At 40.5% G+C, this 72,089-nt stretch overlaps 1 protein-coding gene across 1 annotated transcript; it reads right to left on the bottom strand.

Moving 5' to 3' along the window:
• Positions 1-22,531: 22,531 nt before the first annotated feature.
• On the bottom strand, positions 22,532-54,869 carry LOC124591572 (SET and MYND domain-containing protein 4-like). Its single transcript, XM_047131743.1, has 5 exons — positions 54,116-54,869; positions 53,775-54,036; positions 34,153-34,274; positions 33,329-34,066; positions 22,532-23,032 (listed from the first exon to the last, which is right to left on the bottom strand). The coding sequence occupies exons 1-5, from the start codon at positions 54,632-54,634 to the stop codon at positions 22,562-22,564; spliced, it is 2,112 nt and encodes a 703-aa protein (XP_046987699.1). The 5' UTR covers positions 54,635-54,869; the 3' UTR covers positions 22,532-22,561.
• Positions 54,870-72,089: the final 17,220 nt, after the last annotated feature.

Genomic DNA, 72,089 nt, shown 5'->3' on the forward strand with positions numbered 1-72,089 from the left:
GCCTCTGTGCGCGCTCTAATCTCTCTAATTTTACATTCGTGATCTCCTCAGGAGGTATAAGTAGGGGGAAGCAATATATTCGATACCTCATCCAGAAACGCACCCTCTCGAAACCTGGCGAGCAAGCTACACCGCGATGCAGAGCGCCTCTCTTGCAGAGTCTGCCACTTGAGTTTATTAAACATCTCCGTAACGCTATCACGGTTACCAAATAACCCTGTGACGAAACGCACCACTCTTCTTTGGAGCTTCTCTATCTCCTCCGTCAAACCGATCTGGTACGGATCCCACACTGATGAGCAATACTCAAGTATAGGTCGAACGAGTGTTTTGTAAGCCACCTCCTTTGTTGATGGACTACATTTTCTAAGCACTCTCCCAATGAATCTCAACCTGGTACCTACCTCACCAACAATTAATTTTATATGATCATTCCACTTCAAATCGTTCCGCACACATACTCCCAGATATTTTACAGAAGTAACTGCTACCAGTGTTTGTTCCGCTATCATATAATCATACAGTAAAGGATCCTTCTTTCTATGTATTCGCAATACATTACATTTGTCTATGTTAAGGGACAGTTGCCACTCCCTGCACCAAGTGCCTATCCGCTGCAGATCTTCCTGCATTTCGCTACAATTTTCTAATGCTGCAACTTCTCTGTATACTACAGCATAAACCGCGAAAAGCCGCATGGAACTTCCAACACAATAAATGATGATATGTGTGGTGTCACCGCCAGACACCACACTTGCTAGGTGGTAGCTTAAATCGGCCGCGGTCCATTTAGTACACGTCGGACCCGCGTGTCGCCACTGTGTGATCGCAGACCGAGCGCCACCACAAGGCAGGTCTCGAGATACGGAAGAGCACTTGCCCCAATTGTACGACGACTTTGCTAGCGACTACACTGACGAAGCCTTTCTCTCATTTGCCGAGAGACAGTTAGAATAGCCTTCAGCTAAGTCCATGGCTACGACCTAGCAAGGCGCCATTAGCCTTACATAGTTTGATAGTTATCGTATGAAATGTCTCATCAAGAATGCTGTATTCACATGGAATAAAGTTAAGTATTCGAGGAGCTGCATACTTTTCTTATTAGCATTCACTACTTATACTGTTCCAGAATTCACGCCTGTCTGCGTTAGATAGCGTGCATTTCGACCTCCTCTATCTACAAGGTGTTGGCACATTTGCCAACACATCATTGGCGACGAGGCAACGGAAAGGGTCTTGTTCTTTCTAATTGCTTACATTTACTTGTGTCATGGCTTCGCCAGATGTACTGTCCGAATTTTATCGCTTGCAGGTTCAGCAGACGCAGGCATTATTGGATGCCCTTGGACAGCTCGTCCAGGGTCAACGTGCCATTCTAACCGATGCAGCTGCCGCCGCTTCACCGCTACCGCAGCCACAACATGCAGTTGCACCGTCGTTTCGCAATTCTGATGCACAGCAAGAGACCTGGACGGAATGGTCACGCCAGTTTGGATTTCATCTCGCCGCCTACAGAATTCAAGGTAACGAGCGGCAGCCTCACTTATTGTCTTGTGTCGGCGTGCAAACGTACCGTGTGATAGTGAAATTGTTTCCCCGACGCGATGTAGCAACTCTGTCCTATGAAGAAATTTTGTCGGCATTGGACGCCTATTTCAAGGAAACAGTTAATGTAGTTGCAAAAAGGTATACTTTCTTTCATACAAAACGTACAGCCGGTCAAACTAATCGGGAGTGGGTTGCAACTTTGCAAGGCCTTACTAGGGATTGTGCGTTTGAATGTGACTGTGGCCTTCCTTATTCAGATACTATGGTGCGTGATGCAATAGCACAGAACGTTTCTGATGTTCGTATACGGGAGCAAATTTTGAAACTCGTCAATCCCTCCCTTCAACACGTGATAGACATATTGGATAGACAAGACACGCTTGACTTTGCTCAGGAATCATTTGCGACTTCGCCGGCCGTGTGTAACATTAACCGGCCCACCGGGCGCGCTGCGCGGCCCGGTAAACTGCCCTCGCGCACGTCTACGCAGCTGCCGCCACGCTGTACACCAGGTGTGCCGCGCCAGCATACAAATGCAGTGAAATCATGCCCGCGGTGTGCTACTAGACATTTGCGTGAAAATTGCCCATCACGCCAAGCAATTTGCTTTTTCTGTAATAAGAAAGGACATGTTCAAAGTGTTTGCCAGAAAAAGCTCAGATCAGACACTCTTAATCATTCCAGGCCCTTTGCTTCGCGCCGGAATCGAACCAAGAATACTCAGGCTCGTGAACCTTCGCCCATGGACATTCATGTAGTTAATTCCACTTCGTCCAGTGCCACTTTCTCTAACAGTGACTGTGTTCGTCCCACAAATACTGTGCGTCGACGTCGCCGGAAATCACGTCGATTAGCAAGTGATTCTGTACCAGTGTCTCTTCAAATTGCACAAAACAGTCGCTCTTGTCGTCAGCAGGACAATAAACTTTTAGTAGATTTGGACTTTAATGGCAAAGTGATCCCATTCCAGCTCGATACCGGAGCTGCAGTTTCATTGCTCAATCACGACACGTACAAACAACTGGGCAAACCTCCGTTGCGTGCCGCAAATGTTCAGTTAAAAAGTTATTCAGGACAGCAGATCCCTGTGTTAGGACAGTGCAGCCTTCTTGCAACATACAAGGGACAAACAAAACTTGTGTCATTTTACGTTCTTCATTCTTCTACTGCAGTGAACTTGTTTGGTTTAGATTTATTTCAATTGTTTAACATGTCTATAGTAAATCAGGTTCTATCAGTGAATCAGACTGTGCCTTCCGACAGTGTTTCTCAGCTATGTGAAGAATTTGCAGACATTTTTGCACCGGGCCTTGGTTGCGCTAAGAATTATGAAGCACATATGGAACTGAAAGTAAACGCGCAACCGAAATTTTTCCGAGCGCGCAATGTTCCCCACGCATTGCATGATGAGGTCGCACGAACATTAAACGATTTAGAATCACAAGGTGTCATTGAACGTGTGCAAGCTTCTCTCTGGGCCTCACCCTTAGTAATTTTGCCAAAACCTTCCGGAAAACTGAGACTTTGTGTGGACTTCAAGGCAACTGTGAATCCACAACTCGTGATTGCAACTTTTCCCTTACCCCGCCCGGAAGATCTTTTTGATAAACTGTGCCCGGGTAAATAGTTTTCGAAGTTGGACCTAGCAGATGCGTACTTGCAAATCCCAGTGGACACCGAATCCCAGCGCGTCTTGGTGGTTAACACGCATCTTGGTTTGTACCGATTCAAAAGACTGCCATTCGGGTGTGCATCCGCCCCTGCATTGTTTCAGCAATATTTACAAACTGTTTGTGCGTCGGTCCCTACTGCTGCGAACTATCTGGACGATATTGTGACCTCCGGAAAGACAGCCGACGAGCATTTAGCACACCTACGAACATTATTTCAGGTATTGCGACAAAATGGTCTTCGCTTGCGGAAGGACAAATGTGTGTTTTTTTGCTCGGGACTTGCCGTATTTGGGACATGTCATCAATGCCCAAGGCATACATCCGAGTCCAGAGCACCTCCGTGCCATACAAGATTTGCCTTCACCACGGAATATGAAACAGTTACAGAGTGTGTTGGGTAAAATTAACTATTATCATCGGTTTCTGCGCAATGCCTCTTCCATTTCAGCTCCGCTTCACAGCTTACGCCGTAAGGGTGTTCCGTTCGTCTGGACGACGGAATGCGAACGCGCCTTTCGCCAGTTGAAATCGGCGTTGCTTTCTAATACTTGCCTTACGCCATTCGATCCCCAGAGACCCCTTTTGTTGATGGTAGATGCATCGGATTTCGGGATCAGTGCTGTGCTTGCGCACAAAGTTGGCTCGCATGATCGCCCTATTGCCTTTGCGTCCAAATTGCTCTCATCTGCGCAAAGAAATTATTCACAGATAGAGAAAGAAGCTTTGGCTCTCGTGCTTGGTGTTACTAAGTTCCATGATTTCTTGTATGGTCGTCACTTTACCATCATCACAGACCACAAACCTTTGACGTCGCTTTTTCATCCGAACAAGCCTGTACCTCCGCGTACAGCGCAGAAATTCATTCGCTGGTCTATTTTCCTCTCGCAGTACCGCTACGATATCTTGTATCGGTCCACTGCTAAGCACGGAAACGCCGATGCGTTGTCCCGTTTGCCTGTTGCTGAGGATAGAGCGTTCGATTCTTCCAAACTTGCTTGCATGTTCATTGATTCGGAAACCGATGATGTGGTCGAATCGTTTCCGATTGATTTTCGTCGTGTAGCTACAGCCACAGCTGCTGACCCTGTCCTTGCTACCGTTTTGCATTTTGTTGCTACGCAATGGCCTTTGTCAAAGTCTCGGATCGAGGGTCCGTTGGTTCGCCGAGTTTTTGCTCACAAGGAGAGACTTTTTGTTCGACGAGGTGTTTTGTTGTTGCGTTCTGATAATGATCAGTCCAGAGTCGTGGTCCCACGTTCGTTACAGTCCTCTGTTTTACAGCTTCTTCACCGAGGACATTGGGGTATAGTGCGAACGAAACAACGTGCTCGTCAGCACTGTACTTGGTTCGGAATCGATGCTGCTATTACGAATATGTGTTCTTCTTGCATGGCGTGTGCCGAACAACAATCCGCACTGCCGCGGAAAGTCTTTGCATGGCCAAAAGCCACTTCCCCTTGGCAACGCTTGCACATCGATTTTGCTGGTCCACTCTGGAATGCTCGATGGTTGGTTCTGGTAGATGCCTTCAGTAATTTTCCTTTTGTTGTCCGGATGTCTTCCACGACGTCCTCTGCCACCATCCAAGCGTTGTCTGCTATCTTTTGCATTGAAGGTCTTCCGCAGACTATTGTTTCCGACAATGGCCCACAATTCATGTCGGCAGAATTTCAGTCATTCTGCCAGGCCAATGGTATTCAACATCTGACATCCGCGCCGTTTTCGCCTCAGTCCAACGGTGCCGCTGAACGATTGGTCTTGACTTTCAAGTCACAGATGTTGCAGTTGAAAGAGTCGCATTCTCGGGAGGACGCGTTGTTGCTCTTTTTGTCTTCGTATCACTCTCAGCCCCGAGATGGTCGCTCGCCGGCTGAGTTGCTCCACGGTCGTCCTCATCGAAACTTGATGTCTTTGCTGCACCCGCCGCATCAGGTTCCTGTGCAGCGGCAGACTTCTGCTTTTGCTCCAGGCGACGTTGTATTTTATCGCAACTATCGAGGTTCACGGCGTTGGCTCGCAGGGCGCATTCTTTGCTGCCTCGGCCGCGCGATGTATTTGGTTTTGGGGGCCTCTGGTGAGGTGCGTCAGCATCTCAATCAGCTGCGCCTCTGTCGTCGCACGGGTTCTGCCACTCCCCGTCTGCTTTCAGCGACGGTGCCGTCCGGTCAGCGCCCTGGGGACCCATCTACTGGCTCGCCTCATCCCCAGGTGTTGCCGACGATGCCTTCCATTTTGCCCCATGGCGATGCGCCGCTGCAGCCGCCGCCGCCACCGCCTGTTCTCCCGCCGGCGCCGCCCGCATTCGACGCTTCGCTGCAGCCGCCAAGCGCCTCCCTGGGTCACGCGCCACCGATCGCTTCCCGTGACCAGCTGTCCTCCGCCATGGAACTCTTGCCCGCTCCGGACCACATGACGTCATCGCGCTTCGGGTACCCCGACGCAATGGAGGTCGACCCTTTGGCCCCTCCTGTCTCTTTACGGGCGCATACACCGCATGTTGACGTGCACCCTGGACTAGGTTTTCAGGCGTTTCCTAGCTCCCCTCGAACCGAATGGCCGGGTGCGGGTGGCACAGCCTCGCCTGTTGTTAGGCTCCCCACCTCATCGCATACATCAACATGGGGTCCTCCACACGGCGGGCGGAAGCCTTATAACACGACCGTTCACCGATTTGCGGGGCAGGAATGTGGTGTCACCGCCAGACACCACACTTGCTAGGTGGTAGCTTAAATCGGCCGCGGTCCATTTAGTACATGTAGGACCCGCGTGTCGCCACTGTGTGATCGCAGACCGAGCGCCACCACAAGGCAGGTCTCGAGATACGGAAGAGCACTTGCCCCAATTGTACGACGACTTTGCTAGCGACTACACTGACGAAGCCTTTCTCTCATTTGCCGAGAGACAGTTAGAATAGCCTTCAGCTAAGTCCATGGCTACGACCTAGCAAGGCGCCATTAGCCTTACATAGTTTGATAGTTATCGTATGAAATGTCTCATCAAGAATGCTGTATTCACATGGAATAAAGTTAAGTATTCGAGGAGCTGCATACTTTTCTTATTAGCATTCACTACTTATACTGTTCCAGAATTCACGCCCGTCTGCGTTAGATAGCGTGCATTTCGGCCTCCTCTATCTACAAGGTGTTGGCACATTTGCCAACACATCAATATGATTATGTAGGATCTAAGTGCATCCATAGTTCTATTCATAGTAATAGAGAAAAATATGAAATATATATATGTAGCCTTTCTTAATTATTTTTATTCTAAACCAAGTTCAATAAATTGGCAAAATCAGGAAGTACATATTAATGAATAAAATAACAATCATGTATATACAGTAAAACCTAGCCTACTTTCATATATAATTTTCGTAATTTCAGGAGGAAATGTTGGTGATACATCCATATGACTGAATTTTGTGAGAATTATTTTTTCAATGTACTGCTGTGATTTTTCTCTTGAACTATCTATCCCTGTCCTTTCTACAACATTTATGAGATGATTGTTAACTATATTTGCCACCTCACCTGTGGCTCATCATTTATAGCTCTTGCATTCAGTTCAACAGTGATGTTATCCAGTTCCACATGCAGAAGCGATAACACCTGCCAATATTTTTTCACAAATCAAAACATAAAATGGTGAACATGTTATGAACAAAATGAATGTTTTAAATGGTGTAGGTAGTTTGATGAAGACAGAACAAATGTTCAAGAGAAACAGAGGAGTGGAAGACCTTCCATTGTGACTAATGAGTTGATGTAAAAAATGGAGGAAATTGGTTGGGAAGACTGCCGATTGACTGGATGAAATTTCTGCAGTGTTTTCATAACTCTCCAGAACACTCTTATATGGGAAACTCACAGAAACAATGGGGTAAAGGAAACTGTGCACAATACGGTTCTCAAAACAGCTGACAGGGTACAAGAAAATCAGCTTCATAGTGCCTGCGTGTTTTGTGAGTGACTTGAATTGGAAGGTGAGATTTTCTGAGCTTTATTGTATTACACGTTTATTACCTTATGAATAAATAAATAAACTTTTTCCATTTTAAATTCAGTGCATTAGTATTTGTAAAATGATTCCTTCATATAGTGTTCATTAAAAAATGATGATCATTCCACTTGGGACCTGTGGAATGGTATGTTAGCTTATTTGTTTGAGTTGTAAATATTTGTCATGTATTGCTGTTTTTCTGGCATGTTCCACATCCTGGAGGACCTCCTCACTATGGATCAATTGGAATGAAAGTAAATCTAATCTGGAGATGATGTATGGGTGGGTCATTAAATGTCTGAGACAAAAAGACAGTTGTGAAAGTGGCATCACACCAATGCCCCATCTGCCAAAAAATTCAAAACCACAATTTCAGGCAAAATAATCATGACCTCAGTGTTTTGGGATCAAAAAAGCATCATTTTGGCCAACTGTCTGCCTCGGGGAACACCATCAATGGACAACGACATTGTGAGACCATAAAAAAAAAAAAATGTGGAGGGGGGAGTGCTGACAATAGGAGTGAGCTTGTTGCACGACAACACTCGTCCTCACACAGTCTTAGCCACCAAGATACTCTTGGATTCATTTCGTTGGGCTGTTTTGACCCCCCCACCCCCTCTCCTCCCCAATCTCCTTGACTTGGCGTCTGCAGATTATCATATTTTCACTTCCCTGAAGGTGCACACATAAATGGAATTAAATTTTAAACTGACGAGCAGGTGCAGACAGAGGTTCTGAAGTGGGAGAAGGAGGTGGTGGGAGTTTTCTTCGAGGAGGGCATAAAGAAGCTTGTGCCATGGCTCACCACTTGCACTAAATAGGATGGCAATTATGTGGAAATATAGTGAACAAGTGTATCAACAATACCCTGTAATTGATATCAAATGCATTTTTTATAAAAGAAATATAAAAATCTAGTACACTTACTTTCTGAACATGCCTTGCAATTAATCTAACGAATTTACTACATTAATATTTTTGTTTGATGGAAACTACAAACTGTCTGTCTGTTTTTACTTGTCACATACACATTGTTGAGACCTAGCAAGTGCTGAAGACTATCTCCATTTGGCACAGGTTTATAATACCAGCAGATATAATATCCAGCTGGTTGATGGTCATCCATCACAATAATAAGCCACACAATAACAATACCACGTCTCCGGCACATCTCTTCCTCTTACAATAAAATGCATAAATCAATATTCATTGTATGTACGCCTTTTAAAATGTATTCATCTCCTCTGGGCGACCCCTCAAATCAAGTTCATTTTATGATATCAATCAAGATTTGTTGTTATGTGGTGAATAAACCCAAAGTTTATGAAAAATAAGTAAGAAGATCATTTCAGTTGTGTCTGACACGAAATTTTTACCAACTGGATAAAACAAACAATGAACAGTCCATGTTGAAATATTAACAATATTATGAAAAGGATAGAATGCTAAGCATTGTAAAGGTGACACTTTGAGTTGCAGATAGGCATGATGAAATGACTGTTACATATAGGCTTTCAGCCAAAGCCTTCTTCAGAGAAAAATGGTGCACATATTCATACAAGCAAGAACACTTCACTCACATGACTGCTAACTCTGGCCGCTATGACCAGGGCTGGATTGTTACCCTGGAGACTACCTACTCAGAACTCTGCAGGTGCAAATGGGCATTACATGTCCTTGGTTCTTACCACCCACCTGGCCTTAATATTCATCAATTTCTTCAGTCTTAGCATTTCTTCTCAGTAACTATTCCTTTCTCCATTCTTCTTTAGTTTTCAATATCTTTTATTTTATTTTCTGACCTGTCTTTTCTTTCCTGTCCCCCCCTCCCATACAATACATTTAGCTTTCCACTCTCATTAACTCTTGCATGATGTTTTGTCAGTAAACTCTGTCTTCCTTATCACCCATCTTCCACTTATAAGCTTTAAGGTTTTCAAATCTTATCCAGTGCAGTCGCAAACAATCAGCCTTTCCTTCTCATCCCATCTAGTAAGTCTCCCCTGACCCGAGATTCTGACACTCTTCCTTCTCCTTCAATCTTTCTTGCAAAAGAAGGAGCAACTGGCTCCAAAAGCTTGCAAATTTTCTCAACCTTTACATGTGTGTTTCCTCCTGCCGCCACTTCTAGAGTACATTTCTTATCTATTCAGTTACATTATATTTTCAAAAATTGATTAGTTTTGTTGATGTAGACTATATTCATCATCATTTCATATCAAAAGGAACCTATTAAACCAGAACATGCATGTAAAGTAATTACATGGACTGAAATCAGTGTCACTATTGATTTACTAACAGTATATTTGAATTGTTTGCATTGTTATCTTTTGTGTCTTTGCATCTTAACTGGTTTCAGCCTCATCAAGCCATTCATTTCATTTCAGTGTATGTAATTAATTTCATACATGTATTTCTCTTGTGGTAAGGTAAAGCACTGTCCTCCACTGCCTCTACTCTCCAGAGGTGCTGTTACCAAATAGCCCATGGACAGACTCTGACAGTCATGTTTGGAAGTCATAGATGGAAACATCAGTGACTACAGAAGTTTGAGTTGAGGCCCAGAGATGCCCTCAGATAGCCTGATGTTTGAGGTGACTGCTCATGATAAACGGATCCGGGTTCAAGTTTCAGTCTAGAACAAACTGTCAATTGTCGTTGTAGTTTTATTATAAAGAAAAGAGTCCAAATGATGAAAAATAATAATTTTTACAAATTATAAGATCATAGATTGGAAGCAGTCTTGCAGAAAGGAAAACGTCATTTTCAAAACAAAGTGGATTGCTTTCTATAGTATCCTACAGGTATTAAATATGATAATCAAACCTGATACAATCAGCTGTTAGCTATAAGAGTCTCCTAATGGATGCTGAAATCAATCTCTTTATTCATCCGTTAACAATATACATTGTATGGATGTAGTCAATTACAATATAGTTTCTTATCTTTGATTTGTTTCAAAAACTTGGATAATAAATACAAATATTTTATATCAGTATATATAAATATTACTTTTCCATATTCAGATATCCTTCAATGCTATAAAAACTGTGTGTTAGTAGATCTACCTTGAATTTATGAAATTCTTTAATTTTCTTTATTGTAGAAGGCAATGCACTAAAAATTATTTTGGGCTGGTAGTTTATACTTTTTTGGTAGAGTGCTCCTTTGTTGGTGTCTCCGTGGAAATCATCCCTGTTCCTTGTTTCATGGTTATGAACCTGATTATTTCATGCTGAAAATTCCTGGTGAGTTTTCAGAAAGCATACACATTCACAGATGTATAAGGTAGGAAGAGTCATTATTTTAAATTCTTTAAATATTTCCCTGCATGGCACTCTGCAGCAAACCCCTTTCATTATTCTAATATCCCTTTTTTGAAGTTTCAAAGCTTGTTTTGCCATACCTGTATTTCTCCAGAAGATCACACCATATCTAAGCAAACTGTTCATGTAAGCATAATAGGCAAACAGCAATGATTCAGTATTGCAGCATTCCTGAAGCATTCTTAGCACCTAGCAGCATTTGCTTAATTTTTTACTCAAAACTTCTAGATGCTTTTCCCATCTCAAGTGCTCATCCACCCATATACCAAGGAATTTTGTGTATGGAGCTTGTGCAATAACATAGTTCCCTAACTCAGCTTTTACTCTTCTTCTAGCTTTACTTTTAATATAACTGAAATTCATCAATACTGTTTTTGTTGTGACTCGCTAATCTTTCAAAGTACCGCCGCGCAGTTACGCGCGTCCTCTACATGCAGCAGCAGCGCCACCTAAGCGGCCAGCCAGCCAGCGGACACTAAACTTGGACTCAGTTATGATTTGACTGTTAAAGTGTACACACATCTTACTCTGTTTACCTGATCTGTGACTTTCATGTATTGCGTCTTCCTTGAAATATATTTGTTCAACTTGATTTATTACAATTGACGACGAGGTAGTGATTTTTCTTTTCCATCGTTGACCCACATGTTTCCATGGCTACTTTAGAGCAACTATTGCAAGGTCTCATAGAACAGCAAACGCTTCTCACAAATGCAATTCGTGATTTCGTCGCAGTATCAAATGCGGGTCGTCTCTTGTAGTTGCCTCTGCCTAATTTTCCTCCTTACGACGAGATGGCAGAAGACTGGTCTGATTACGAAAAACGTCTTCAACAGCACTTCTTGGCATTTCATGTCACAGACGAACAAACATGTAAATCTCTGTTCCTTTCACGGATTTCACCTCAAATGTATCGGTTGTTGCCCCAATTGGCTCCTTTGAAAGATCCTGCGTCTTTGTCGTTTGCTGAAATGTGCTCACTTCTGTCCGTCTATTTTCAAAAGCAAACACATGTGGTAGCCTCTTGTGTTGCCTTTTATCATTGTCAAAAACAACCGAAGCAATCCTATCGCACTTGGGCTGCTGAACTTCACGGCCTCAGTAGAAAGTGTCAATTTGTTACTGAAGTTCACAAAGAATCCTACGCCGATTCCACAGTATGGGATGCTATTATCTGATCGGCGCCCGACAAAGAAGTTAGGCAACGTGCCTTTCAGTTGGCAAATCCGACTCTAGATGAAGTCTTATCCATCGCTCAGTCTTTTGAAATTTCTCGTGCCACTGGAGTGCAAATAGAGGCATGGGGCGACGTCGGGGAAATACAACCTCTGTGCGATGTTGATGAAGCGTGTGGCATGTCCCCGCCGGCTGATGTGGCTGCAGTACGGTCCCAACCGCAGCCTCAGCCTAATCGTAAACAAACCTCTAAGAAACTGCAGCAAAACCCACGGCAACTTCCTTCATGTCCGCGGTGTTTTACGAAACATTCACAAGAAGATTGTCCACAACGTTGGGCCGTGCGTCACAAATGCAAAAAAAAAGGGTCATGTGTCATCCGTTTGCAAATCCGACCACATACATGATGTTCATGAACATGATGCTGATTCTGTGCTGTCTGTCAATTGCACTTCTTCCCTTTCAGGGAAGTTATTCCTCACTGTTCAAATACTTGGTCGAGATGTTCGCATGCAGGTGGATACTGGTTCTGCTGCCACTATCATCAATTCTCAGACGTATCTTCAGTTGGGTTCTCCAATCCTGTCACCTGTCACTAGGCAATTACGGACTTACAATAAACAGAAGATTTCTCTCTTGGGACAATTTTATGCTGAGGTATCTTACAAATCTGTCGTTCGCACTGTTCCCATATTTGTGGTCGACCATAGTAACGTGGAGAATCTTTTTGGTTTCGATGCCTTTCGCATTTTTGGGTTCTCCATAGATGACTCTGTCAATATTGTCTCTGATGCTGTTCCATATGCTCAATTGGATTCCATGTCGGCGACATTTTCGTCCCTTTTTTCTCCTGGGTTAGGCCATGCAAATGACTTTGAAGCTCATATCGCGCTCAAACCCACTGCTCGTTCTAAGTTTTTTCGTGCTCGGCCCATTCCTGTGGCCCTTCGTGATGAGGTCAAACGGGAGCTGGATCGTCTCACTGCTTCAGGGGTCTTGCTTCCTGTCGCTTCCAGTGAGTGGTCCTCTCCTGTCGTTGTCGTTGCTAAGCCAAATGGTGATATTCGTCTCTGTGGTGATTTCAAAGCCACTGTAAATGCTCAATGCCTTATCGACACTTACCCTATGCCTCGACCTGAAGAATTGTCCACTAAACTTGCTGGAGGCCAGTATTTTTCTAAACTTGACCTGTCAGAAGCTTATCATCAACTTTCTCTCAGTGCTGCTTCCCAGCAGTTTCTGGTCCTTAACACACATTTCGGCCTCTATCAATACCAACGATTGCCATTCGGGGAACAATTATTGCTCACTGTCCCTGGGTGTATAAATTACCAGGACGACATTGTTGTCACTGGCTCCACCACTGACGAACATCTTCAAAATCTCCGCACACTTTTTCATGTCTTACAGACTGCTGGTCTTAAGTGTAATCTTCAGAAATCAAAATTTTTTCAGGCATCTATCACGTACTTGGGGTTTCAACTCTCTCAGGATGGTATTCGTCTGCTTCAGCAAATTGTCACTGCGATCGATGCCCTTCCTCGCCCTCCATCTGTTAAGGAACTGCAGGCCTTCTTGGGGAAAATAGCATACTAACACAAGATTTTACTGTCTGCTGCTTCGGTGGCTCAGCCGTTGCATCGCCTGTTGCATAAAAACGTGCCTTTTCACTGGTCCGTGTCATGCGATGCGGCTTTCCAGAAATTGAAGACTATGCTGAACAGGCCCCATGCCTGGCTACTTATCGACCTGGCCAACATCTTGTTGGCCTCTCAATATGGGGTTGGTACAGTCCTTGCGTACTGTTTTTCTGACGGTTCTGAACAACCCATTGCTTATGCCTCCAAAATGCTCATGGATGCCCAACAAAAGTATTCTCAAATTGAAAAAGAAGCTTTGGCCATTATTTCTGCTCTTCATAAGTTTGGTGTTTTTTTTTATGGATCCAAATTTCATCTTGTTATGGACCACAAACCACTTGTTTCCTTGTTTCATCCACCAATGTCGCTTCCCGACAAGAATGCACGCCATCCCCAGCGTTGGGCTCTTTACTTGTCTTGTTTCAATTATGAGATTCATTTCCGGCCGACGGCTCAACATGCGAATGCTGATGCACTGTCTTGTCTTCCCAGGGGTTCTGATCTGGCATTCAATAGAGACGAACTTTTGTGTTTCCACCTGGATGTTGCCGAGCAGTGGGTTGTGGACGGGTTCCCCATCACCGGGGACCGGCTGGCGGTTGCTACGGGTTCTGACCCTACCCTCTCCCAGGTTTTATGCTGTATTCAGAAGGGTTGGCCAGATCGTCTGTCCGCTAAGACTTCTGATCCATTGTGGAATTACTACGCTTTGCGTTACCGCCTCATGGCTAGGGATGGTGTTATCCTCCTTTCCACCAAAAATGCTTCGCCACGTGTTGTGGTACCTGCGTCTTTGCATCCTTCAGTCTTGTGCCTCCTTCACCAAGGCACTGGGGTGTCTCTCGCACAAAATCTCTGGCGCTCTGTCATGTGTACTGACCTGGCATCGACTCCGAAATCTCACACATGGTCGCTGCCTGTGGCCCTTGTGCGTCACAGGCCGCCACCCCGAAGTCATCTTTGTCACCGTGGCCTTCGCCTGAGAAGCCCTGGGAGCATATTCATGCTGACTTCGCGGGACCTTTTTTAGGTACTTATTGGCTTCTCGTTATTGACACCTACTCTCACTTTCCTTTCATTGTCCGTTGCACGTCGCCTACCACCGCGGCAACCGCCAATGCTCTAGCTCGCATTTTCTCTTTGGAAGGACTTCCCTCTACTCTTGTTACTGATAGTGGTCCACAATTTGCCTCTTCTGATTTTGCGGATTTTTGTGCCCGTCATGGCGTCATGCATGTCACGGCCCCTTCGTTCCATCCACAGTCAAACGGTGAGACTGAACGACTGGTCCGCACATTTAAAACTCAGATGAGGAAACTCCTGACTTCTCCAATTTCTGGCTTCTTACCATTTCACCCCCATGGGTGACCACAGCCCGGCTGAGCTCTTACATGGCCGACAGCCCCGCATGCTACTTCATCATCTGTGGCCTTCCACCTTACAGCCGCGGGTACCTTCACTTGGCCAGTTCACCGCCGACGAACTTGTATGGGTACGGGGATATGGCAGGCGGCCGAAATGGAGTCCTGGCGACATCTTACGACACCGTGGCCAACGCCTGTATGAAATCCAGACAGACACGGGTGTTGCAGTGAGTCATTCGGACCAGCTTTGGCCTCGTGTGCCGGCAACGCCTCTTCCGGATGCCGCTACACCACCTTCGGTTCTACCTGATGCTCGGGATACTGGAATCTCTCATTACTCACAACACAGTCCTCTCACCATCATATCGGTGCCAGCACAAGAACTGACGCCACCAGGATATGTGCCCATGCAGGAACCAGATTACCATCATCTGTCGCAGCAACTCTACTCGCCTCCTTCTCCTACGGACGCGGACACATCGCCCACGTCTCTTGTTATAACAACCGGACTTGCCGCAATGGGCAGATTGGTGCACAGGGACCCAGCAGATTCGACCCCCACGTCTCCTGTCATCTCGACCCGTTATCATCGGAGACATTACTGTCCGTACGGGAAGCCTCCTCCTCGAGACTTTACTGCCAGTCACACAACACCTATGGACGTTAGCAATCTACAGGCCACCTCCATCAAGACCTGTGCAAAAAATTCAAAGGGGGGAAAAGTGTTGTGACTCGCCGATCTTTCAAAGTGCCGCCGCGCAGTTACGCGCGTCCACTACATGCGGCGCTGTCTGCCAGCCATGCAGCAGCAGTGCCACCTAAGCGGCCGGCCAGCCAGCCAGCGGCCGCTAGACTTGGACTCAGTTATGATTTGACTGTTAAAGTGTACACACGTCTTACTCTGTTTACTTGATCTGTGACTTTCATGTATTGTGTCTTCCTTGAAATATATTTGTTCAACTTGAAGTTATTACAGTTTTATCCTTATTTATGATCAAAGCATTATCACTAAACCATTTTCCTGTCTCGTTTATTGTCCTAGAGACACTCTGCTGTAGATCATCCTCAGTGTATCCTTTTATAAAAATGCTAGTGTCATCAGCAAACATCACCGTTTCTGCAACTGTCAGATGGTTTGGCAAATCCTTTATGTACACCAAGAACAACAGAGGGCCTAACACAGAACCCTGTGGCACTCCATAGCTAGTTTTTTTGAAATATGAAAGATACTCTTTGCCTTCATGGCATATTTGTACTTTCTGTTGTCTATCAGAGAGATAAGTCTTGAACCATTCGAAGGCAAGTCCACGGACCCCATAACATTCTACTTTCATAAGCATTAAGTCATGGCTGATTAAATCAAATGCTTTAGATAAATCTAAGAATATTCCACACCTTAATTCGTTCTTGTCCAAGGCATTTAGAACCATTTTCATGAATTGGAAGACTGCCATTTCTGTGGATCTGTTCTTTCTAAACCCATTTCGAGCATCAGTCAGTATTTTATTTTTACTCAGGAAGTCAGCTAGCCTTACATACACTACTCTTTCAATTACTTTAGAGAAACCTGACAATAATGACACTGGTCTATAATTATTTATGTCAGCTGTACTATCCTTTGAGTGAAGTGGCTTTATTATGGAGAGTTTTAGTTTAGATGGGAACACCCCCGTCCTGAAAGAAGTATTAATAATGTCAGTTAGGTGAGTATCTCCCCCCATGAACCATGGACCTTGCCGTTGGTGGGGAGGCTTGCGTGTCTCAGCGATACAGATGGCCGTACCGTAGGTGCAACCACAACGGAGGGGTATCAGTCGAGAGGCCAGACAAACGCATGGTTCCTGAAGAGAGGCAGCAGCCTTTTCAGTAGTTGCAGGGGCAACAGTCTGGATGATTGACTGATCTGGCCTTGTAACATTAACCAAAACGGCCTTGCTGTGCTGGTACTGTGAACGGCTGAAAGCAAGGGGAAACTACAGCCGTAATTTTTCCCGAGGAAATGCAGCTTTACTGTATGATTAAATGATGATGGCGTCCTCTTGGGTAAAATATTCCGGAGGTAAAATAGTCCCCCATTCGGATCTCCGGGCGGGGACTACTCAAGAGGATGTCGTTATCAGGAGAAAGAAAACTGGCGTTCTACGGATCAGAGCGTGGAATGTCAGATCCCTTAATCGGGCAGGTACGTTACAAAATTTAAAAAGGGAAATGGATAGGTTAAAGTTAGATATAGTGGGAATTAGTGAAGTTCGGTGGCAGGAGGAACAAGACTTTTGGTCAGGTGAACAGAGGGTTATAAATACAAAATCAAATAGGGGTAATGCAGGAGTAGGTTTAATAATGAATAAAGAATAGGAGTCCGGGTTAGCTACTACAAACAGCATAGTGAACGCATTATTGTGGCCAAGATAGACACGAAGCCCACGTCTACCACAGTAGTACAAGTTCATATGCCAACTAGCTCTGCAGATGACAAAGAAATTGAAGAAATGTATCACGAGATAAAAAAAAATTATTCAGGTAGTGAAGGGAGACGAAAATTTAATAGTCATGGGTGACTGAAATTCGTCAGTAGGAAAAGGGAGAGAAGGAAACGTAGTAGGTGAATATGGATTGGGGGGAAGAAATGAAAGAGGAAGCCGCCTGGTAGAATTTTGCACAGGGCATGACTTAATCATAGCTAACACTTGGTTCAAGAATCTTAAAAGAAGGTTGTATACGTGGAAGAAGCCTGGAGATACTGACAGGTGACAGGTTTCAGATAGATTATATAATGGTAAGACAGAGATTCAGGAACCAGGTTTTAAATTGTAAGACATTTCCAGGGGCAGATGTGGATTCTGACCACAATCTATTGGTTATGAACTGCAGATTGAAACTGAAGAAACTGCAAAAAGGTGGGAATTTACGGAGATGGGACCTGGATAAACTGAAAGAACCAGAGGTTGTAGAGAGTTTCAGGGAGAGCATAAGGGAACAATTGACAGGAATGGGGGAAAGAAATACAGTAGAAGAAGAATGGGTGGCTCTGAGGGATGAAGTAGTGAAGGCAGCAGACGATCAAGTAGGTAAAAAGACGAGGGCTAATAGAAATCCTTGGGTAACAGAAGAAATATTGAATTTAATTGATGAAAGGAGAAAATATGAAAATGCAATAAATGAAGCAGGCAAAAAGGAATACAAACGTCTCAAAAATGAGATCGACAGAAAGTGCAAAATGGCTAAGCAGGGATGGCTAAAGGACAAATGTAAGGATGTAGAGGCTTGTCTCACTAGGGGTAAGGTAGATACCGCCTACAGGAAAATTAAAGAGACCTTTGGAGAGAAGAGAACCACTTGTATGAATATCAAGAACTCAGATGGCAATCCAGTTCTAAGCAAAGAAGGGAAGGCAGAAAGGTGGAAGGAGTATATAGAGGGTTTATACAACGGCGATGTGCTTGAGGACAATATTATGGAAATGGAAGAGGATGTAGATGAAGACAAAATGGGAGATAAGATACTGCATGAAGAGTTTGACAGAGCACTGAAAGACCTGAGTCGAAACAAGGCCCCAGGAGTAGACAACATTCCATTAGAACTACTGATGGCCTTGGGAGAGCCAGTCATGACAAAACTCTACCATCTGGTGAGCAAAATGTATGAGGCAGGCGAAATTCCCTCAGACTTCAAGAAGAATATAATAATTATAATCCCAAAGAAAGCAGGTGTTGACAGATGTGACAATTACCGAACTATCAGTTTAACAAGTCACAGCTGCAAAATACTAACACGAATCTCTTACAGACGAATGGAAAAGCTGGTAGAAGCGGACCTCGGGGAAGCTCAGTTTGGATTCCGTAGAAATGTAGGAACACGTGAGGCAATACTAACCTTACGACTTATCTTAGAAGAAAGATTAAGAAAAGGCAAACCTACGTTTCTAGCATTTGTAGACTTAGAGAAAGCTTTTGACAATGTTAACTGGAATACTCTCTTTCAAATTCTGAAGGTGGCAGGGGTTAAAATACGGGGAGCGAAAGGCTATTTACAATTTGTACAGAAACCAGATGGCAGTTATGAGTCGAGGGGCATGAAAGGGAAGCAATGGTTCGGAAAGGAGTGAGACAGGGTTGTAGCCTCTCCCCGATGTTATTCAATCTGTATATTGAGCAAGCAGTAAAGGAAACAAAAGAAAAATTCGGAGTAGGTATTAAAATTCATGGAGAAGAAGTAAAAACTTTGAGGTTCGCCGACGACATTGTAATTCTGTCAGATACAGCAAAGGACTTGGAAGAGCAGTTGAACGGAATGGACAGTGTCTTGAAAGGAGGATATAAGATGAACATCAACAAAAGCAAAACGAGGATAATGGATTGTAGTCAAATTAAATCGGGTGATGCTGAGGGAATTAGATTAGGAAATGAGACACTTAAAGTATTAAAGAAGTTTTGCTATTTAGGGAGTAAAATAACTGATTATGGTCGAACTAGAGAGGATATCAAATGTAGACTGGCAATGGCATGGAAATCGTTTCTGAAGAAGAGAAATTTGTTAACATCGAGTATAGATTTAAGTGTCAGGAAGTCGTTTCTGAAAGTATTTGTACGGAGTGTAGCCATGTCTGGAAGTGACACATGGACGATAACTAGTTTGGACAAGAAGAGAATAGAAGCTTTCGAAATGTCGTGCTACAGAAGAATGCTGAAGATAAGGTGGGTAGATCACATAACTAATGAGGAGGTATTGAATAGGATTGGGGAGAAGAGAAGTTTGTGGCACAACTTGACTAGAAGAAGGGATCGGTTGGTAGGACATGTTCTGAGGCATCAAGGGATCACGAATTTAGCATTGGAGGGCAGCGTGGAGGGTAAAAATTGTAGAGGGAGACCAAGAGATGAATACACTAAGCAGATTCAGAAGGATGTAGGTTGCAGTAGGTACTGGGAGATGAAGAAGCTTGTACAGGATAGAGTAGCATGGAGAGCTGCATCAAACCAGTCTCAGGACTGAAGACCACAACAACAACAGGTGAGTATCTACACTGATGGAACTATGTTTGATTACTTTGTCTGGAATTCTGTCAATACCACAAGACATTTTATTTCTCTCTCTCTCTCTCTCTCTCTCTCTCTCACACACACACACACACACACACACACACACTGTATGCCTCTGCACCTGAAAACTAATTTTTTCAGATTACTGCCTTACTTGAATGCATGTTACCATAAAATGAGGTGAATCCGATCAAGAACAGCATTTTTTTTTTTTTTAACTTTCGTCCATTTACTGTTGTGATATCAGAATAAAAATTCAGTATGTTAATTTCACAACTTTTTAGTTTATAATTGCAGTTATTATTTTGAGTTAATTGTTGATCGGTTTCACCTCCTCAGCTGGGGTGAATCCAATCACCATTGTATTTCGTGTGCAGGAATGGAATCAGTCCAGTGGAGTGAATCCGATCACTATCTTAATTTTTTAAAAATATATAGCTGTACTTGCAACAAAATTTTACAATTTCTAGACTAAACAAATTTTTACAAGCACATTAAACTTGAGATTTTTGGTATACAAACATTTGCATTCACAAAATTTGACAAACAAATATTAATTTTTACTTACTGTATGTCATAATCAATGTGAAAAGTATTACTCAATGTCATAATCATCTATCCCTTCAAAAATAAATTTACCTTGCCTTCTATGTTCTGGAACAACTTTTTAATAATTTGGGCTCTTTCTAATTCAGCTGCATTATCAATTTATGGAAAGACAAAATAAACATTACCTTCAAGAGCTTTCTTTCTCAGAAATGTCATTTCACAGGTGTCATTAGAGATGCTCTCAATTTTACCAATAAAAAACCTGAAACTTTTTTTGTAGGAAATTTTACTATGGTGAAATTATTTTCTTTAAATTCATGCTGATCTTAATCTTTCTCCTTGTCCATTTCTTCATTTTCATTTGACTTGTGCTGTTCTAGATCACTGTTAGATGTTGTGGATAGGGACTCCCTGCTTGCAGCCCCATCACTATCATTTTCATTGAATTCACTGACAATAATTCCTTTTCCTGGAATTAATGCTACACGCTTTCCTTGGTGTGGCTTTCCTTTTGTTTCGTTACAGCAAACCCATTTCAATTGCATTTCGAAGGCTGCTGCCCAATAAACTTCTGATAAGCTGGTGCTGTGTGCATTGTTATTGGTTGCTTCTGGAATCTGTGAAATGACTATATCGAGACAGAAAAAAAAAAATTCCTGCTTTTCTGAACCCAGATATTGCATTTGATTTGGATGTGATAGCTATATTTTGAACGGTGTTTTTCAACAACCCAGGAAATTCGGATTTTGGCACCACTCCTCTATTCTTCCTTTTTCAATCATCTAGCACATTTCTCCAAGTAAGTTTTCAAGGTCTAAAAATGGCCACATCAACCGGCAGCCACAAATGAGTATAATTAGGTGGTAGAAGCACAAATTTAATGTCCTGTTTCTGGCATAGTTTAATCACGTTATATGACAGATGACTTGAGAGATTGTCATGTATAATCACTTTAGATCCCTCTAATTGCCAGGTATAAGGCAAGACAATTTCAGCAAACCACGATTCAGACATTGTTAAGTCTAACCAACCACTTTGATTCCAATTATAACCTGCACCAGTTATGCCCCTTTCAGTCCAACTATTGTAGAGGTGTTTTGCCCTATAAACTGCATATGATGGGAGGACTGTGTCATGGGCAGTTGTTGCTATCATCACACTGATACCTGACTTAGAACTATTCACTATCCTTACAAGGTCTTGTGCCTCGTTTCACTATTACTTTCACTTGTCCAGTATCGTCACAAAAGTTTGTCTCGTCATAGGTTATAAAATTGGAGGGAGGGACACCACTCAAGGTCACTTCCAGGTTTTTAAAATAATCAATCACTGTTTCTAGGGTAACTGCTGCCTTTGCCCTCTTCACATTTTCATTCAGTCTAACAGTTAGTTCTTTATTTCTTTTCAGAAAAGATTTTACCCACTCATGCCCAGGTTGATTGTCACAAAATCTTTTTCGATCCTCCCTGCTCAACTGAAATATGCCTGTACAATGTCCCTAACATCATTATTCCTCAAAGGAAACACCCATTTCGCACAACACAATTTTCCTTCAACCAGGCTTTTTTCCTCACTATTGGTTAAAGCTGGTTGGCCGCCTATTTTGTATTTGTACCTTTCCTTGAGTTTATCATTTAATGTGGTTTATGGAACTGTGTATTGTTCTGATGCTTTCTAGATGCTTAATTTTCCTAATTTGACAGCTTTCACCACATTTAGAAGAAATTCTGGTTTGTAGTTAGATTTCTGTGTTGGTCCCAGAACCTTTTGGTATACTCACATGATTGGATTCACCTTACAAAAATGGAATTTTCTAATTAGGCCTGCATAGTGACTAAACAGTATTATTAATGAAAAGAAAAAAGAAACTGTGTCACTTAAGATGTTCATATGCAAGCAATAATATTGCAATTTACCAATTACATTTCGGAAGTAAAAGGCGCCAGCAGAAGGTTTTGCACTGTTGTGTTGACTACACGAGTGTAGCACAAGGATCACACACCTACTTACAATGCAATTTGCTGGTTGCATGAACTCCAACATGCCGTTGTTGTTGATAGATTAGGCAAGAATTCACGACAATGGTCAACTGTAATGTAATTTTTAAAATGCTATGCTAAATTATCCAAAAGTGGAAAAACTGGTAAATGATTGGATTGACACCACCTGGTCAGATTCACCTCTTTTGTGGTACATGAAATGACCACAGAAAGATTAGAAAGGCACCAACTTTTTATTTATTCATCAAATGGTATAACAGTTTCCAAGAAAATTGAAGCACTGTTTCAATGCTTCTTGACAGTCATTGTATTCTTTCCATGGTCTTAGTACATTTTCATGCAACAATGTCAAATGAGTTACTAAACTGGTAGCAACACCTTCAGTGTGGCCACGTAAAACAGCTGATATATTCTCCATAAATCGATCTGATGACTCCATTAACACTTTCTTCCTCTTGACAACATCATTCACACCCTTGCACATTGTGCATGTAACCAAGTTTCCTTCAGACGGGTTGGTTGGAAAGTTATCTTCTAGCACAGTGCTACAGTGAGTGCATTTAAGCAATAGCTGTGCACTCGGGAGACTGACATATAAAGGCCAATTACCAGTGCATGGTTCACACATGCACGTGAAAAAGTACTGTGACCTCAGATGTAACTGTCTTTCCTCAAGGCTATGAGTTGCATAATGATAACCATAATTGTCAAAGACCTGAAAACGAAAATCATTAATTATAAGAAACTGCTTCTGTTCACTAAATTAACAAACAAATATAATGAATGACACACAGTTAAAGTTGCAGCAAACAGAACTAAGGAAAGGGAACCTGTAACCAGCAGGACTAATGTGTGTGACGCACACAAAATGTAACAGGTCACTATAGTTCAATTCTTTAATCTTGGCGGTTCGCGCATGCCCGCCCAGATGCGAGAGATTGCTGCGTTGCCAGTTGTATGCGCCAAGAAAAGCAGCGCCATAGTATAGTTCGCAAACTTACGTTTCGGGGGGAGCGTGCAGTTTATGAAGTAAAGCCACCACAGCCGCATTAACCCTTTAGCTGCTACAGAGACGTGCTCCCCGCATTCCACGATTTGAGCAATTTTGTCATCATTGAACTGCTCGCCTGTGCAGACACATGGTGTTTCGACGGCTGTGACACACTTTATCATTTGATTTCACAAAAACTATTTGGCCCAAAAATTTGATTTTTACACATCGTCTTGACTGATACTTTCCCCCCATATATGACTTAATTTTGTTTCGATGTTCAATGCAGTTATTGTGCAGCATTAGATGTAGTAAACCATTGCACGAAATTTTGAAGAGTTTGCAGAGGTAAAAGTCCATAGCGTATACTTTCCGTATGGTCGATTTTAGTTGCCACTAGAAATTTCAAAAAATTACATTCAAACGAATAAAATTTATGAATTAAGACCCTTCGATATTGTTTTTAAATAAAGAAAATATTAAGCACCGAAGAAGTTTTGAACTCAGAACCTTTCACTTAGCAGCCATACACTTTAACCATTACGCTAACGCAGCTCGTCATTCAATACGTTTCCCGGAGGACTTCAAAATTTGACGCAAAATACCAACAAACACTGTTGGTATGACTATGAATTACTCACGTTTTGTCGAAGTACAATAGGAAATAAACAATTACCACTTTTCTTTATTGCGAAAAAGCGGTTAGTGAGAATGATACAAACACCTTTCCTTGCTGTCACTATTAGGAGGCTTATTGCTTGTTTGGTTTAATTCATAATAGAATATGAGGCAATTGGTATAAAGAATGCTTTTTCCAAGCTTTCTGTAAAAGAAAGTCCGCTATCAAGACACTGCTTTTGTTCAATTACTTTCTTTATGACTGAACGTTTCTAAAACTGAAGACACTCGTCCGTGCTCTGCACTGCAGTCGAGCTCTGGCAACGTCGTTCTCTGTTCATTGGCTGACTGTGTTTTGTGACGTCAGATGCACACACACACACACACACACACACACACACACACTCTCTCTCTCTCTCTCTCTCTCTCTCTCTCTCTCTCTCTCTGTCTCTCTTCCTGCACTGTGAAGTACTTGACAGGGGGTACTTCTTGGCTGTTATGTGCCACCCATCTTAATTTTCACTAGTCTTTTCCACCTTGATTTGCTTGTCATCTTCCATGCCTTTCTTTATTCCTGCTTTCCACTTATCTATTTATACTCTGCGTTATCACTCACTGGCATTATCAATGGTAGTTTCTATACTCAGTAATGTTATTTAATTTTTTTGATTATTTCTTTATTTACTATTAGTCACATTCAGCTATACATTACTGTGGTTCAGTCTGGTTAGAGGGACTAGAAAGAAAAGAGAAAGCACATGTTTCTATTATATACGGGAACTGGATACAAGACATAATCTTCTCCTACTTCCCCCTCTTTCTATCCATCTTCTCTCACCCTCCTCCCCCCACCCACTGACCTGGAACCTTTTCTATTGTCACTGCAAATTTAGATGCTGTAGTAGTTTTCCAGTCATAAGACGATAAGCCCAAAACACAACATTCCTGTTTTCTGTGAAAACAGTCTGCAAGAAAGCAAACAAAACAGTTCATTGCTGTTTATACAATTTACATTTAGAAACATTCAGCTGCCTGAGACTACAGTTGTGTGTGTGAGTTAGGTTTGCATGAGAGTATGTGTGTGCATTTGTGTGTCTACTGTTGATCAAGCATTTAGTGGCTGAAAGCTTTAACTGTAAGAGGTTTTTTTTTTTTTTTTTTTTTGCTGGGCCTATCTGCGACTCAGCATCTCTGCTATGTGGTGAGTAGCAACTTTCCTTCTCATAATATTGTTACATTCCATCCTGGATTTTCCATTGTTGGATATTATGAGAAAGAATGTACATGGGAGAAACAGTTTGTCTAATTGTTTAAATGCCTCACTATCACAGTAAAAACTAGCTGAATCCAAGGAACAAAAATTCACATTTTTACAACAGCAGAGCATTTTCTTTCTCACAGTCATTTTTAATAGTAAAGCCGTGCATGTTTAGATTAGATTAGATTAGATTTACTTTCATTCCAATTGATCCGTAGTGAGGAGGTCCTCCAGGATGTGGAACATGTCAGAAAAACAACAATACATGACAAATATTTACAACTAAAACAAATAAGCTAATGTACCATTCCACAGGTCCCAAGTGGAATGATCGTCATTTTTTAATGAACACTAAGAGTCATTTTATAAATACTATTGCACTGAATTTAAAATAAAAAAGTTTTTTATTTATTTATAAGGTAAGAAACATGTAATACAACTACTGTAATACTTATTTACAATGAACACATTACTGCACTGAAATGGTGCAGAAGTTAGATTATACTTACACACTTACACACACCCAAGCACACACACACACACACACACACACACACAAATTTTCAGTGAACACATTACTGCACTGAAATTGTGCAGAAGTTATGTTGTACTTATATACAAATCAGTTGGTTTTCCTAAGAAATTCATCAATGGAGTAGAAGGAGTTGGCCACCAATAAATCCTTTAGGCTTCTCTTAAACTGAATTTCATTGGTTGTTAAGCTTTTTATGGCTGCTGGCAAGTTATTGAAAATGTGTGTTCCTGAATAATGCACACCTTTTTGTACAAGACTAAGTGACTTTAAATCCTTGTGAAGATTATTCTTATTTCTAGTATTGATTCCATGAATTGAGCTGTTGGTTTGAAAAAGTGATATATTTTTAATGACAAATTTCATTAAGGAATAAATATATTGGGAAGCTGTAGTTAGTATCCCTAGTTCCCTAAACAGGCTTCTGCAGGATGTTCTTGAGTTCACACCACATATAATTCTTACTGCACGTTTTTGTGCCCGGAAAACTTTAGCTTGGCTTGATGAATTACCCCAGAAAATAATCCCATATGACATTATGGAATGAAAGTAAGCATAGTATGCCAGCTTTTTCATTTTTATATCCCCTATGTCTGACAAAATTCGCATTGCAAACAGAGATTTGTTAAGACGCTTCAGCAGTTCTGTGGTGTGCTCCTCCCAGTTGAATTTATTATCAAGCTGTAATCCCAAGAATTTAACACCGTCCACTTCTTCTATCTTCTTGTCATCATATGTTAGACATATACTCTTGGGACACCCCTTACAAGTTCTGAACTGCATGTAGTGTGTTTTTTCAAAGTTTAGTGACAAAGAATTGGCTAGGAACCAGTGATTAATGTCCACAAATATTTTATTGGCTGATCTTTCTAAGACTACACTTGATTTGCTATTTATTGCAATGTTTGTATCATCAGCAAACAAAACAAACTTGGCATCTGGTAATGTTACTGATGAAAGGTCATTGATATACACAAGAAAAAGTAAGGGCCCCAAAATGGAACCTTGTGGGACCCCACATGTAATTAGTTCCCAGTTGGATGATGCCTGATAGCTTGATACATGTCTCTTTCCTAATAACACCCTTTGTTTCCTGCCAGAGATATAAGATTTGAACCATTTTGCAGCATTTCCTGTTACACTATAATATTCTAGTTTACTTAAAAGGATATTGTGATTTACACAGTCAAATGCCTTTGACAGATCACAAAATATACCAGTTGCCTGCAATTTTTTGTCTAATGAATTAAGTACATTTTCACTGTAAGTGTAGATAGCCTTCTAAATATCAGAACCTTTTAGAAATCCAAACTGTGACTTTGACAGTATGTTATTTGAGATAAGATGGTTATAAAGACGACTGTACATTACTTTTTCGAAAATTTTTGAGAATGCTGGCAACAGTGAAATTGGACGGAAATTTGATGCTATTTCTTTATCTCCCTTCTTAAACAGTGGCTTAACTTCAGCATATTTCAGCCATTCGGGAAATATTCCACTGATAAACGACTGGTTACACAGATAGCTTAATATGTTACTTAGCTCAGAATCACATTCTTTAATTAACTTTGTTGATATTTCATCATACCCACTAGATGTTTTTGATTTTAAAGATTTTATGATGGACGTTATTTCTGTTGGGGTAGTGAGGGTCAAATTCATATTATGGAAGTTACTTGAAATGTCTGGTCTAAGGTAATCCATAGCAGCATCTACCGAACCTGACAACCCCATCTTTTCAGTAACAGTTATAAAATGTTTGTTAAAAAGTTCTGCAACACTATACACATCTGTCACCAATGCATCTTTTACTCTTAATGCTATTTGTTCCTCTTCATGTCTGGTTCTACCGGTCTCCTCCTTCACTATATCCCATATTGTCTTTATTTTGTTATCTGATATGACTATCTTTTCCTTGTAATATATTTGCTTTGACATCCGTATTACAGTCTTTAATATATTAAAATATATATAGTCTATAGCCATCTGAATGTCAACAACTTTTCAAGATTTTTGCAAAAAACTTTCACTGTTTTATACATAGTTTCTATATTCGTGCAAACACTTTTAGAGTAACAAGTACAAATTTGAAGTTAATTGGTCATGTACTTTTTGAGGTTTTTATAACAATGTTTCCCCTTTATATATTACTTATATACAGGATGTCCCTCCTAAGAGTCATCAGTCATGTTTAGGAGATATTTACAATTTTGTTTTTCCAATGTATAGCTGGAGTCAGCCCAAACAAATAGTGCTTGTCACATTTTTCATGCACTGTAAAGCATCAATAGAAAATGTTGATTTGTTTCCTGCTACAAACAAAATGATTTTTAAAGTGGAATTTTACATGCAGATTCAGTATAGTGGTCCCAAATTACTCTAGTACGACGTTTGTTTTACCGACCTGTATTTATAGGGGCAGTAAAACATGAGGAGTAACAAGTACTTGAGCAGTGACAGCACTGCCCTGGCCTGCACTGGCTGCTACCAACGTGCAGAATGTGCTGTTCAGATGCTGCTGGAGTACTCATTATTTTTATGTTTTACAGTTCCTGTTAATACATATAAGCTACTGTCCATCTGAATGTTCATTAGAGCAGTGTGTAAAATTTTAAGTAAATCTGTTAAAGACTTTTGTGACTTTTGGTAACAATGTTTCCCCTTTATATATTACATATATATTTGTATATTAAAATGTACATCTGAAAATGTTCATAGAGTATTGTGTAAAACTCTGATAAATCAGCCAAAAACTTTTCGAGATGAAGAACTTTCAGAGAATAAATGGCTCTCCAGTGGGTACATGAAAACACGTGTATTCGAATGCAATGCTATGTCAAAATATCAAAGTGACCGGTGAAGAACTTGCACAGATTAAAGATTTTGAACAAATGAACATTTACAATTTTATTTATGTAGATGATTTTATCCATTTGATGTTTCTTGCTATTTCTCATAATTTCTATTTTCATCAATCTCTTGTTTTATGTATCCGTCACCAACACCCCATTATCAGTATGAAACTGAAATCCAAATCCTGGCAGTTATCTCATATGTAAGAGTCTCTGCAAGATACCTTTTACAATTTTTGGCCGTTCTTTGTTTCTAAAAGACGTAAAAATTGATCTCAGGGTAAAAATTCCTTTATAGTCATAAAATCCTCAATTATTTGAACAATCTGCATTTAAATCCAAATAATTTCTGGCATCTTGTGCACGTCTTAGCGCAGGATACAGTGTGACTTAAAACAAATTATCTTCATACTTTAACACATATAAAAGGTCTGAATCATAATTACCTCTAGAATAGTAATTTATCTATGTCACTGGTGGTTGAGCTCCATGACTGTGGATTAAACTACTAGAAGAAATACAACACCCAGTCACTGGTTGATGTATTTCTTCAAGTAACATGATACTACGTTATAACCATAAAGTAAATTGCTGCCTTTTTCTATTTTGCTTCTCTGTTTGGAAAAAAATTTCAAAAATTCTGAACGGTAGAAATGAAATGAGTTATTTCTTTGAATCTTGAATTTAATGTTAGTGTCTGTCACCTTCTCTCTAATTATACCCTTTTTGTGGGTTGTTGATCAGACATTCATTGCCTGTGATTCATTTAATAAAAATTCATTTTTTACTTTCAATTTGAATTAATTTATTTAAATCTTCTGAATCATAATTATAAGAGCAAAAATTGGACTTCATTTTTAAGCAGGGAGCCTAACCGGCAGTAAAAATACTATCTGAAATGTTAGAAGCTCATTCTTGAAGGGATTTAACAAGGGAAACCAGTTTAAAAATCATCTAATTTCTAATGCAAGCTGAAATATTACATTTTCAATGTTTTATACAGCAATGAATTTTGCACAACAAGGCATGGCTGACAGAAACACAAGGCCATTGAAAAAGGAAGAACAGATTTCAATTGTTTATTGCAAAGCAACTATGAAAGTTAGAAAGACCTTGCACATGTCATTGGACAGAGGAAAGTTCAAGGTCTTACTTTATTTATTTCTTTTATTCTACATGTCTAGTTTCATAGGACCAAATTGAGGAGTGAATCTCCAAGGTCATGGAATGTGTCAGTACATGAAATTACAACATAAAACTAATAAGAGATACAATTTTTATCAACCCAAAAAAGACAAGCCATATGACAAGCCATATGTTTATGTAAACACAATCAACACTATAACATAGGAATCAGCTTAATTTTTCAAGGATCTCCTCGACAGAACGGAAGGAGTGGACCATGAGGAAACTCTTCAGTTTCGATCTGAAAGTGTGTGGATTGTTGCTAAGATTTTTGAACTCTTGTGTTAGCTTATTGAAAATGGATGCAGCAGTATACTGCACACCTTTCTGCATAAGTGTCAAGGAAGTGCGATCCAAATGCAGAGTGGATTTCTGCCTAGTACTAAATGAACGAAAGCTGTTAATTCTTGGGAATAAGTTGATATTGTTAACAAGAAATGACAATAAAGAATACATACATTGAGAGGCCAATGTCAGAATACTCAGACAAATGAACAGGGGTCGACAACAGGTTTGCAAACTCACATCACTTATTGCCCGAACCGTTCATTTCTGAGCCAAAAACAAGCTTTGAGGATGGGAAGAGTTACCCCAAAATAAAATACCATACATCATAAGCAAATGAAATAAGCAAAGCAGACAACATGTTCTGTGAACTATCACTTACTTCATATATCATTTGAATAGTAAAAATGGTGGCAAAAAATCTTCAAACAAGACCCTGAATGTGGGCTTTCCATGACAGTTTACTATCTAACTGGACAACTAGAAATTTGAAGTGTTCAGTTTCACTAATCATATGCCCATTCTGTGAAAATAGAATGTCAGGTTTCATTGAACTTTGTGTTAGAAAATGTAAAAACTGAGTCTTGCTGTGATTTAGCATTTGTTTATTTTCTATAAGGCATGAACTTATGTCATGAACTGCACTATTTGAAACAGTGCTAGTGTTACACATGACATCCTTTACTACCAAGCTAGTGTCATCAGCAATCATCTATAATACTAGAGGGCATATCATTTACATAAATAAGGAACAGGAGTGGTCCCAGCACTGATCCCTGGGGCACCCCTCCATTTAACCATGCCCCACTCAGACCCCGCATCATAGCCATTCTCAGCACAGTGGATAATGACCTTTTGCTATGTGTTGTTAAAGTAACAGGTGAACCAACTGTGAGCAACGCCCGTATTTCATAATGGTCCAACTTCTGGAGAAATATTTTTGTGATCAACACAGAGGCCTTAGTTAAATCAAAAAGATGCCTAGTGTTCAAAATCTTTTGTTTAATTTGTTTAGCCCATCCAGTATCTCTCAGAGAAAAGAGAATATAGAATTTTCAGTTGTTAAATCACTTCTAAAACTGAACTCTACATTTGATAGCAAATTATGTGGTATACAATGAGCAATTATCCTTACATACACAGCCTTTTCAGTAACTTTAGCAAACACTGATGGCATAGAAATAGGTCTAAATTGTCTAAATCATCTCTTTCTCACTTTTTATAAAGTGGTTTTACTACTGAGTACTTTAATCATTCATGGAACTGACCATTCTTAGACGTGACATTACAAATATGATGGAGTACAGGGCTAACACATGCAGCACAGTACTTCAGTATTCTGCTACATACTCCATCATATCCATGAGAGGCCTTAGTCTTTAGTGATTTAATTATTGACTCAATCTCCGACTTGTCGGTGTCACAGGGGAGTATTTCACACATCAGCCTCAGAAAGGTATTATCCAAGAGTTATATGATTGCCTGTAGAGCCTAAGTTTTTATTTAATTCACCAGCAATGTTCAGAATGTGATTGTTAAATGCAGTAAATATATCTGACTTATCTCAGTAACAGAAATATTTTTACTATGAAATGACTTTACATTGTCAACCTTGTGTTGCTGACCAGACACTTCCATCAGGACTGACCATATGGTTTTAATGTTATCCTGTGAATTAACTATTCTATTTGCATTTGCACAGACACTATTCCATAAACTCAACATGAGCACCATGCAATGCTCAAGAAATATTGAAACGGTAGTGACAGCTTCAATAATTTGATTTCTTAGCTCTTGATGAGTAGCTGCCATAGGTGGAACAAAGACATAAGCCCACAGAAAAAAAACTATGAGGTATGAGGTCTGGTGACTAGAGAAGCCAGAATCAATGAACAAGATCTTGCTGTCCAACACACAAAATAATTTCTCTTGTGGTGTAGTCACCATGTTGCTACAAACAAACAACAGTGCAGCTGTGTCAAAATTTTGAACCTTCCTCTATCCAGTGACATGTGCAGTGTGTTTTTATTTTTAATAGTTTGTCTGTAATAAACAACTGAAATCTGTTCTTTCTTTTTGAATCATGGAAATGATGGCTTCAATTTTTTGAATGCTCCAGTTTTATTAATTAAGAGCAACAAAGAAATAAAAAAGAGTGGAGAAGGAATAAAATAGCAAGAAAGAGTGCACCTGACCAAGGAAAACAAGTGCAGCACAAATAATGTAAAAGACACAAATGAAAAGTGATAAAAAATAAGTTCCCTATGCTTACTAAAACTAAAAACTAAATTCCATCCAAACATGTCTTGTCATGACTAATGGTACTGACTGAACACTGTGTCAGGTGTAACAGGATACAGATAAGGAGGGGCATGTGGTCAGCACACTATCTCCTGGCTGTTGTCAGCTTTTGTGACTAATTCTCAGTCAAGTAGCATCTTAGTTGGCCTCACAAGGGCTGGATGCACCCTGCTTGCCATTAGCACTCGGCAGACCCAAATAGTCACCTATCCAAGTGCTAGCCAAGCCAGAGAGTGCTTAACTTTGGTAATCTGAAGGAAACCAGTGTTACCACTGTAGCAAGGCCATTGGCCCCTACACTTACTAATTAGTCAAATAACAGGAACCTGGGTCAGAGCAATAAGAATGTGAAGGCTTATTATACTGGATGTCAAGCTGGTGGATTATATGCTGAGGAAAAATTAGAAATGTAAGAAAAGAACAAGAAATAAAAATGTGGTACTATCACCATCAATGAGGATAATTTAGATACAACTGCTACTAATTCCAACTAGTCAAATTTACTCTTATTCATATTGTATTTTTGTGTTCCTCTTTTGCTCTTGATGAAGAAGCTAGTAAGTCAGTGAGCCAGAAAGTCATTGTATCAGTCCTCTTGTAATAATTCCGGTTTCAACTACTGGTGGACAGGCTCTTTTGTTACCCCATGCAGTCCATTAATGGGAAAATGGCAAACCAAAACTAGTGTTTCACATTACTACACATCAAATGCATAATTTATAATTATGATAATTTTATTACAGTTATATTTAGTTCTCCTCCTCCTCCTCTCCCCATCTCCCTCCCTGTGTGTGTGGGGCGGGGGCATCTCAGTGATTTATCTTTATCCACAACACTAACGCATGCAAACTACCACCTCTCACAAATAGGTAAATAAAATAAAACTTAAAATGGAACAAAGGTAGACATGTTTGTAAATGTAATTGCAAACATGTTAACACACAACCATAGACATCCAAAATGAAAAAAAGTAATTGGAATTTTGATACCTGTTCACCTTTCTTGATTGGTTTTATGACTCTCAAAACAGCTGTGCTTCCACAGTGACTATTCCTCACAACATTTGGATCACATGAGTGGTTTATCAAACTTAAAAAAGAATATGCTGCGGCTCCCATTTCTATCATGTCTAAATCAAACCTTTCTTTGTTTTGGGTTACTGCAGAAATGTGTATAAACTCTGAAACTTCATGAGCATTGCATGGTAAATTTTGTAAATGTCTCAATAAAAGACCACCAACAATAAGTTTGGCTTCCTTCTGAAAATCTTGAGGGTTCTGATGACCTTCACTTCCCTTGTTCTTTCCTGAATCAGGCAACTGTTTATAACTTGAAGTATTTTCTGGATTGAAGAAATCTGAGTACTCTTCAAAACAATGCAATATACATGCAGCATTAACAGCACGCTTAAACAAATCACCTACAGTTCGTTTGTCTGTATTGCCAACCAGATGATAAATTGTTGTATATTCATCAGAATGATATTTTCCATCTTTGCTGAAACCTTTTGTTCGTTTATCTGCAGATGTCTCCATTTCAAAAGATCGTATTTCACTGATCAGCTCATTTAATTTTTTTCCATAAGCTGCTGCAGTCAATATAATCCTTACTGCCAACATTCCCATTTTATCGATTCCATATCTGGTAAGTGGTGCCAAAATTGAACAGTCAACAGAATGACTTTTCTCTAGTGCTTCATTTCGACATTCGTCACTGCAGAACATCACCTGTGAAAGAGTGTTAATGAAATCAGTGATATGATTTAAAAATTAAACATAATGAAAACAGAAAGTTACTTTATCATGAATGTTACCATGGAACATGTTTCACAAGGGATCAGTGCATTACAGCGTAGCAAACAGTTGTAGCAGTGGGTGTAGTATGCATCATCTAACAGCACTGAAGCAAATGGCCTCTCAATTGCAATCACATCACCTAAATAAAATACAGAAAGTTTTAAAAATGGTAATGGAAAGTTCTAGTAGAATATAAATAATTTTGTTAAATTTAAATAAATTTTTGAATACAAGTAACAACTCAACAAAACACACACACACACACACACACACACACACACACACACACACACACACAACTGTATATCTGCAGGAGGTGCAGAGCAAGGGGGTGTGTTGGAGAAAGGTAGTTTATGGCTGGGAGGGAGGCAGCGGGTGCAAGGAATTAAGACGAAAACACTGGTTTGGAGTAAATGAAAAGTTTAAAACTGAAGAAAATCCTAGGAACACTAAAAATAATGATCCAGGAATCACTGAAATTTATTACAAAAATTACGTGATCACCTACATTATACTCTTTCATACAGTACACAATCTAGGAATAGCAAGTGGGAAGTTACATATATCATACCAGGGTGGCGAAAACATTAAGAAAGCATAAGGTGTTGTGATCTGTACTGAGGGAGGGGGAGGGAGGGAGATACCAGGAAACTAGCTCGCTCTGTTCCTCCATGAGTTCCATGGTGTTGTAGACAATGGCGTTCAGGTTGATGCCGTGTTCCTTGACTTTGCCTCAACATATTGCTCTGAATGGAACAAAATCAACAGATGTAATGGTAATTTCCGATGCACCCCAAGGAAGGATAGGAAGTTACTGTTTAGAATAAATATAAATGATCTAGTAGAAAGCGTTGGATGCTCTCTAAGGCTGTTCGCAGATGATACAATTGTCCATAACAAGTAGTAATGCCAGAAGACAGTGATGAATTGCGGAATGACCTAGTGAGAATTGATGGATGATAAAGGCTCTGGCAATTGACCCTGAATGTAAATAAATGTAACATACTGCACATAGATAGGAATAGAAATCCACTGTTGTATAGCTACACTATTGATGACAAACCACAGGAAACAGTTTCTGCCATAAAATATCTAGGAGTGACTATCCAGAGCAACCTTAAGTGGAATAACCATATAAAACAAATACTGGGAAAAGCAGATGCCAGACTCAAGAGTCACAGGAAGAATCTTATGGAAATGTAACTCATCCATGAAGGAAATGGCTTATAAGATGCTTTTTCTATCTATTCTTGTGTATTGTTCATCTCTCTGGGATCCCTACCAGATAGGACAGATAGAAGAGACAGAGAGGATCCAACGAAGAGCAGCATGGCTTATCATGGGATCGTTTAGTCAGCATGACAGCATTATGGAAATGCTCAACAAATGCCATTGGCAGACATTACAAGAGAGGCGTTGTGCATCATGGAGAGATTTACTATGGAAATTTCTAGAGAGCACTTTCCGGGAAGAGGTGTATAACATATTATTTCCCCCTACATACGTCTCACATAATGACAATGAGGAGAAGATTCGAAAAATTAGAACCATTACAGAGCTTTACTGACAATCATTCTTCCCATGTGCTGTTTGCAGGTGGAACAGTGTTGGAGTGCTCAGTTAGTGGTATAAAAAGTGTGTGGAGGTAGGGAGGGAGGGAGAGTCTGAACAACACTTTAGAGTCTGCCAGTTGATAACGCCACTATAAGGCGTTATCAGGTTGCAGAATCTGAAGTTTAATTCAGACACTTGGATGGAAAACATTTCTTTTTTTTAACAAATTGGAAACTTTTCTTCGCAAGATGTGGATATATTGTGAAATAATGCTACATTGTACTTGCCTTGGAGAAAGGAAATTTCTTCCTCCTTTGGTATTCAAACTGGCAAGCTGTACGTTGAAGAGCAAAACCACTCTACTATGAAAAAACAACCTTGGTGATGAAGGACTATTATCTACGCACAGAACAGTACTGACAGAAAGGTTTGTATCATTAGCTTTATCAGTGATGGATGTGAATAAGAAGCTGCCTTGAGCAAGAGCACACCATTATATCCGCAACACACCAGCATCTACTGTTTTTTCTGTTGTTTCAAAGAGAAAATATTCAAATGGGCTGTACAAACATTCATGGACGTTGGTTTGGAATCTCTGTTACTTTAATCTCAACAAGTCTGTGAAGCTACAAGCTCATTACACTTCTGCAGCTCCCACCTTCCTTGTCCACCTTACAGGTCATTACTAACTGCACTTTATCAAATCATTCAGTAAATTCTGAATAACAGTAATCCACAAGATTTCTACCCTTCCCTAATTCTAGGTAAAAAAGAAAACAGACAATGAATGAGAGGACAGAACAACATTTACCATTTATCTTAAACATGAAATGCTGAGTGGTGGTTAAGAAGATATAAAGTAAACATAACTGTCACACTAACACTCCCTGATTCTTCCTACTGACAAGTTAAATTGTAATAGTCATTTCTGGATTCAGACCTTCTTTCAACAGAGGCCTCCAAGCACTTAGCTTATGTTCATCACATCTTAAAAAAATATTATACCTCATTACAGGCATTCCTGATCTCTCTCTGTTCCATTCTCTTTCTCTGGGAGTGGGAAAAGAAAGAAAAATGAGAATTCAATTAAGGTGGAAACCTTATTTTCCATGCATGACTATGTCCTAGCATAACTGAAAAAGGAACCCAATTGCACATAACTCTTGACTATCTTAGACTGCTGTTCTGACATACATATGTATGTCAGTACTTGCTCTCTTGAAAACCTGGTGGATTTCGACTGTGTTGCACTGGAACCTCATCCCAGATCTTTAACCGCTGTAGTGGATTTCCTAACAAAGTGAGCGAGGGGAAAATGGCTGCCTACATTCCCCTGTATGAGCCCTAATTTCTTGTCTCTTATCTTCTCGGTCCTTAGATGCAATGTTTGTTGGATGCAGCAGAATTGTTCTGCAGCCAGCTTCAAATACTAGTTCTCCAAATTTTGTCATGGAGTTACTCAGAAAGAATGTCATCTTCCCTCCAGGGATTCCCATTTGAATTCCCAAAGCGTCTCTGTAACACTTGCATGTCATTCAAACCTACCAGTAACAAATCTAGCAGCCCACCTCTGAACTGCTTCGATGTCTTCCTGGTACAGATACCAAACGTTTGAGCAGTACTCAAGAACATATTGCACTAGCGTCCCATACGTGGTCTCCTTTACAGATGAACCACACTTCCCCAGAATTCTCCCAATAAACCGAAGTCAAATGTTCAACTTCCCTACCACAATCCTCACAAGCTCATTCCATTTTATATTGCTTTGCAACATTATGCCAGTTATTTAAACAACGTGAGTGTGCCAAGCAGGACACTACTAATGCTGTATCTGAACATTACGGGTTTGTTTTTCCTAATCATCTGCATTAATTTACATTGTTCTGCATTTAAAGCTAGCTGCCAATCATCACAACGACTAAACATTTTGTCCAAGTCACCTCGTATCCTACTACAGACACTCAACTTTAACACATTACCATACACTGCAGCATCATTAACAAACAACTGCAGACTGCTGCCCACCCTGCCTGCTGATTCATTCATGTATACAGAGGATAATAGGTGTCCTATCACACTTCCCTGGGTCACTCCTGACAATACCCTTGTCTCTGATAAACACTTGCCGTCAAGGTCAACATACTGGGTTCTATTAATTAAGAAGATGGAATACCCGACTTTCCCCGTCAGGATTGTGCAAAAGGATGATTAAGTCTATCTAGATGAGATGTAAACAAAAACTTTGTGCAGATGAAACGATATGAGAAGTGTATTCACGATGAAAGCAATCATCTCAAATGGCCATTTGGATGGGGAGCACATGGTAATACAAATCAATTAACACAAAACATTGTGGGGAATAAAACAAGAGATGTTGTCCTATATTCAGATAGTAATGGAAGAGAGTTAGCAGAAAAAATACAATATCAGAATGGACTCAGAGCTACAGGTTTCATCAAACCAGGTGCCTGTATGAAAGAAATTTTAAAAGACTATAATTATAGCAACCACACATGGCAAAATCAGTGCATAGTAATATTCAGTGGTGCAAATGATATCTATAAAAATGAGCTAAGAGAAGCTACTTGAACACTAAAGACAGTCCTAAACAGAATAAAAAATCAAAATGTTATAGGGTTAACGCACATGCATGATCTACCAGAAGGGTCCTGTGTAAATAAAGAGATCTAGAAAACCAACAGGATCTACCAAAAAATCTGCAGATCCATGAACAATGTTTTCTTTCTTCATACAGCTGATTTGGAAAGACAGTGCTTCACAAAACATGGAATGCACTTAAACAAGAAAGGCAAGTCCTATTTATGTGAAAAGCTTGGGGAGTTAATGAAAACTATTTCCATAAACAGTGAAATACATGACCCAATTCCACTGGGGGCAACAGAGCATCCAGACAGAAGACTTTCCACTCAAACATTCAAACAGCAACTGGCCATTGAAGATATTGAGGATGTAGACGCCACAGAAGAAACAGTTGCAAATGGAGCAGCTTTGATAACATTGGCAGAAGAGGAATCAGTGTCAGCATCAACAACTGCTACAACAGCAGTAACAACAAGGAATGCAAAACCAGTAGTAACAGAAGATCCAGAATGCAGTGAAGTGAACATAAGAACAACAGTGGTGATGGGAGCAGTGTCATTACCAGAAACAAGTCAGGAAGCAACAGCTACAGCTGCGGCAACAGTAGAAGATCTATCATCAAGCAGTGTGAACAAAAGAAGATCTGTGCCTCCTTCCCATCTAAAGGATTTTTTAACAGAAGGAAGGAAGAAGCAGCACCCCAGATAAGCAACTATAATTATTTAACAATATTTACACCAGAATGTTCAGTCAATAAGGAACAAAGTGCAACAGTTAGAAATTGAACTAGAAGCCATAGATAGCTTGATAATCTGCATTACTGAACACTGGTGCAAAGGATCTGAAATTGAATACATAGCATCTTATTATAGCAGAACAATAAATAGGAGTGGGGGCTCATGTATTTACGTGAAAAAAGGACTACAGTTCATAGTCAGGAGTGATATGATTTCTTTGAGTGAAGAAAAAAATTTTGAACTTTCACTAGTAGAGTCAAAAGAACAAAATACCCTTAAAAATTGTATACACTGTGTTTATATAGGTCTCCTAATGGTGATGTTGAAACCTTTTTCACTAGATTAATACAAGTGTTGGACAAAATATGTAATCCTAAAGGATATATTATTACTTGTAGAGATTTAAATATCAATGTGCTGAAAATGGGTTCTTGAATATCTTGTACAGTTATGGTATCTCACAATGGGTAACAAATGCCACAAGAGTAACCAAACACTCATCTTCAATAATTGACCATATTCTAACACATATTAACCACAAATGCTGTGAAGTAACCGTTAAAAACCTTGGGATATCAGACCACATTCGTCAAAGTCCAAAACTTAAAATATCTACAAAGTTACAAGCAAAAGTGCTTAGCTACAGAAGGGGTTTTTTCTAAATCAAAAAGGTGTGAATTTGCAACACAGATGACTGGCCAGACATGGTCAGAAGTATATTCAGGAACACATGTAAATGAAAAATTCAACAAATTCATGAATATATTCAAGTTAAAATTTGAGGAAACATTTCCTAAAGTAGTACATTCTGTTGGGGGATCTAGTAGGAAGACTCGGGTAACAAAAGGTATCAAAAATCCTCTGAAACACTCAAATATCTGAGATCTATCAAAAATGATAAGAGTGACCCAGGCTTCTTACAGTTTTTTCTCAGGTACAAGAGGACATACAGAAAACTGTTGCAGGAAGCAAAGAGAATCCATAATGAAAAGACCATACAGAAATCAAACAATAAAAGCAGAGCCATTTGGAATAGAGTAAAACAAGAAACTGGTAACTCAAAATCAAAGCAGATGAACATAAAAATAAGAAATAAAGGTAGTTTTAATAGATAATCCTAAGGGCCTGGCAAACTTTATAAGCAACTACTTCAGTAATATAGCAACAAAGCTGCAAGAAAAGCTTCCTAAAACACAACACACAATGGCAAAGAACTATGTATCTCTCACAATGCTACTGCTACCCGCCAATGGAGAGGAAATCAGTAGCATTGTACATAAATTCAAGAGTAAATCATCCACGGATTTAGATGAAGTTCCAATGTGTATACTAAAAGACTGCATTAGCAGCATAAAAGAACCCTTAGCAGACATTATAAATGAGTCACTCTCATCAGGTTGCTTCCCTAATTATCTAAAGCACGCAAAAATTCTTCCCACACACAAAAAAGGTGATACAGAAAATACAGACCAGTTTCATTGCTGCCTTCTTTTTCAAAAATAATAGAAACTATTATGAAAAACAGACTTATGGACTACTTAAATAAATACCAACTCCTATGCAAAGAACAGTTTGGTTTCAGGACTGGAAAGGGAACAGAAGCAGCTATAGAAAAATTTACAAGAGTAGTTCTAGAAGCCCTAGATAAAGCAGAACAAGTAACAGGCATTTTCCTAAATCTCAATAAAGCATTTGATACAGTTGACCATGAAATACTACTAGGTAAACTTGAAGCACTAGGAATCAGGGGGGTTGTAAATAAATGGTTTAGATCTTACCTTGTGGACAGAGTGCAGAGGGTGGAGATATCTCAAATTTCAAGTAGCTCAAATTATTTAGTGAAACATCTTTCAGATGAAGAATACTTGAACATTGGAGTACCTCAAGGGAGTGTGCTAGGCCCAGTACTATTTCTTATTTATATTAATGATTTCCCACAGTGGGTAATGCAAGGTGAAACAGTGTTATTTGCTGGTGACAGCAATATAATAATTACAGACAGGACACCAGAAATGTCAAATGTAAAAGCTGAAAAGGCACTTATGGCAGTTCACAACTGGTCATATAACAACAAAGTAACCCTTAATGTGAAAAAGACTAATAACATAAACTTCTGTACAAAGAAAAAAACCGAATATGACAAAACTTAAAGTTCAAAATGAAACCATAGAGTGTGTAGCCAGCACAACATTTTTGGGTATGTACGTTGATCAACAATTAAAATGGGATGAACATATTAGGATGCTTGGGAAAAAAATTAGCACAGCATGCTATGCCTTACGAATATTAGTCACTGTGTGCAGTAGTTCATGCCAGAGAATGATACACTTTGCACACATACATTCTATAATAAGTTGCAGCATAACATTCTGGGGTGAAAATCCCCAAAATGTGAAATACGTGTTCAGATTGCAAAAACGAGCTATCAGAATAATGGGCAAGAGTCACAAAAGAGCACACTGCAGTGAGCTACTTAAAAAATGGGGTATTCTGACAATCCCAAGTGAATATATCTTGCAAACTACAGTTTTTATTCACAAAAATATTGAGCAATATTTAGCAAACAGTTGCATACATGATCACCAAACCAGAAACAGTAATCGCTTGTACCTAGACAGGATGAATAAAACTAAAACCCAAACCACTATGTTTTACCAAAGTGTCAAGATATACAATAAATTGCCAAAAGAAATAAAAAACATAAAGGAACTCTGTAAATTTAAAGCATTCCTTAAAGAATATTTATTAAAAAATAGTTTTTCCTCGATTAGAGAATTCATGTAGCATAAAATTGGCATAAATAAATAATCAGGTTAATCATATATCTAAAAACAAAGATGATGTGACTTACCGAACGAAAGTGCTGGCAGGTCGACAGACACACAAAGAAACACAAACATACACACGAAATTCAAGCTTTCGCAACAAACTGTTGCTTCATCGGGAAAGAGGAAAGGAGAGGGAAAGATGAAAGGATGTGGGTTTTAAGGGAGAGGGTAAGGAGCCATTCCAATCCCGGGAGCGGAAAGACCTACCTTGGGGGAAAAAGGTAGGTCTTTCCGCTCCCGGGATTGGAATGGCTCCTTACCCTCTCCCTGAAAACCCACATCCTTTCATCTTTCCCTCACCTTTCCTCTTTCCCGATGAAGCAACAGTTTGTTGCGAAAGCTTGAATTTCGTGTGTATGTTTGTGTTTGTTTGTGTGTCTGTTGACCTGCCAGCACTTTCGTTCAGTAAGTCACATCATCTTTGTTTTTAGATATATTTTTCCCACGTGGAATGTTTCCCTCTATTATAATCAGGTTAATCAATTATAAAGTGGACATTCTAGATTGTAATTTACCCATACAAGTATTATATGAGTCTTGTGATCTATTTCTTTTGATTGAAGCAGGTTCTTCTGCATTATGTAATTCAATGATGAATTATATGTGTAATATAATACACATATATATTATGAATTTATTATATATAGCTTGTATTTCATTATCTTATGTGACAACATAATGTACATATGTATGTATAATGATGACATCCATACAAAGAAATTTGTTTATGGACGAATTAATAAATAAAATAAAATGTCTTCAAACCACTCACACAACTGTGAACCTATTCCATATGCTCATACCTTCCTTAACAGCCTGCAACAGGACACTGTGTCAATTGCTTTCTGGAAGTCTAGAAATATGGAATCTGCATGTTGCCCTTCATCCATAATTCACAGTACATCATGTGAGAAAAGGGGAAGCTGAGTTTCGCATGAGAGATGCTTTCTAAAACCATACTGATTCATGAACATAAGCTTCTCTGTCTCACAAAAATATATTATATTCAAACTGAGAGTATGTTCAAGGATTCTGCAGCAACCTGATGCAGGGGTATTGGTCTGTAATTCTGCATTTCTGTTCTTTTGCCTTTTTTATATACAGGAGTCACCTGCACTTTTTCCATTCACTTGGGACATTGCACTGGGTGAGAGATTCACAACAAATGCAAAGTGCTAAGGCCATAGACTACTCTTTGAATAATTGAACTGGGATTCCATCCAGATCTGGTGACTGATTTGTGTTCAACTATTTCAGTTGTTTCTCTATGCCATGGATGCTTATTACTGTCATCCATACGGAAGTCTGTTCGATGGTCAAACAACAGTACATTTATACAATTCTCCCACTTGTATGATTTCTTGAGCATGTAATTTAAAGATTTGGCATTTGTTTTGTTATCTTCAACTGTCACACCAGACGTGTCAACATGAGACTTCATGGAAGCCTTAGACACACTTAGTGATTTCATATAGAACCAGAATTTTCTCAAGTTCTCTTCCAAATATTTTGCTAATGTATGATGGTAGTAGCAGTTGTATTCTTCATGCATAGATCTTTTCACAGATGCACAAATTAACTTTTACTTGTCATCATTTACACTTTCTCTTTTGAACTGAGAGGGCAACAGCCTCTGCTTCCTCAGCATTTTTGAATCTCGTTATTAAACCATGGTGGGTTTTTTTCTGTCCTTAATCCATTTATTAAGCACATAATTTTCTAGACCATGATTTACAATATGCTTAATCTTTGCCAATAATTCCTCTACATCCATCTTAATGGAACTAAGTGATGTCAATTCACTAAGTGAGACGCTAATAACTGCTTTTCTGCCGTTTCTACCAGAAACACTCTTCCAGCCTTCTTAACTGATTTATTAACTTTCATAACCACATCTGCTATAATGACATCATGATCGCTATCCCCATTTCTATACCGACATTGTCAATAAGGTCTGGCCTATTTGTAGCTATTTGAATTATGTTTGGGCTGCTGAACCAGCTGCTCAAGACAGTTTTCAGAAAGCATGTTCAAAAGTACTTCATATGACTGTTTGTGACCCCCACAATGAACCCATAGACATCCCAGTCTGTACTCCAGAGGTTAAAGTCATCTTCAACTAGTATTCCATGATCTGGGTATTTGCATGCTAATGACTGTAGACTTTCTTTACATAACTCTAGAACTGTCACAGCAGAATCAGGCGACCAGTAAAAACATCCAACAGTTAACTTGTTTTCACCCAGACCTCTTACGTGCGAGCAAAAAACTTCAGTGTCATTCAATTTCGATCTCAATAGAGACAATATTTTTGTAAACTGCAATGAACACTCCCTCTCCTACGGTCTCTAATCTGTCTTTCTGATATACTTTCCATGACTCGCTAAATGTCTCAGAGCTTTCCAATTTAGGTTTCAGCCAGCTCTCGGCCCTGAGAATGATTTGAGTGTAAGAACTTTCCTGGAGGGCAGTAAATTTAGGAACTCTGTTATGAATACTTTGACAATTTACTGATAAAATTTTGGCAGTCAAAGTGTCTTTATTAAGAATGCTGTCAGACTTCCCTTGTTGCGTATCAACTAGCAAGTGTTCATCAGAGTACATCAAACTACTCCCTAGCCTAAAAAACCCTCATGTGCACTACCCAAGTATTCCACAACTCGAGAAGTGCTTCCTTTGTGTAGTGCAATCCTGACCTATCCAGGGGGGGGGGGGTCCTACAAATCCCCAAATGATAATGCAGGACTAGAAATCTGCAGCCAAGACCATCACTGAATTGACAAATCCTTTGCTCAGATCCTGCCGCCTGCCCTATGACACTAGGAGGGCCCGACCACTCCCCACCTCGGCTACCCCTACATAAAGACTGCCCAAGCACATTTCAACACTTTACCAGTAGATTAAATGATGATAGGAGAAAGACTCATTAAAATGTAGTGTCATTTACACAAAGTGACTCACCTGGAAACCCTATAACTTTGTATTAATGCAACTGGATATTTACCACTCCTGAAAAATGCCACCCACAAACGAGGAACAGGGTAGGGAGTGTGAGGAATTGGGTCTTACACTGAAGTATACCCAGCGGAAGTCCACTGTGTCACCTGCCACAAATCCCAAAATTAACGGACAAGATGTTTGACACTGGTTGTGAATACTCTGTAAGATGCAATAGTTTAAACTGCCATAAAGTTCTGCATAGTGTACCAGTTATATCTAACACTGAAGTGAACTATGTGCGAACGAAATATCCTCTACCCCTATTTCTTCACTGTAATGCTTACCTCGCAATGGCCTCCAGTAAATCTCAAAATCAATTTGGCGTAGACTAATCTGTACAACACATTGTAACTTTCCCATAAATTTTTGATTATTTATTAATTTTCTTTTCTTTTTTAATTCATTAGATTTAACAGTTTGCTCCAGGTTGTTTCCCGGATGACGCACTCTTCTGCAGTGTACCTCAAGATGAAAGTGAGACATATTTAACCAGTACATTTCCTTGCAGTACACACACTGCTTATAGATACTGATGTGCTGCGCTCTCATAGGTGAACATTTACCTCTTTTAGCGCGCATGTTACATGAAGCATCACAAGTATGCTTTTACTGGCACTCTCTCCTGATCAGTCATTGGTCAGCCGTACTGTCTAGTCCACATTGGCCCTCTCTGAGCAGAGGTGTCTACAAGCTGCAAGCCAGTCTGTTGATTTTGAACGTGGTCCTCCAGCATGGTGGCCACTATCACGTGACATGTCAGCCACTCTCCGAGGATACCGAGTTCAATCCAGGACAGCTGCATGTTTCCACCAGCTGCCACAGGCCACAGGCAGTGTACACCAAATGCTTGTTTACTGTGCTGTGCTGTGTAGCTGACATACTACTGGATCAGCAATGGCACTGTTGTCACCAGCTGCTGTTGAGCTGCTTTAGCATTCAGCCATATGAATGTCACACATTGCCTGTGGATTGCTGGCTCCATCATGACAACAACCACTATACTGATGTACGGAGTCAGTGGTCAATAAATGAAGTACAAATTGTCCTTACATTCCTACTTTCACATCCATTACAGTAATGAAGAAGAATGGAAGCACAATACTGTTCTGACTAAGTGTCTGAACCAATCTGGAAGAAACAGCTAATGATTCGTGTAATCTTGCTGGTACATTTTCAGCAAGAGGTGGTGGTCAATGTATAATCAACTGGAGCATAGAGGAAACCTCCATGTGGTGCCCCTGGCGCTGAGTGTTTCACTGGCTAAATTCTCTACCACATGAGCAATGCATCATCAGGTGCCAGGACAATTCTTCTGTAGACCATCTGTGACAATGATGTCAATTAACACTCGGGAATCATCTTCATCCAAAGATTACACACAATCCCAAAACAGGATTACTGAAACATGTGATATTCTATGTGAACAAGAGGTGCAAACAAATCTCTCTGACATATGAACCACACTGAAGAATCTCTTTGTTGAAGAATTGGAAGTGCCATCATACCAGAGACTGAAGTTGTGCGAGCTGGTAGTACCAACATAGATGATCATTCCAACAGTGATAAAAAATTGTAGAGTCATCTTTGTACACAAAACCAACTAAAATCCCATTCCAGTTTACTAGTCTCACATCTTTTAAGCTATCAGATATCAACATTGTGATAGAGGCATTTTAGCATTACAATAAGGCATGGGCTGACATTGATAAGAATGGTGAAAATATTGAAAACTGAGTACAGGAACATAAACTCTTAATGCACTCCTATCACATATTAGATGTCTTCATGAACAACTGCCAAAATTCAAAGAAATCCTCAAAGAGTAGGTAATAGAGAAATCTTTTTATATGGTTGATGAATTTCTGAGACACAATGAGCATAATGCTAAACTTACAATTATTTTAGAACAAGATTTGATGAATTTTATGCCAGAATATTTAATTTAAACACAGTTGTGATGCACAACTTAACAATGTGTATAATGTCTGCATCTTTTTTGCCATTGGTAACTTTACAATTGTTTTGGAACTAGTTCTGATCAATTTTATGTCAGAAGTTCTATTTTAAACATGGTTGTGTTCTTCCACTCAAGAACAATGCAACCTGTAATGTCTGTGTCACATTTTTCATCTTCATTGTCTCCTCACGTATATGTTAAGTTTTAATTTCTACTACTCTCATATTATTTTGGGCACTACCATAGACAAGTGAGTAATTGGTTTTTGTATTCAGGTATCCTTCCATTCGAGATTTTACTTACATTATATTGTTATTGTCATGTAAGTTATACTTGAACTCTGTACAATTTGCCATGTTACATATCCCTGCAACTTACTTGCTACCTGGATCTACAGAACACAAAATAAATAAAAAATAAAAATAACTAAATGAAAACTAAAGTTTTTCCTAATTTCACAGATATGTGGCTACTACTCAAACTTAATTTCTGTCTCTGAAAATAAGTGCCAACATACAACATGGGCTGCTAGTCTGCCAAACTGTTGCCTCAGTAAGACTTTCAATTGTCCTGTTTAAAATAAGATTACATTTTGAGACAGCAAATTGGGTTGAATTTTCTGAACAGATATTGGCACAGCTGTAACAAACATCAAATCACTGCCATACAGTTATAGACTTTTATGAGAGATGTTCAATAATCATCACAAAAAATAGGAAAAAAATCCCAAAGGACTGTAGAACTACATGCCTACTTGCCATGAACTATGAACCAGCAAACTGTTACAACAATGTGTCTCATTATATGTACGGGATCCTTTCAATGAAATACTGTCAAACTAGGAAAAGTCATAACTGAAGTAGTAAAAACAGTAAACAAGGAAAGTGGATGACAACTGTTGAAAGTACAAATTAAGAAGTTGTGAGAATTAGAGGCTGATTAAGAATCAAAACAGAGACCCAACAAAATCTAGGAATAGCTCAATGTCACTGCAGATAAAATGGCTCTGCAACTTCTTGCTTCTCATGGGAAAAAAATTAAAGGTGGTAATTTAAGGAAGAAAAACATGTATCACACTAAAAGAACAAGATATTAACTGGAGGCAGCAGTGATCAAATCTAGATGTGGTAAAGCTACTGGAAAAGATGAGATATTAAATGGACAGAGAAAACATTTCCGTGGCTCAAGGTTGAAGTATACACACTATTAAAACTGACAAAAGACTCAGCAAATCCTAAGAGCTATTGACTAATATCACTTCTAGCATACAAAACCTCTGAATTTATATATTGACAGATCAAACCAGTAGCCGAATTGATTTCATGGAAGATAAATCATGTACAGCACAAATACTTCACCTTATCCAATCTATAGAGAACTGAGGAAAGTAACAGGTGTGGTACTCATTGACATAATAGCCTAGCTGAAAAACTTTCCAGAGTAACAGAGAAAAGAAGCAAGCACACCATTCCATCTGCAAAATAAAGGATCCTGGCAGACTCAACTGAAGTGGATGCATGCTAACACAGACTCACTAACCTAGTTAAGTAACGCAATCAATTAACCAATCATTCACTTTAATAAATCACGGTGAGATGCTTAAGCAGCAGGTCCAGAGGATAAACAACTTACTTCGCAAACATAGGCATACCACATAGGCAGCAAGCACTTCTATTTGCATACTTCAGCTTCTGCACTGTGCTAGTCTGCAATTGTATATGCTTGCACTGAATAACACATAAATAATTATTATTGAATGAGTCAAACTCACTTCACTTGAAAAGCTCATGACATAAATTGCTCTATCAAATGTCAGGAGAAAATCCTGCACAGATGCTGAATAATGGAAAATCCAGGACAGAATGTAACAGTGCTATGAAAAGGATAGTTGCTACTTACCATACAGTGGAGATGCTGAGTCGCAGATAGGCACAACAAAAATACTGTCAGAAAGTATGGCCTTTGTCGGAGATAGGTAATGTACACACATATACCCATGCAAATGTAACTCACACATATATGACCACAATCTATGGCTGTTGAGGCCACAGCAGCCAGAGATGGCAGTCACGTGTATGCATGTTGTCTATCTACGACGAAGGCCTTGCTGCCCGAAAACTCACTTTCTGAAAGTCTTTTTGTTGTGCCTATCTGCGACTCAGCATCTCCACTATATGGTGTGCAGCAACTTTCCCTTTAATAATATTGTTACACTGCACATATGTTGAATTTACAAACTGCGTGAAAGGCAGTAAGGTTCCCAAATGGATACACTTACTGCATGTCCCAACTTTGGCGAAGGAGAAGCTACCTGAAGAAGACTAAAGAGCTCACACAAGCACCAGAAAATGATTATATGGACCAATGGAAGAAAACTTTGGGCAGGATGAATGACTGTGTGAAGCCTTCTGAAGAACATAGTGCAGGGCATCAGTATGGCTGGTCTGTCTGGGGAATCTTTAGTAATTTGCACACTTTTTCATTTTGAATCATTTAATTTTAAAAAGAAGCGAACTTTTTCCACTGTAAACAAGCTGTAAGTACACAGCTTCACACTAAAAATGTAACAGCAAGTCAAGTAATGAGTGGAAACTGGAAATGTCAATTTTACTTCCTACGAAGGCTATAGTCAGTGTTTACTGGAAGCGCATATTGCTGATTACACAGAAAAGGACGAAATAATAATTAGTGAATACTAAACATGCCTTCTGAGCAAACTGCATAAAAAACAGGCACAAAGAGACATTACTGCAAATGAGAAAGATCGCATTTAGACAGGTAAATGCACCCCCCCCCCCCCCCCCAAAAAAAAAAAAAAAAAAAAACTGCTTTAGCAATAAGAAAACTGGGATTTAAATCAGAAGTTACTGGAATATTGGCATTTTCCCCTTATCTGTCATCCTATCATTTCCACACATTTTATCTTCTAAGAAAAACTGTGACTTAAAAATTGTGAGGAAAATGAAGAGGTTGTGGCAGTTGTAGGTGCCTATTTTGTAAACCTTCCAGAATGACACACCAGTGATGCAGCCTATGCAAAAATTAAAAAAAAATTAAAGCAAATAAAAAACACATTGGATAAATTGACTTAAATATGACAACATAAAAAAGTTCCTTCTGATTGATGGACACAATCTTTCACTGCCTGTACAAAAAAACTTCCCTTTTGTCTTGAACATTCAGTGCACCAGGATAATCTTATCTAAAGCAGCATTTGAAAACACAGTTCAACACTTCTCCTTTTGTTTTGCTACCACTGATATCAGTCCTGTTACGTCTATAAGAGCTTGGAGACTAATTATGGTGGAGTCAACAACCTGTAGAGATGACCAGAATTTGTAGTATGTACACCTTTTGTATTGCACCTGTAGTATACTGCTTCCAATGTGACATTCTCTAAATTATTCAATAAATAAAAATTGCCTTTTATGCAATCACAAAATTTGGTGATACCTCAACTGGAGCAGCCATAACTAGCACAGAAAATCTTTTCATTCCAGAACACTTACACCTAATGCCCTCAATTATTTATTGAACATACTTGCACTTTACAGCATCCTCTAAATATCATGGACTTCCACGACGTTTTAACCCAAGTGGAATCATCCTGTCCCTTATCCTAGTCACTGTATTCCATATTTTCCTTTCTTTTCTGCAGAGAACATTCTCATGTCTTTTCCTATCAGTCTACTCAATATCTAATGCACTTTTCATTTTGAATAACAAAAGCTGAAAGGTAAATTCAGAAATACTGTAGCATACAATTGACCAATCTCTGATGAGCTCTAGTGTACAAAAGACAAATCTCCAATGTGAATGTTAGCATGCATAATAAGCACAGATCATGCATCAACTATGAAAAATGCAAAGATTGAAGATGGAGGAACACACTATGTAACTCTTACCTAAATCTGTACAAAAGTTGTGAACAAAATTCAGCATCAAAACATAATGTGTATAACGAAAATGACACTGTTCCATACTGATAAATATGAAGGCAAAGAAAATGAGCATAAGGAAATGCTGGCTCAACTTGAGCATTCAATACTTTTTGTCTGCTTTGACCTGTGATGTATCTGTGTTGTCTGGTGTCTTTATAGTGCAGCATATGAGACATGTATCATGTATGCACAAAGCATGTTAGACTATGTGGTGGGATGCTCTAGTATCGGAAGTTTATGTTTCTAAACTGCTCGCAAGTATTGTTAGTGGTATTTAACTCAAGTACTGTCTGTGATTACAATTATGATAATAATGGATAGTTTGTAGCAGTTTGTTAGTGAGTTATTCTGATGTTGGCAGTTACTGGTGATAGAGTCATCTTCAGATTTGTAGTAATTAGTGTGGTGTATTGTATATGATTTAAGATTTTATTTTATGTATTGGTGGTTGTGGATGTGGCACAAAGTCACAAGTCAGGTCACGGCAAGCCGCAGTGGGGGATGAAAGGAGCATGATTAAATTCCTACAGTTATTTGTTGAGTATGTGAAGTGTTGTGTTTGTAAAGAAGGTTTGACACTGGCTAATGTTGCTGTCTCTCAGCTCAGGCACCAGTTTGTGTGGTGTTGTCCATGGGGCAACGTATGGCAATCTGTCCAATGGGGTGCCTGGTTTGAGAGATTGTGTTGATGACGTACTGTTCTTGCTATCACTAGGTATGTGTGTCAAATTACTTTAGTGGTAAGTACACTTTTATAGTTTAATTTTTTTATTGTAGAATGTATAGTACATCTGTTTATGTACATAATTGTGTGTTTCTTGTACATCAGAATTTGTGTTACTGCAATTTCTTGATTATGTCATTGTGTGTTGATAATTACCTTGAAAATATCAAGTGACTTGATTTATAATTTTTGAACTGTATCAGTCTTATGAGGTGAGCTATATGGGTCAACTGATGTAGTCAATACTGCCATTTGTTAGTTTTCACCATTTCTCAGTACATGTATTGGTCTTCCTCTTTGGCTATGCATAGTATGATCTGTTTTAGTATTTTTACAGTAGTGGAAATTTGTGGTAAGGTTTTACGGGACCAAACTGCTGAGGTCATTGATCCCTTTTTATAGTATGAGGGTAATTCCAAAAGTAAGGTCTCCCATTTTTTTATAAGTACATAGTCTTATTTAATTCTAGAATGGTTTACATCAGTTTACAGCTTGAACATTTAGCTATTTTTCGACATAATCACCACTTATGTCAATTCATTTTTGTACACGCTGTGGCAGTTTTTGTATGCCCATGTCATACCAGCTCGCCGCCATGCTGTTCAGAAAGTTATGAACCTCTTATTTCACCTCGTCAGCACAGCTGAATTGCTTTCCGGCCAAATGTTCTTTTATCCTAGGGAAGAGGTGATAGCCACTGGGCACCAAGTCAGGACTATAGGATGGGTGGGTGATTACGTTCCATTGAAATTGTTGCAGGAGAGTAACGGTTTGCCGAGCGATGTGTGGGCAAGCTTTGTCATGGAGAATGCGTACGCCCTTGTTCAACATTCCTCTTCTCTGGTTCTGAATTGTCCGTTTGAGTTTTTTCAGTCTCACAGTACCTGTCAGCATTAACTGTGGTCCAAGCGATTCAGCTCCGACAACGAGGTGAAAGAAGAGGTTCACAACTTTCCGAAGAGCATGGCAGTGAGCTGGTATGACATGGGCATACAAAAACTGTCACAGCATCTACCAAAATGCATCAACAGAAATGGTGATTATGTTGAAAAACAGCTAAATGTTCAAACTGTAAACTGATGTAAACCATTGTAGAAATAAACAGGTTTATGTAATTCTAAAAAAAAAAAAAAAAAAAAAAAAAAAAAGAGGAGACCTTACTTTTGGGATTACCCTTGTAGTATCAGTCTCTTAAATTGAGCTGTGTAGCTTAACTGATGTTTTTGATACCAGTTACAGTTTATTTGCTTTTACTGTCTGTTTTTGTTTTTTAAAACTATTGCTTCGTTGCTTATAGCACTGTTGCATTTTGTTTTTGTTTTATTGTCAATGTGATTTTGGGATTAGGCCTATGTTAGATTTTAGTTGTTTTCCTGCACAAAATTCCCACTTTCCCACAGTAGTCCTAATAGCTTTACAATTAATTATTAAGAATTAGTATGATGCTGTACTGTTTATATTTTTGTGCCATGGATACATTTAAGGCTATTGGTCACCATCTTGAAATAAAGTTTGTGTTGCATCTTAGGGCTTGGTACGATGTAGCAGATCAGTGCTAATAGGTGATACTGAACACCACATTTTATCAGAAATGTTAACACAACACAGTGGAATATACCAGAATGAACTTAAAATTATTTGATTTGCCACTCAGTGATCACAACAGCAATGTGTGAGCCAAAAATACTTCAATTTAGAAAATAGAAAGTACAGAATGCTGTTCTGAGAAACTTGGTGGACAAGTGAACAGTTTTGATATTTCAAAAACCTAAATGTCAAGCAAAAGCAACAAATACAATCAAACAGTACATTAAAAGAGTCCAGTAATGAAATTTTCATTTTCTTTCCAATACAGGAATCATAATTAATAATTTTCCTGTTTGTCATATTCTCCACAATGTAAAAATTTAAATACTGAACCTGTAAAATGCATTTATGATTACAATCTTCTTTTTTTTCCCAAAAGATTACTTTCATTTCTCCTACCTCTCCAGTAATTTTGTTCACATTACTTCCCCATTTACTCTTGACTGTTACCTACATGTGTTTGTTATATTTATACATTATGTTATGCATTATGCACAAAGAATCAGTTTTACAATCCAGCATTGTTAAAAACACAGCCACATGGAATGTACGTTCAATAAAGGAATTTAAAAACAAAAAAGTGAACTAGGGAGACTGAACATAAAGAGAAGTGGTAAGTAAAATTATATGGATGCAGCACGGTGAGCAGCAGTTATGGGACTATTAGAGACAAAATTTGGCAATAAAACAAATTTTACTTGCAACTGTACCAGGATTTAAATTTGTTGATGCTTGGATATACCTCCCCATGTCTTGGCTGTATTTTATTTCAACTGCATCACAAGCACAAACAATTTCATTACTTTCTTGGTATGTTTTCCTTGGTAACTTTTGTTGGAGACTAAACAGGTAGGGCTTCTCAGTTGCTGCATTTCTAGACTCTGTTTTTCCTTGCAACTCAATTATCTGTTTCTTTACAGACTGGCATTTCTCTGCAGGCAATGACGCTAGTTCCAGAGCTTTTAATGCACCCTACAAATATTTCAGAGAAAGTTTATTTATTCCAAAGTTTGGGACACTTTGTTATAAAGGCAATACAATCTGTAATTACCGTAAAAGTTTCGAATGCGTCTTCAAATCTGTTCATTCTCAGAAAGCATTTACCCTTCCTTTCTAGTAGTTTGTAATGTAAATTAGCAGGGTATCTATACTTAAATGCTAGATCAATGTCCTTAAGACATGAAGCACTGTCGCCTAACGAAAATGCAACAGCTGATCTGTTGGCAAACCCTAACGATAGCTCGTTACTGTCTCCGTCAGTGTCTGCTAACTGAACAACTGGAGAAAAAGCTATGCCTCTGTTGTACAAACTGAGTGCTTTACGATCGTCCTTCTGTTGATAAGCGCGATTGCCTTGCATCCTATATTCTGCTGCTATGGTATCAGACTTTTTGTCATTAAGGCACAACGGTAAAGTCAGAATATTGTACTGTCTCAGCAATTCCATTGCGAATGACACACGGTTACTATCTCTTTCGAAAGATGAAAACATCTTCGACACTTCTTCCACTTTATTATCAGTTTTTAAACATTCACAAAGACGGTAAAATGCATCGATTGGTTCCATCATTCTTTTCCCTTCCGTTAGGCAGATTACTGATGCGAGGAGTAAGTCGTATCCATGAGTCGACTCTTAAATGTTGCAAGAAACCTTCACCTCCTCAATGAAGCGTATACATGAAACCACACAAAACACAAACCAAACTTCAGGGCCCAAATTCCAACACACATCTAGCTAAAGCCATGTGACCTACACTTAAACCAGATGAAAATAAACATTGGAAGGGTGGTGGGGGGACACACTCAACGCCACTTGCAGTTGCTTGATAATCGACCTATCGATAGCTCCCTTCATTGTGCCTCCGCGGTAGTGATGGGCTAAACTGCGATTTTCCGATATCAGTGATTTCTGTGAATGCTACTTTTCAGTATCTGTTATTCTTAACTGTGATTTGTCGCAGTTTAGAGTCGCAGTTAAGGAACCTAAGTCGCGTATCCCTCCGCCACTGCTACTTCTGCTACTTCCGCGATTTCTGCGACTTCTGCTACTTCTGCGATTTCTGTGACTTCTGCTACTTCTGCGATTTCCGTGACTTCTGCGATTTCTGTGACTCCTGCGATTGCTGCGACGTACCACCGTATGAAAAAGTTACATCTGTCCACACAGAAAATTGCATCTCAACAAACCTGTCATTGGTAAGTATGTTTTACGTTTATTCTTCCGTTGGATTTAATTTTGTATTAAAGAAACAACTGTGAAAATATTAATAGTGTAATTAATATGTAAGTAGCCGCACAGTACCGTAATAGTTCGTGTTTAGAAAATGAATTCTAACATATTGTTATGTTCATAGGTACCTGAACTACATTTCAGTCACTCAGTAAAGTGATAATTCAAAATATCATTGTCAACAGATCTGAAGAAATTGCCAGTCTTTAGACCGTTTTCGTCAGACGACAGGTTAGTTTCTAAGCGTTTTGATGGACTTAATTACTTCAGTGAGATCGTTCTTGCGAATGTGATATAGCAAATATTAGCAAATGTGATATAGCAAATATTAGCAATCTACTCTGACAATTATTTTGCTAGTAATTAGTGACAGCAAAAATTGTTTAATAATCCTTGTGTTTTTGCAGACGCAGTTCTGACTGATTACTGGTTGCTGTACGTATCTATCCACATCAAGGCTGTTGAGAGAGACTCGTGAAGATTCAAGACAGCTCTTAGAGGATTTGCAGTTTAAAAGTGAAATAATTATGAAATAAGTGTATGACTGATTAAAGTGTTTTATTGAAGTTGTTGTGCGATTTTAAAGGAATAATAAATGTTAAATACATTGAGTGAATAATAAAAATCTCATTTTCCACATGTTAAGCCGTCCTATACCCGTAATTTTCCGCCACTTATTTATTGGTAAACACTTGTTGGAGAGTGACATGCCGCCCCCCCCCCCCCTTTCTCCACAATCTTGGTGTGACACTGACCTGTAACATATCCCGAAGTCTACAATATGCATTTTGAGGCTGTTGATATGAAAGTGGGAAGTACAGATCTTCCAGTTAAATCAGGAATAGCTTAAGTGCATTACTTGAAAGTGACACAGGAAAAGCTTACTTATGTAGGTGGTAGTAGTGTCGGCAAAAAGTTCTTGTGTGTGAAGTTGCCTTGTAGAACACCAGGTGTAAAACTTTTCTCCCGAGTCTTGAACTGTGAGGCATTCATATGACTGTTTTCATTTCTCTACACTTATACAGATGTCTGAGTTCTGCTGTGTTAACATTGCAAAGTCCTGTAGGCATGTGGAGTATTAAGCAAAACTGTCATATTGGAAGCAGAATCAAACACATTTGTTACGTTACTCGATATTTTCAGGAGAAAAAGGCAATGTCGCTTCTTATTAATATAATACATTCAGAGTCACAGCAGTATTTGACCAACCATAACTGATGCTGAATGTGCATGTCGTCATATAATATGAAGGGCTTATTTCAATAGTGGTACAAGTCCATTACCTACACTTTTCTGTCTATAATGCTTCTGAAATTAGTGATCCAAACAAACATAAATAAAGGCTCATCTCTAGCAAGAAGCCATATGGTGAATATTTCTGGTATCTCAACTGCAGATTTTTCAGCACTCATTTAACTTTACGACTCTATATCTCAAAATTAACAAAAATGGACTTGTACCACTATTGAAATAAGCCCTTCACATGCACACACAGCACATCGATCTCGTGAGGCACAAGGCTCTCATAACGTACATACGTCGGTCAACAGATGACACTAGGAGAAGTATGTTGTTGTTGTTGTTGTGGTCTTCAGTCCTGAGACTGGTTTGATGCAGCTCTCCACGCTACTCTATCCTGTGCAAGCTTTTTCATCTCCCAGTACCTACTGCAACCTACATCCTTCTGAATCTGCTTAGTGTATTCATCTCTTGGTCTCCCCCTACGATTTTTACCCTCCACGCTGCCCTCCAATACTAAATTGGTGATCCCTTGATGCCTCAGAACATGTCCTACCAACCGATCCCTTCTTCTGGTCAAGTTGTGCCACAAACTTCTCTTCTCCCCAATCCTATTCAATACTTCCTCATTAGTTATGTGATCTACCCATCTAATCTTCAGCATTCTTCTGTAGCACCACATTTCGAAAGCTTCTATTCTCTTCTTGTCCAAACTATTTATCGTCCATGTTTCACTTCCATACATGGCTACACTCCATACGAATACTTTCAGAAATGACTTCCTGACACTTAAATCAATACTGGATGTTAACAAATTTCTCTTCTTCAGAAACGCTTTCCTTGCCATTGCCAGCCTACATTTTATATCCTCTCTACTTCGACCATCATCAGTTATTTTGCTCCCCAAATAGCAAAACTCCTTTACTACCTTAAGTGCCTCATTTCCTAATCTAATTCCCTCAGCATCACCCGACTTAATTAGACTACATTCCATTAACCTTGTTTTGCTTTTGTTGATGTTCATCTTATATCCTCCTTTCAAGACACTGTCCATTCCATTCAACTGCTCTTCCAAGTCCTTTGCTGTCTCTGACAGAATTACAATGTCATCCGCGAACCTCAAAGTTTTTATTTCTTCTCCATGAATTTTAATACCTACTCCGAATTTTTCTTTTGTTTCCTTTACTGCTTGCTCAATATACAGATTGAACAACATCGGGGACAGGCTACAACCCTGTCTTACTCCCTTCCCAACCACTGCTTCCCTTTCATGTCCCTCGACTCTTACAACTGCCATCTGGTTTCTGTACAAATTGGAAATAGCCTTTCGCTCCCTGTATTTTACCCCTGCCACCTTTAGAATTTGAAAGAGAGTATTCCAGTCAACATTGTCAAAAGCTTTCTCTAAGTCAACAAATGCTAGAAACGTAGGTTTGCCTTTCCTTAATCTTTCTTCTAAGATAAGTCGTAAGGTCAGTATTGCCTCACGTGTTCCAGTGTTTCTACGGAATCCAAACTGATCTTCCCCGAGGTTGGCTTCTACTAGTTTTTCCATTCGTCTGTAAAGAATTCGTGTTAGTATTTTGCAGCTGTGACTTATTAAGCTGATAGTTCGGTAATTTTCACATCTGTCAACACCTGCTTTCTTTGGGATTGGAATTATTATATTCTTCTTGAAGTCTGAGGGTATTTCGCCTGTTTCATACATCTTGCTCACCAGATGGTAGAGTTTTGTCAGGACTGGCTCTCCCACGGCCGTCAGTAGTTCCAATGGAATATTGTCTACTCCGGGGGCCTTGTTTCGACTCAGGTCTTTCAGTGCTCTGTCAAACTCTTCACGCAGTATCGTATCTCCCATTTCATCTTCATCTACATCCTCTTCCATTTCCATAATATTGTCCTCAAGTACATCGCCCTTGTATAGACCCTCTATATACTCCTTCCACCTTTCTGCTTTCCCTTCTTTGCTTAGAACTGGGTTTCCATCTGAGCTCTTGATATTCATACAAGTCGTTCTCTTATCTCCAAAGGTCTCTTTAATTTTCCTGTAGGCGGTATCTATCTTACCCCTAGTGAGATAAGCCTCTACATCCTTACATTTGTCCTCTAGCCATCCCTGCTTAGCCATTTTGCACTTCCTGTCGATATCATTTTTGAGACGTTTGTATTCCTTTTTGCCTGTTTCACTTACTGCATTTTTATATTTTCTCCTTTCATCAATTAAATTCAATATTTCTTCTGTTACCCAAGGATTTCTACTAGCCCTCGTCTTTTTACCTACTTGATCCTCTGCTGCCTTCACTACTTCATCCCTCAAAGCTACCCATTCTTCTTCTACTGTATTTATTTCCCCCATTCCTGTCAATTGCTCCCTTATGCTCTCCCTGAATCTCTGTACAACCTCTGGTTCTTTTAGTTTATCCAGGTCCCATCTCCTTAAATTCCCACCTTTTTGCAGTTTCTTCAGTTTTAGTCTACAGGTCATAACCAATAGATTGTGGTCAGAGTCCACATCTGCCCCTGGAAATGTCTTACAATTTAAAACCTGGTTCCTAAATATCTGTCTTACCATTATATAATCTATCTGATACCTTTTAGTATCTCCAGGGTTCTTCCATGTATACAACCTTCTTTCATGATTCTTAAACCAAGTGTTAGTTATGATTATGTTGTGCTCTGTGCAAAATTCTACCAGGCGGCTTCCTCTTTCATTTCTGTCCCCCAATCCATATTCACCTACTATGTTTCCTTCTCTCCCTTTTCCTACACTCGAATTCCAGTCACCCATGACTATTAAATTTTCGTCTCCCTTCACAATCTGAATAATTTCTTTTATTTCATCATACATTTCTTCAATTTCTTCGTCATCTGCAGAGCTAGTTGGCATATAAACTTGTACTACTGTAGTAGGTGTGGGCTTCGTATCTATCTTGGCCACAATAATGCGTTCACTATGCTGTTTGTAGTAGCTTACCCGCATTCCTATTTTCCTATTCATTATTAAACCTACTCCTGCATTACCCCTATTTGATTTTGTGTTTATAACCCTGTAGTCACCTGACCAGAAGTCTTGTTCCTCCTGCCACCGAACTTCACTAATTCCCACTATATCTAACTTCAACCTATCCATTTCCCTTTTTAAATTTTCTAACCTACCTGCCCGATTAAGGGATCTGACATTCCACGCTCCGATCCGCAGAACGCCTGTTTTCTTTCTCCTGATAACGACATCCTCTTGAGTAGTCCCCGCCCGGAGATCCGAATGGGGGACTATTTTACCTCCGGAATATTTTACCCAAGAGGACGCCATCATCATGTAATCATACAGTAAAGCTGCATGCCCTCGGGAAAAATTACGGCTGTAGTTTCCCCTTGCTTTCAGCCGTTCGCAGTACCAGCACAGCAAGGCCGTTTTGGTTATTGTTACAAGGCCAGATCAGTCAATCATCCAGACTGTGCCCCTGCAACTACTGAAAAGGCTGCTGCCCCTCTTCAGGAACCACACGTTTGTCTGGCCTCTCAACAGATACCCCTCCGTTGTGGTTGCACCTACGGTACGGCTATCTGTATCGCTGAGGCACGCAAGCCTCCCCACCAACGGCAAGGTCCATGGTTCATGGGGGGGGAGAAGTATGTTAACTGCGCTTTTTAGTTGCTACTTGCGACTCTTAGTTGCGATTTGTCACAGAAATCGCAGTTTGACTCGGTAGCGAATAGCATAGTATGAACTTTGCTCAACAGATGGCAGTGCTAACTGCGCTTTTTAGTTGCTACTTGTGACTCTTAGTTGCGACTTGTCACGGAAATCGCAGTTAGACTCCATAGCGTATCGCAGAGATGGACGTAGTACGAACTTTGACCCACAGATGGCACTGTTAACCGCGCTTTTTAGTTGCTACTTGCGACTCTTAGTTGCGACTTGTCACGGAAATCGCAGTTAGACTCCATAGCGTACCGCAGAGATGGACGTAGTACGAACTTTGACCCACAGATGGCACTGTTAACCGCGCTTTTTAGTTGCTACTTGCGACTCTTAGTTGCGACTTGTCACTGAAATCGCAGAAAGCAGTGCTAAATTCGACCAATAGATGGCTCACGTCTTTCAATGTGAAATACTACTTGCGACTGCTAACTGTGACTGAAATCGCAGTTAGATTCTGTAAAGTTGCTACTGTGATATCTGTGACTTCTCAGTCACTGTGATTTCTAACAGATACGCGATTTCCTGCCCACCACTACTCCGCGGTAATCGGTAACCCACAGCCTCCTTGTGGGCAAATTGCTCATTTTGATCAGGATTTCATAGAACAATTGGACGCCATATTTTCGTCGCATACAATGATATCTACACATGCAAGTGTTAAACGAGAGATTGCGAGAAATCAGTTACAGAATGCGAGAACTTTGTCTACTGGCATTTTATTTTCGTGTGTGTGAATTTGTGTTGGCGATGTTTATCAGAAGAATCGTCATTGTAGTTAACGTGAACATTTGTTGCGATCTATGGTAGAAGTATGTTTCTCCATGACGGAATGTTTAATAGGCAATAAATAAATACACAACCGATTTCCGAGTGAATGGTTACGCAGGAACCAAAGAGGACAGCTTGAATTGGTGCGACTGAAACGAGCAACAATAAAATTCATATTCTTCGTTCTCACAAATATTTAGTTATTTTATTTCCGAATACGTGCCGCCTTTCTAGAGCGTGCAGCAAACTAAGTAGACAGTTTGAATTGCTGCGAGTGAAACGAACACGAACCTAAGAGTACAGAGTACAGTGGGCAGAAGCCTAAGGGTACATTAGGCGTGAACGTAAGAGTACAACTTTAATTGCTGCGACTGAAACGAGCAGCGATTTTCGAGTATGTGGTTAGGCAGGAACCTGAGAGGATGGCTTAAATAACATTCATAATGTCGCAGAGGAAGCCGAGCAGCGCGGGTGCCGTAGTGCAGCCGGCACGGTAGCTCAGCGTGTTGGGTCAGAGGGTTACATGCCCTCTGCGAAAAAAGAAAAAAAAACCAAAAAAACACCCTGAGTCAATCGATCAACAACTAACATAAATGGATGTCTTACGACGTCTGCCCCGAGCAGATGCAACGAACAAAAGCGAACAAAATGAGATTAAAAAAAAAGTAGTGTAGTGGTTATGTTGCTAGATTGTTGCATGGAGGGTCATAAGTTCAAAAATCACTTGAACTGAAACATTTTAATTTCTATCTTCAATTCGAGTACATTCTAGAAGTATCCAAAAATGGCAAGATCCGTTGTACTGGAACGTTCTGTAACTGTATATATACAGTATGTGTTCTGGCCGGAGGCAGTTCGCTCCGCGCTCTTGTATGTGCAAGTGCTGAATAAACCTTCGTTAAGTGAAGTTAGTGTCCGTCATTCATCTGCTTACACTTTCCTCTACGTGACATTATTCTGATGGAGAAGCTTGGTATTGGAACTTGTGATACCGCACATTATCGACGACACAGTGGCTCCCATCAGGCCACGACAGAGCTGCCGTTTACGTGGCGAGAAACCCGAGTTCGAGCCGTATTCAACAGACTGAAATCCATCGGAGACAGAAGAAGAAGAGGACGTCACAATGACAGCAACTGTGTGCCACCACATGAGACATCCTTCTGGGTCCTCTGGTGACAATGGCCAATATCCAAAGAAGTGGCTGAAGGTATATGAGCGTACAGCCAAATTTAACAAATGGGATGATACCGAGTGTTTGGCTAACGTATTTTTCTACTTGGAGGGCACTGCCAAGCAATGGTATGAGAACAAAGAGGAGAAGTTCACAAGCTGGGAAATATTCCAGGCGGAACTGCGCAAGTATTTCAGCGACACACAACAACAGAAGTACAAGGCTGAAGGTAAATTAAAGTGCAGGGCACAGTGTCCAAGAGAAAAGACAGCAGCCTACATTCAAGAGGTCTTGGAGCTGCGTAAAATAGTGGATCCTAGAATGAAGGAGGAAGATAAGGTTGCACATCTCATGAAGGGTGTTGCTGAGGATATGTATCAAGCCCTACTCCTGAAGGAGTTTTCGACAGCAGACGACTTCATAAAATGGTGCCAGTATATCGAGACAATGCATCAAAAAAGAATTACATGCATGAAGTTTGAACGGCTTCCAAACTTCGTATCGATGTCTGCGATGGAGGAAGAAACTGATTTCACAAGTGTTCTTCGTCAGGTAGTGAGAGAGGAAGTTTAGAAGGCACTTGGACTGCATGGCGAGCAAAAAACGGAGACGCATCAAGAGGTCGTAAGGGAGGATGTGGAACAGTCATTGAACTCAATCTCTCGTCCTTCATTTGCCTTTAAAACGGTAAAAAAGTCGAGAACTAGGAGAAGTTACGTTCCTACAATGCCGCATGAGGAACCTGTTTGGGCACCAAGGAAGACTGATATCTGGAGGACCCAGGATAACCAACCAGTTCGTTTCCACTACGCACGACCGGGACATGTGGTGCGCTATTGTCGAGAAAGGCGGCGGATATTTGATGACACCCGCGCCAGAAGACAGCAGATCGATCTTAGCTGACGCCAACTCCAAGACGACGAAGATGAACACGAAGATGTGGCTGCAGGACGACGTAGGTCACCATCGCCGCAAGCTAGCCGCTGGAGAAGACGCTCTCCAACACGCCGATCAAGGTCTCCACCGTCGTTTAGAAGCTCCAGTCGATCACCTATCGCAAACTGGGAAACTGTAGGGTGCGAGCTTGGTTGGAGGTGAGGTCGCTGAAGAGAAAAATCCTACGCCGTCGATCATTACAAAAATGATAGGAAACTACGTCGATATCCTCATGGCTGGCCGACCAGCCCCAGCTCTTGTGGACTCTGGAGCATCATATTCAGTCATTTAGGAGAAGTATCGTTGCCAGTTGCAGAAAACCATATTTGTCGACAGCAAAACAGCTCTGCTGAAGGTGGCTAATGGGAAGTATGCAAAACCTACAGGAAGGTGTGTCATTTGTGTGGGTACAAGTGGCCACACACAGCCTTTAGAATTCATCATCTTACAAGAGTGTAGCCATGATGTTATTCTCGGATGGGACTTTTTGAAAGCGTCTCAAGCAATTGTAGATTGTGGTCGCTCGAAGATTATGCTAGACGAGATGAGATACTGTGGATAGGAAGATGCGCATCTGAGTGTGTGGAGACTACGCGTGCTGGATGAAGTGATCATTCCTGCAGTCAGCTCTAGGAAGGTAGCTGTCATGTGTCATGCCATGCATCAACCCATGAATCTTGTAGTGGAATGTAATAGAAGTATACCACTGAAGAATAACATGGTCATACCAGCCTCTGTCGTCTCGTTCAAGAAGGATTCGGTGAATTGTGAATAGTTAACTGTCACCGAGAACCGCAGACCTCCCAAGACGCATGTGCATAGCAAACACTGAGCCGTTAATAGATCATAGAAACCTCCCATGCTGAGTCTGTGGGCGAAATTAGCGCTACCACTAGGAGACAAGGTCTTCTAGCTCGACTATCACCAGATCTCACTAAGGAACAACAGAAGAAGCTACTTGCCATTCTTCAAGTGTTCTCTGAACAGGTGAAGAGAAAATTAGACAAATCAGCGGTGAAGCACTGAATTAGCAGAGAACATACCATGCGTCAGCAACGGAACATCGAATAATTCGCGACGAGGTAGAAAAAATGATGAAGAATAACATTATTCAGCCTTCGCAGAGCCCATGGTCGTCACCAGTGGCTCTCGTCACGAAGAAGGATTGCAGTTTTTGTGTTGATTACGGGAAGCTTAATAAGATAACTAAAAACGACGTTTACCTCTTCCACGAGTTGACGATACACTAGATTGTCAGAAGGGGGCTAAGTTTCTCTCAACCATGGACATGTACTAGGGATACCGGCAAATCGAAGTAGATGAGGCTGATCGTGAGAAAACTGCATTCATCACCCCTGAGGACCTGTATGAGTTTAAGGTAATGTCGTTTGGTTTGTGTAATACACCAGCAACTTTTGAACGAATGATGGATAATCTTCTAAGGCACCTGTAGTGGACGATGTGTCTTTGTTATTTAGATGACATTATAGTGTTCTCAGAGACATTTGATGAATACATAAAAAGGCTGAGGGCCATTCTTAAGTGTCTCCAACAAACCAGACTGAAACTTAATCCAAGAAAGTGTCTCTTTGGAGTAAAAGAAATCAAAATACTTGAACACCTTGTGTCAAACGAAGGTGCGCGGCCAGACCCAGAAAAGATGAGAGCTATAACGGAGTTTCCTAGTCTTAAAAGCATTAGAGATGTGAGAAGCTTCTTTGGATTGTGTTCTTATTACTGTCGTTTTATCAAAGACGTTTGTATCAAAGCCAGGCCACTCCAATAGTTGTTAAAAGCCGATTCTAAATTTATCTGGGGTGGTGCTCAACAAGATTCTTTCGATGTGCTGCGAAAAGCTCTGAAGACTGACCCTGTACTTGGCCTGTATGATGAAAGAGCACCTACAGAACTACATACAGATGCCAGTGGGTATGGGATCGGTGCTGTTCTGGTGCAGATTTTCGATGGAAAAGAGGAAGTTATAGCCTATGCTTCTCGGAAACCTACAAATGCCGAGAGAAACTCCTCAACTACAGAAAGAGAATGCCTTGCTGTGATCTGGGCCATGTGCAAATTTCGACAATATCTCTATGGAAGGCCATTCACAGTTGTTACAGACCACCATTCACTTTGTTGGTTGACAGGTCTTAAGGATCCAACCCGACGACTCGCCAGGTGGGCGAAAACACCAAGATGCCGACTGTCTTTCAAGAAACCCTGTGCAAGACCATCAAGACTTTTGAAGATAGTGACTGTCTCGCAACTCTTCTGAATCTTTCTGCTGAGCAGAAGAAGGACGCCAAGATATCTCAAATTATGCTTGCCTTAAATCGGTCACAGGATGTGAAAGGACAATTTAGTTAATGGATTACTTTGCAAGAAAAACTTTGATCCATTTGGAAAGAGGTGGCTCCAGTGATTCCTAAACACATGCACTTAGATGTTCTACAGAAAATCCATGACGCACCTGAGGACGGACATTTAGGATTTATTAAGACATATGATAGGATCTGCAAGAGATTTTTCTGGACAGGTTTATTTAGGAGCGTCCGTCACTATGTGTCGCACTGTCGAGAGTGCCATAAGAGAAAGGCAGTTCCTCAGAAGCCACCTGGCCGACTCATACCAATTCCACCAGCCGAAACGCCTTTTCAGCGTGTTGGGATTGACCTCCTCGGACGATTTCCAATGTCTGCTAGTGGCAATAGATGGATTATTGTTTTCACTGATTATCTGACGCGCTATGCCATTACAAAAGCCGTGAAAACAGCCGAAGCATTCGAGGTAGCCAAATTCATCGTGGAAGACATTGTATTAATGTACGGTCGTTAATTACGGATTGAGGTATAGTTTTTCAATCTAATCTTGTGACAGGGATAAACTGTCGGTGCAACATTACTCATCATATGACGACTGCCTACCATCTGCAAACTAACGGGCTTACTGAACGCTTTAATAAGACCTTGGCCGACATGCTATCAAAGTTCGTCAATGTTGAGCAAGGAAACTGGGATGAGGTGCTACCTTTCATGACGTTTACCTACAACACCGCCAAACAAGACAACACAGGTTGTACGCCATTTTTCCTGGTGCATGGGTGTGAGGCGACGGCGACGATGGACACTGTGTTTCCGTTACATCCTGATGACGTGGAGCCGGCCGCGGTGGTCTAGCGGTTCTAGGCGCTCAGTCCGGAACCGCGCGACTGCTACGGTCGCAGGTTCGAATCCTGCCTAGGGCATGGATGTGTGTGACGTCTTTAGGTTAGTTAGGTTTAAGTAGTTCTAAGTTCTAGGGGACTGATGACCACAGATGTTAAGTCCCATAGTGCTCAGAGCCATTTGAACCATTTTTGATGACGTGGACGACGACTACATCGGCCAGGTGTTACCCAGAGCTGAGGAAGCTCGGCAGTTGGCTCGACTCCACACGCTGCAGGCTCAAGAAAACGATCGCCGAAGGTATGACGCGAGCCACCATTCTGTTGTCTACCAGCCTGGTGGCCTCGTCTGGATCTTCGCTCCGGTTCGGACGGTTGGTCTCTCTGAGAAGCTCCTCAGCCGCTACTTAGGACCTTATAAGGTTGTAAGACAATTGTCTGATGTTACTTACGAAGTTGCAGATTTCGACCCCGACACAAGACGGCGAAAGATCGGAGATACGATCCAAGTCCCTCGAATGAAGCCCTATAAGGATCCTGAAACCCAGGGTAAATTCAAAGCTCCAGCGACAGGCAACAAGCGGAAAGGTAACGAAGAACGTAACGGCAAGGGAAGTTCTAAGAAGACCACTCCCAGGACGAACATCAGTCATCGGGAGTCGGAGTATGCAGGACCAATGACTCGTTTCCAGTCTAGGAGGACGTAACACTGAGACGCTGTTCTCATAAGGAGGGAGCAATGTCGCAGCAGAAGCCGAGTAGCGCAGGCGCCGTAGTGTAGTGGTTATGATACTAGATTGTTGCATGGAGGGTCGCGAGTTTAAAACCCACCTGAACCGAAACGTTTTAATTTCTATCTTCGGTTCGAGTACATTCTAGAAGTATCCACAAATGGCAAGAATCATTGTACTGGATTGTTCTGTAGCTATATATATATACCGTATGTGTTCTTGCCGAAGGCAGTTCGCTCCGCGCTCTTGTCTGTGCATGTGCTGAATAAACCTTTGTTACGTGAAGTTAGTGTTCGTCATTCATCTGCTTACATCTTCCTCTACATGACAATATTCTTCCTGTTTATTTACGAATATGTGGCAATTTACGAGTGTGTAGTTAGCCAGGAACCTAAGAGGACAACTGAAATTGCTGTGAGTGAATCGAGGAGCAGTAACATTCATATTCTTTCTTGTCACAAAGTCGATAGACGACCATGCAGTCATCGACATTACGCATGACTTCAAAATGATGTCACGTTTGCAGAAAGTTCTTGCTTAATCGATTCCGATAAAGATTCTTTGGGTGTTCTGAGTGATATGATCTTGTGCTACAGTGCACTGATGTGTGTGGGGGGGATTAATGTTGTGGTGACTTTGACAAATTTTTATGTCGTGGGTAGTAGGGTATTTATGCAAGTTATTGCACATTGAGGATTTGTTTAGTTTATTTTGCGGGCGATGAACATGAAATGATATTTGCTTCGTTATACACAGTCCAGTCACATTAATGTGATCACATGTCAAGAGTCAGAGTAACCACCTTTTCCAGCGCACACATACAGGGTTATTACAAATGATTGAAGCGATTTCACAGCTCTACAATAACTTTATTATTTGAGATATTTTCACAATGCTTTGCACACACATACAAAAACTCAAAAAGTTTTTTAGGCATTCACAAATGTTCGATATGTGCCCCTTTAGTGATTCGGCAGACATCAAGTCGATAATCAAGTTCCTCCCACACTCGGCGTAGCATGTCCCCATCAATGAGTTCGAAAGCATCGTTGATGCGAGTTCGCAGTTCTGGCACGTTTCTTGGTAGAGGAGGTTTAAACACTGAATCTTTCACATAACCCCACAGAAAGAAATCACATGGGGTTAAGTCGGGAGAGCGTGGAGGCCATGACATGAATTGCTGATCATGATCTCCACCACGACCGATCCATCGGTTTTCCAATCTCTTGTTTAGGAAATGCCGAACATCATGATGGAAGTGTGGTGGAGCACCATCCTGTTGAAAGATGAAGTCGGCGCTGTCGGTCTCCAGTTGTGGCATGAGCCAATTTTCCAGCATGTCCAGATACACGTGTCCCGTAAAGTTTTTTCTGAAGAAGAAAAAGGGGCCGTAAACTTTAAACCGTGAGATTGCACAAAACACATTAACTTTTGGTGAATTGCGAATTTGCTGTACGAATGCGTGAGGATTCTCTACCGCCCAGATTCGCACATTGCGTCTGTTCACTTCACCATTAAGAAAAAATGTTGCTTCATCACTGAAAACAAGTTTCGCACTGAACGCATACTCTTCCATGAGCTGTTGCAACCGCGCCGAAAATTCAAAACGTTTGACTTTGTCATCGGGTGTCAGGGCGTGTAGCAATTGTAAACGGTAAGGCTTGTGCTTTAGCCTTTTCCGTAAGATTTTCCAAACCGTCGGCTGTGGTACGTTTAGCTCTCTGCTTGCTTTATTCGTCGACTTCCGCAGGCTACGCGTGAAACTTGCCCGCACGCGTTCAACCGTTTCTTCGCTCACTGCAGGCCGACCCGTTGATTTCCCCTTACAGAGGCATCCAGAAGCTTTAAACTGCGCATACCATCGCCAAATGGAGTCAGCAGTTGGTGGATCTTTGTCGAACTTCGTCCTGAAGTGTCGTTGCACTGCTATGACTGACTGATGTGAGTGCATTTCAAGCACGACATACGCTTACTCGGCTCCTGTCGCCATTTTGTCTCACTGCGCTCTCGAGCGCTCTGGCGGCAGAAACCTGAAGTGCGGCTTCAGCCGAACAAAACTTTATGAGTTTTTCTACGTATCTGTAGTGTGTCGTGACCATATGTCAATGAATGGAGCTACAGTGAATTTATGAAATCGCTTCAATCATTTGTAATAGCCCTGTACAACAAGAGAGTCAATGAGGTTCTGGAAGGTGCTGACATGGATGTAGAGCCATGCTGGCGCTACTGCTGTGACAGGTTTCTTGGTTGAGGATCCATGGTGCAAACAGCCTGATCGAGACTGTCCAATAGATTCTCAGTTGGGTTTAAATCCTGGTAATTTGGTTGCTAGGGGATACAGTAAACTCATCCTCGTGCTCTTCAAACAATGCACGTCCGCTGTGTGAGGCGTTGCATATACCTGCTGGTAGATCCATCGGGATAGGGAAAAAAACAAACTTCGTGATGGCATGGTGTATTTGTGTTGATCCAGTGTGCCTTCCACAACGATGAGATCAGCCAGGGAATGTAATGAAAACATTCCCCAGACTATGAAGCTCCTTCCTCCGGCCCGGACGCTTACGACCATTATTGTACGGTCATACACACCAACGGCCTTCTGTCGTATGGAGTACAAAAAGTGATTCATCTGAGGAGGTCACTTGTCGCGACTCAGTGGACGCCCAGTTGTAGTATTGGCGTGCATTTCCAGCGTTTGCCACCGATGAGCAGCAGTCAGCAGGAGTGCATGAACCAACCACCTACTGCAGGGTAGATGCTGCAGCATGTGCAGCAAACCCATATTGATCAACGTCGCAACATTGTAATGATGAGTGTCTCAATTTCTGGTACCATTGTGGTTCTGACTGTACTTTGCGCAACTTGCATGTATGTTAGGCAGAAAATCCCCCACCTGCCAGAATTCCTGGTACATTAATTGGCAGTAGACTGTATTAACATTACAAAAATAAGAATTAATTAAGTACTCAGCGAATGAGGTTTAAAATGTGCTCGGATAAGGAAAACTTAATACAAGGTGTTACAAAAAGGTACGGCCAAACTTTCAGGAAACATTCCTCACACACAAAGAAAGAAAATATGTTATGTGGACATGTGTCCGGAAACGCTTACTTTCCATGTCAGAGCTCATTTTATTACTTCTCTTCAAATCACATTAATCATGGAATGGAAACAGACAGCAACAGAACGTACCAGCGTGACTTCAAACACTTTCTTACAGGAAATGTTCAAAATGTCCTCCGTTAGCGAGGATACATGCATCCACCCTCCGTCGCATGGAATCCCTGATGCGCTGATGCAGCCCCGGAGAATGTTGTATCACAGCCGTCCACAATACGAGCACGAAGAGTCTCTACATTTGGTACCGGGGTTGCGTAGACAAGAGCTTTCAAATGCCCCCATAAATGAAAGTCAAGAGGGTTGAGGTCAGGAGAGCGTGGAGGCCATGGAATTGGTCCGCCTCTACCAATCCATCGGTCACCGAATCTGTTGTTGAGAAGCGTACGAACACTTCGACTGAAATGTGCAGGAGCTCCATCGTGCATGAACCACATGTTGTGCCGTACTTGTAAAGGCACATGTTCTAGCAGCGCAAGTAGAGTATCCCGTATGAAATCATGATAACGTACTCCATTGAGTGTAGGTGGAAGATTATGGGGCCCAATCAAGATATCACCAACAATGCCTGCCCATACGTTCACAGAAAATCTGTGTTGATGACGTGATTGCACAATTGCGTGCGGATTCTCGTCAGCCCACACATGTTGATTGTGAAAATTTACAATTTGATCACGTTGGAATGAAGCCTCATCCGTAAAGAGAACATTCGCACTGAAATGAGGATTGACACATTGTTGGATGAACCATTCGCAGAAGTGTACCCGTGGAGGCCAATCAGTTGCTGATAGTGCCTGCACACGCTGTACATTGTACGGAAACAACTGGTTCTCCCGTAGCACTCTCCATACAGTGACGTGGTCAACGTTACGTTGTACAGCAGCAACTTCTCTGACGCTGACATTAGGGTTATCGTCAACTGCACGAAGAATTGCCTCGTCCATTGCAGGTGTCCTCGTCGTTCTAGGTCTTCCCCAGTCGCGAGTCATAGGCTGGAATGTTCCGTGCTCCCTAAGACGCCGATCAATTGCTTCGAACGTCTTCCTGTCGGGACACCTTCGTTCTGGAAATCTGTCTCGATACGAACGTACCGCGCCACGGCTATTGCCCCGTGCTAATCCATACATCAAACGGGCATCTGCCAACTCCGCATTTGTAAACATTGCACTGACTGCAAAACCACGTTCGTGATGAACACTAACCTGTTGATGCTACGTACTGATGTGCTTGATGCTAGTACTGTAGAGCAATGAGTCGCATGTCAACACAAGCACCGAAGTCAACATTACCTTCCCTCAATTGGGCCAACTGGCGGTGAATCGAGGAAGTACAGTACAAGGAAGTGCAGTACATACCGACGAAACTAAATTGAGCTCTAACATGGAAATTAAGCGTTTCCGGACACATGTCCACATAACATCTTTTCTTTATTTGTGTGTGAGGAATGTTTCCTGAAAGTTTGACCGTACCTTTTTGTATCACCCTGTATACAGGGTAATTCAAAAGTCACTGCACACACTTCATTGGTGTAACATATTCATCAAAACAAGCAGAAAATGTTAATTAATTTTTGTCTGAAACTGCTTTATTTCAGAGTTAAGCAGCAGTGTAGGAACCACAATTCGAACATAAAACATTGGCAAACAATCTAAACAAGAACCCTAAAAAGTTTTGGTCATATGTAAAATCGGTAAGCGGATCTAAATCCCCTATTCAGTCACTCGTTGACCACGATGGCACCGAAACAGAGGACGACCGAAGAAAGGCAGAAATACTGAATTCAGTGTTCCGAAACTGTTTCACTGCGGAAAATCGTAACACGGTCCCTGACTTCAGCCGTCGCACGGACGCCAAAATGGAAAATATTGAAATAAACGATATCGGAATTGAAAAACAACTGCTATCACTTAGTAGCGGAAAAGCATCCGGACCAGACGAGATACCCTTAAGATTCTACAGTGATTATG

This window comes from Schistocerca americana, chromosome 2, assembly GCF_021461395.2.
Source record: "Schistocerca americana isolate TAMUIC-IGC-003095 chromosome 2, iqSchAmer2.1, whole genome shotgun sequence".
Lineage (NCBI taxonomy): Eukaryota > Metazoa > Arthropoda > Insecta > Orthoptera > Acrididae > Schistocerca > Schistocerca americana.

Coding starts and splice junctions, on each gene's coding strand:
- LOC124591572 (XM_047131743.1), bottom strand. CDS start 54,634: ATGATGGAACCAATCGATGCATTTTACCGTCTTTGTGAATGTTTAAAA. Junction 34,275..53,774: donor ATCAACAAATTTAAATCCTG/GTACAGTTGCAA, acceptor TATTTTATTTAG/GTGATGTGATTGCAATTGAG. Junction 23,033..33,328: donor CAATCAAGAAAGGTGAACAG/GTATCAAAATTC, acceptor TTTCGTTTTCAG/GTCTTTGACAATTATGGTTA.